At 48.6% G+C, this 72089-nt stretch overlaps 1 protein-coding gene across 1 annotated transcript; it reads left to right on the top strand.

Annotated features, from left to right (window-relative positions):
- The first annotated feature begins 15456 nt into the window (after positions 1-15456).
- Positions 15457-54328, top strand: IL11 (interleukin 11). The gene is made up of 5 exons (XM_085614369.1): positions 15457-15544; positions 45654-45817; positions 46555-46641; positions 50471-50629; positions 51919-54328. Exons 1-5 carry the CDS (start codon positions 15538-15540, stop codon positions 52078-52080), a joined length of 579 nt encoding a protein of 192 aa, XP_085470495.1. The 5' UTR covers positions 15457-15537; the 3' UTR covers positions 52081-54328.
- The last annotated feature ends 17761 nt before the right edge of the window (positions 54329-72089 follow it).

Genomic DNA, 72089 nt, shown 5'->3' with positions numbered 1-72089 from the left:
TTTTATGCAAAACCCTGTCTACTAAAAAAGTTAGAAATGGTTTTGCATAAAAAATAAAACCCTTATTAAATAGGCACTCTTAAGGAGAAATGCTTTTATTTCTCCTTTCTTTTCTGACTTTGCATTTGGGCTGCACTGCACAGTCCACACAAAGTAGGACAAGTTTTTAAAGTTAGTCGAAGCATAGTATTTTGTACTGGAAGGGTAGACTTGCAGTGCAAAACCTATGCTAGAGTAGTGCAGACAGCTTTGCACTGTGGTGCTAAGGTGTGTGTGTTGCTCTCAGCATGATTCTTTGCCTGCACGGAGTAGAGAGTAAGACAGTTCATATCTCTGTAGATATGTAGCTTTCCTGTTTTCTCCCTCTCAAGCAACGAAGTGCCACATTTTTGGTTGCTGTGCTGCTTAACCAAAGACTTTTATAAATATACCCCTCAATTTCTGCTCCACAGAAATAAAGTAGCACATCATTAACACTAAGCCAGCTTCCCGTCTTACAACCTCCTCTGGTAAAATCTTGTAAGAGTCATCCTTTACATATCAAGTCTCGTGCAAATCTCATAGACATACTCACCTTCCTCTAGTCACCACTTACAAGGACGATGCCTTATCCTTGGCCTTTATCAAGCCCTCTCTGGAGAAGCTCTTTCCCCCTACGGACACATTCTTCAGTCAAGGCAATTTCCTTCAAACTCTCAAGACAGGTCATAAACTCCCACTGTTGAAAAACCCCACACTATAACCTGAAGACCTCACCATCCGCAGGCCCATCACTCACCTACCCTTCATCAGCTAGATCATAAGAAAACAGTCCAGGCTCTACTCCAAGGCCACATCGACACCAACAAGTTTCTGCATGAATATCAATCTGGCTCCAGATCATGCTGAAATGTAGAGACAGCTACCTTATAAATAGTAGCTGACTCTGTTCTGAATATACATAAAGATGACCCCTGCCTTCTCATATTGCTAGACCTCTCAGCCGTCTTTGGCCCATCAACCATCCCACCTGCATCCACACCATGAAGTTTCAAACAGGATTCACTGGCACTGGTTCTCCACCTACCTATCCAACTGACACTAGTTTGTTCACATGGGAAGCACTACATATTCCATATTACCTCAGGCCCCAAGTGTACATTTTCCCCATCACTTTCAACCTCTATATGGGTCCTCATGGAACTCTTCTCACCAATAACAGCATCAAATTTCGAGATGACACACAACTCTACTTGAAAGTCTCCTCCACTCCAGAGATCCGATGTCTCAAACTCTGCCTGCACATCATCCAGGACTGGCCGAGCACCTACCTCAAGATCAACACCACCAAAACAAAATGCCCGCTTATTTACAAGAACAACAAGCAACAACTATTCCAAACTTCGCTTTCACCTGAATTCACACTGGACACTGACCAGTGAAGTAACGAAACTTCAGGGGGGGCCCCCTGCAAAGTACATGGAGAGCCCCCGGCCCACCACCTACCACTTTGGTCCTGGAACCAGTGTACTGTGCTGAGGGGGTCCCTTAGAGCTCTCCCCTTTGTAACGCAGCGGCTGCAGGGCTAATATTATGCCATTAACAATGACCTCTCCTCGAGGAACATATTGTGAAGAAAATGAACACTGACTTGTATGTCAGATCATTAAACATAAACAGTATTCACACTGGAATAGTAGTGGAATGTATACAGATGGCCCTAATATACAACTTTCTCATTGGAATGTGCTGGTGGCCCCAGTACATACCCACACACAAAAACCTCAGTAGAATGTGTGCAGATGCCCCCATTTTAATGCAAAACAAATGAAATCATAGTATAAATACAGTATAATGTGTACAGGTGGCTCCAGGTTACACCATTTCCCCTTTACACTGGGCCCCTTCAGTGCAGTGGTTCACTGTAGGAAGGTGAATATCTGACTATGGTTACCCCCAAATTTTTGCCTAGTATCTAGCTGGTTTTTCGACTTAGTTGGCCTGAGATCCTGCCATTCAGGGTCTCAGCCTAGCTGTTCTCTCTTTAAAATGGACTCCATGTACCCTAGGTACATACCCAATTGGTTGGATCACCCTGTGAGCCCCTGTACCAGTGTACACTAGGTACCCAGGGCATTGGTGTATCTAAGGCCTACCAGGGGCTGAAGCATGTATTATGCCACCCCTGGCCTGGCCTAACAATTTTACACAACTGGCTGATCACTCAGCTAGGGTAAGTTGGTGTAATCACCTCTTACTTAGGTGTAGTATACCTATACCTAACCTTAAATGGGACACATATTAACCTATAAGTCACTCCTATGGCAGACCTTAACAATCCTGAAGGCAGAGTGCTTGGTTTCATGTGAGATGGTGCTCTGGCATGAGCTGATCCTGTCTGCAGTGATCGGAACCACTTCCTTTTACTGTTTCCAGATATCGTCATACCATATACTCTTAAGTGCATTATGAACCTCGCGGTTAAACGCTATCTTTGGTTTGGCTTTATCAAAACATGTCGAGTAAGGTGTCATACGAATTGGAATACTAACCCCTCACCAATTCTGGCGACGGGGTTAGCATTCCACCCTTCTAGAGGGACACGACATGTACAGTACCTGAAACCCGGGTAAAATCAGACATAGCCTCAGCTCCACAAAATGGATGCTGCCACCACAGACACAAGTCTGCCCTCCTGCTGCTGGGAGTCCTTCCAGCTTGGGAGGTGTGGACAAAGGGTTTCCTGCCAGGGGAGGTGCGTGCACCACCCCAGACAGGATTTTGTGTATTGGTCAGGTAGGGCTTGAAAGAAACCAGACATGCCTGAGGCTCACAAGGAGCCTCGGTGCATATGCCAGTTCAAACCGGTCCTGGGGCACACCAGCCCTGGACCTGGGGCGAGCTGGACAAAGGATTGGGGGTGTAACCACCCCCCTTCCTGGTCCCACCCTTAGGGAGGGACCTAGCAGGTAGTCCGGCCCCTAGAATCCGAATAAAGGTAGGAGCTGTGTCCTAAGACTTTAGACATCCTGGAATCAACTTAACTACAAGAAGAAGACGGGAACTTCGACGCTCTGCCGCACAGAGGACTGAAGCCAATCTCCCCTGTGGTCAGGGAGTGACCACCTTGCTAGCGCAAGCACCATCCAGCGAATCAACGTCTGCTTTGCCGCCGCCTCCCGCCGGAGCCCGAGCCCAGAGACTGACAAGACCTGGATCTCCAGACCTCTCACCGCCCGATCCACAGTCCCTGAAAAGAAGGAACCCGTGGAGGCACCGAGACACGTGGAGCCAGCCATCTTGAAAAGACCACGACAAGCTGCAAGCGCGACAACCGAGGCTCCCTCCAAGTTGTGCTTTGGGATCTGAGAAGCCCAATACCCGAGCAGCATCTGCACCAAAGGTGAGCCCTCCAGCATCTCCACGATCTGCGTGGGGCCCCTCTGCATTTTGCCACTCGACGCGCCTAACCGGTTGCTGGCCCGTTGGCTGGTGGCCATCTTGGCAACGAACTTCAAGAACTACACTGCTGGTCTGGTTGCTCCAGACTGGCCCTTGCTCCCCTCCAAAGGAGCAGTCCCTCTGACCTTGCTGGTCAGAACCATCAGCTTATTTCGTTTTCCACAACAATTGCTTTTGCCAAGGCTTGTTTGCTTCGATCAAGTCGCCGACACCGCCAACAGCGAGAGCCTGCGTGGGACAGCTCGTGAACCGACTCCTAGACGTCGTCGACCTTCAGGGACCACGTGGCTGCGGAGACAAGCTGCACCTTTCCTCCTGTTTGCACCCGACATCGCCTGGTACCCACCTGGTGCCACGCTGGTCACTGGCTAGTGACTGTGAACACTGTCCCCTCTGCTTACAGGTCTTCTACAACTCCGATCCACTCTGGGATCCACCGCATCTCTTCCGGACCGACCGCCTGCAGCATCTTTGTCTTCAGGCTCCATTGAACAGATAGAAGAAACCCAACGCACTTCGAGACCTATGCACCCGCTTCCTGTGGGTGAGGTAAAGCTGGCACTCCGGTGCCCAAGTGTAGAGTAACATCTCTAGTGTCTGTGTTTCCAATCTTAAGTTCATAGTCCACCCGGAAGATCCTTTTTGCAGTAACTTTGTAACTTTTACGCACCCATTGAAAACCTATGGGAGCACGCGTGTGACTAAGAGTCTAGGGGATACTTTGAGAAATAAATACATATATATTTTCAATAAATATCTGTGTGGTGTCCTTTCATTGATATAAAAGGGGGTTACATTTGGTAAAACAGCCTGCTTAACACGTTTCACGAGTTTAGCCTCAAAGACTGCTTAGCCTACGCTACCACTAGGGCAGCTGGTCCGAAAAGGTTGACTTACAACCACACCATAAGGGTTGCTTGGCATGGTACAAGGTGGTCACTTTAACTAGTGAACATCATATACCAGGCCAACTTCTCACATTGGTGAGCAGCGGTTGGATTTGAGCTTGCTGTGTTTTACCTCTGTAATCTCTTTGTTACCAATTGAAAGATCATACAGGTACCTTTAGGTACATATAAAACAAGAATAGATATACTTAAGTTCTACTGAACTTAGTTGTTGTAGAGCAAAGGGAGTAGCACACCCTGACTACAACTACTAGATAGGTTTAGTAGGAAAACCCAAGTGTAGGTAGATTGCAACACATCCACCCACACTTAAGAGCAATGGCTGGGGCAGAGGGGTCAAATGTACCCATCTCTGTTGAGAGTGACCCCCAGAGAGCACCATCCATCGTTGCTACCCTAAATCAAAATGAGCTCAGACAGTTGGCAAATATCAGGGGCCTTAAACAGCCCAAGAATCCTACTTCTGCTGAACTCAGAGAGCTTTTACAAGCTGATGAAGATCAGAAAGCTCTCAAGAAAGCCTCCCAGTTAGGCCCCTTAGGGACTGGAACAGGAGGCCCCCCTTCTGAAGATGCTACTGAGGTACCCCTTTCCAATAGTCACCCCTTAGATGAGATTCATACTACAGAGGATGAAAGTGAGAAGGGTACTGATACAGAAGGTAGTGAGGATGAAGGGAGAACTAGCCCAGTGCCAAGTGTTATACGTGGCCCAGCTAACTTAAGGCTACTGGGGACTGACAATGGGATCACCCCATTGGATCTCCCTAGTGGACTTAACCAGGGGCTTGGGAGGCAAAGGAATCACTCAGGTGAATCTAATGCTTCTCATGCCTGTAGAGGCTCTCAAGGTCACTCCAGGAGAAGGATGACCACCCCTCAGAGGAGGGAACATGAGGCCAGAATGCAGGAAGCTCAGCTGAGAATCAGGAAACAGGAGCTAGAAGTAGCTCTGATGGAAGAGAAACTGAGTAAGGCTAGGCGACCTAAAGAGAGTGGGTCTATACCCACTGGTGGCAGCATTGTCCCTAAGGACAAAGATAGGGTCTTTGATAATAGGAACCTGTCCAAGGTTGTGCCCCCCTACAAAAGTGGGGATGACATCCACAAATGGATGACTGCTCTTGAAAGAGCCTGCAAAGTGCAGCAGGTTCCTGAAGACCAGTGGGCAGCAATCTTATGGCTCTCCTTTGAAGGAAGAGGCAGAGATAGACTCCTCACTGTTAGAGAGGAGGATGTCAGAAATTACGGAGTCCTGAAGAGTGTCCTAGTTGATGGGTTAGGCTTAACCACTGAACAGTACAGGTTAATGTTCAGAGACACCCAGAAGACACAGACTCAGGACTGGTCTGAAAATGTTGAATGTGCCACTAAGGCTTTGGAGGGTTGGTTGCTGGGAAGTAAGGTATCTGATTATACAGGATTGTACAATTTGATGATGAGAGAACAGATTTTAAGTAACTGTCAAAACCAGCTCCTCCATCAACACCTGGTAGACTCAGATTTGACCTCTCCCCAAGAATTGGGAAAGAGGGCAGATAAATGGGTCAGGACCAGGATCAGGCCTAATAATCAGGGTGGTGACCAAAAGAAAGATACCACCAAACCTCAAGAGAAGGGTGGGGATAGAGCAAAAGAGAAATCTTCCTCAGGGCCCCAAAACTCCACACAGGGTGGTGGGTCCCAAGCTCCCTCCTCTACCACAGGTAAAAAGCCTTACTGCCATGAATGTAAACTTCCTGGGCATTGGAAAACTGACAGCAGTTGCCCAAAGGCTAAGAACAAGACTGTTCCTCCAATTACTCCTGTCACACCACCTATTACTGTCAGCAGTAATCCCCCAGGTGGTGGGAGTGCCCCCGGAAATTTGGGTGGGTTTACTTGGGGAACACAGGGGGACACTGGCTTAGCCAATTCCCCTACAACAGATACTCTTGTCTGTGATGGTGGCATGGGGTTTGCCAACTTCACTGCCTGTCCCAACACTTTGGGTAGGTACAGACAGGAGCCCTACATCAATGGTACAAAAGCTGAGGCCTACAGAGACACTGGAGCTAGCATCACTATGGTGGCCCATTGGCTAGTTCCCTCTGAGCAGCTTTTGCCTGGTTGCTCCTACCAGGTAACTAACATTGATGGCAAACAGAACAGTCATCCCATGGCAGAGGTGTGTCTCAGCTGGGGAGGTGTCACTGGCCCTAAAAGGGTGGCAGTGTCCCCAACCCTGCCTGTGGACTGCTTACTGGGGAATGACTTAGAACTCTCAGCTTGGGCTGGAGTTGAACAACACACCCATTCTAGAATGGTAGGCCTTTCAAAAAAGGGTAGTGGGGTTGTGCCAATCACAACCCCTGTCCAAATAGATTTCCTCCCTGAAAAGGTTGGAAGGGCAGTGGTAGCCACAGCCCAGGCACAGACAGACTTCCCTGTAGAGACTGACAGAGCTGTGACAGTCAAAGCTCAAACCCAAACTGAGTGCCTCCCTGAAAAGGTTGGCAAGGCTGTAATGGTCTCAGCCTATGCTCAGACTGACATAGGTGTAGTGAAGCCTGAAACAATGGATCACTCCACACAAATAGAGAGTAGTGGGGAGGAAGAAAAGTCTCCCTCTCCCCAGACATTAGGAAAAGGTCAGCCTCCTCAGGGATCTGACCCCACCCCTTGTGAAGGAACTGCCCCAGAGGTAGCCAGGCCTGGCCTGGCAGAGCCTCTGATGTCAGTGGACCTTTCCAAGGTGGGACCCAGTCTGGTGCAGGTAGCCTGCCTCTCTCTACCCTGCCTCAGTCAGCCCAGGGCTGCAGAGGTCAGGGAGGCCAGTGGACCCCAAGAGGGCCCCTGTCCACAAGAACCCCCCCATCAAAAGAATGAGGATTGCCTGGCTAGTAGTCCTAGCCAGGTGATGGGTAAAAACATTCCTGAGGGATCTCCTTTACAGGTAGTTAGGGACCTCCCCCAGAGGGATTCTGTTGGGCACAGGCAAACATGGGACCTTAGGGCCCCAGACCTGACCTGTCCCTCCAGTAAGCCCACAAAAGGGACCCAGCCTCCAGCTTTAGGTAGCCAGAGGCTGACCCTGAGAGCACAGTGCAACTCAGCTAAGGAAAGAAAGGCATCCATGGTGGAAGATGATTGGAGGAAGCTGAGGCCTCACTTTGAGGACACTCACTTCAGTACTCCATCTCAACACCAGCCTTTTACTTTGCCAAGACACACCAAAGGTAGAGATTCCCTATGGTGGAGACCCTCTGATACCCATAGGGTGAGGGATTGCTTAGTGGACCATGAGACAGGGGGTAACCATGCCAGTGCTGGTTCTTCCTTATATGGCCACTTAGGCGATATAGGCTTACCTGGGCAAGGTCAGCCTTATCTCCCTTCGTTTGGGGGGGGGTTGTGTAGGAAGGTGAATATATCTGACTATGGTTACCCCCAAATTTTTGCCTAGTATCTAGCTGGTTTTTCGACTTAGTTGGCCTGAGATCCTGCCATTCAGGGTCTCAGCCTAGCTGTTCTCTCTTTAAAATGGACTCCATGTACCCTAGGTACATACCCAATTGGTTGGATCACCCTGTGAGCCCCTGTACCAGTGTACACTAGGTACCCAGGGCATTGGTGTATCTAAGGCCTACCAGGGGCTGAGGCATGTATTATGCCACCCCTGGCCTGGCCTAACAATTTTACACAACTGGCTGATCACTCAGCTGGGGTAAGTTGGTGTAATCACCTCTTACTTAGGTGTAGTATACCTATACCTAACCTTAAATGGGACACATATTAACCTATAAGTCACTCCTATGGCAGGCCTTAACAATCCTGAAGGCAGAGTGCTTGGTTTCATGTGAGATGGTGCTCTGGCATGAGCTGAGCCTGTCTGCAGTGATCGGAACCACTTCCTTTTACTGTTTCCAGATATCGTCATACCATATACTCTTAAGTGCATTATGAACCTCGCGGTTAAATGCTATCCTTGGTTTGGCTTCATCAAAACATGTCGAGTAAGGTGTCATACGAATTGGAATACTAACCCCTCGCCAATTCTGGCGACGGGGTTAGCATTCCACCCTTCTAGAGGGACACGGCATGTACAGTACCTGAAACCCGGGTAAAATCAGACATAGCCTCAGCTCCACAAAATGGATGCTGCCACCACAGACACAAGTCTGCCCTCCTGCTGCTGGGAGTCCTTCCAGCTTGGGAGGTGTGGACAAAGGGTTTCCTGCCAGGGGAGGTGCGTGCACCACCCCAGACAGGATTTTGTGTATTGGTCAGGTAGGGCTTGAAAGAAACCAGATATGCCTGAGGCTCACAAGGAGCCTCGGTGCATATGCCAGTTCAAACCGGTCCTGGGGCACACCAGCCCTGGACCTGGGGCGAGCTGGACAAAGGATTGGGGGTGTAACCACCCCCCTTCCTGGTCCCACCCTTAGGGAGGGACCTAGCAGGTAGTCCGGCACCTAGAATCCGAATAAAGGTAGGAGCTGTGTCCTAAGACTTTAGACATCCTGGAATCAACTTAACTACAAGAAGAAGACGGGAACTTCGACGCTCTGTCGCACAGAGGACTGAAGCCAATCTCCCCTGTGGTCAGGGAGTGACCACCTTGCTAACGCAAGCACCATCCAGCGAATCAACATCTGCTTTGCCGCCGCCTCCCGCCGGAGCCCGAGCCCAGAGACTGACAAGACCTGGACCTCCAGACCTCTCACTGCCCGATCCACAGTCCCTGAAAAGAAGGAACCCGTGGAGGCACCGAGACACGTGGAGCCAGCCATCTTGAAAAGACCACGACAAGCTGCAAGCGCGACAACCGAGGCTCCCTCCAAGTTGTGCTTTGGGACCTGAGAAGCCCAACACCCGAGCAGCATCTGCACCAAAGGTGAGCCCTCCAGCATCTCCACGATCTGCGTGGGGCCCCTCTGCATTTTGCCACTCGACGCGCCTAACCAGTTGCTGGCCCGTTGGCTGGTGGCCATCTTGGCGATGAACTTCAAGAACTACACCACTGGTCTGGTTGCTCCAGACTGGCCCTTGCTCCCCTCCAAAGGAGCAGTCCCTCTGACCTTGCTGGTCAGAACCATCAGCTTATTTCGTTTTCCACAACAATTGCTTTTGCCAAGGCTTGTTTGCTTCGATCAAGTCGCCGACACCGCCGACAGCGAGAGCCTGCATGGGACAGCTCGTGAACCGACTCCTGGACGTCGTCGACCTTCAGGGACCACGTGGCTGCGGAGACAAGCTGCACCTTTCCTCCTGTTTGCACCCGACATCGCCTGGTACCCACCTGGTGCCACGCTGGTCACTGGCTAGTGACTGTGAACACTGTCCCCTCTGCTTACAGGTCTTCTACAACTCTGATCCACTCTGGGATCCACCGCATCTCTTCCGGACCGACCGCCTGCAGCATCTTTGTCTTCAGGCTCCATTGAACAAATAGAAGAAACCCGACGCACTTCGAGACCTATGCACCCGCTTCCTGTGGGTGAGGTAAAGCTGGCACTCCGGTGCCCAAGTGTAGAGTAACATCTCTAGTGTCTGTGTTTCCAATCTTAAGTTCATAGTCCACCCGGAAGATCCTTTTTGCAGTAACTTTGTAACTTTTACGCACCCATTGAAAACCTATGGGAGCACGCGTGTGACTATTTGCTCTGCACACGCAACCCGTGGACCTCCTGGTCACTAACTAAAGTTAGCTCCTTGTAGGCCCAGCGATTCTAGAGGCCCTAGGCCTTTTCCCTTTTCTGTTTGTGGTACTTATACCACTATTTTAGTATATGGTTCGAGTGGCCACCAGGGCCTATCCATATAAAGTGCAACTTCTGTGTATTCTAACGTATTCTTGTTTAACGATTTGTGCTCCTGTGCTCATAAAGAGTCTAGGGGATACTTTGAGAAATAAATACATATATATTTTCAATATATATCTGTGTGGTGTCCTTTCATTGGTATAAAAGGGGGTTACATTTGGTAAAACAGCCTGCTTAACACGTTTCACGAGTTTAGCCTCAAAGACTGCTTAGCCTACGCTCCCACTAGGGCAGCTGGTCCGAAAAGGTTGACTTACAACCACACCATAAGGGTTGCTTGGCATGGTACAAGGTGGTCACTTTAACTAGTGAACATCATATACCAGGCCAACTTCTCACATTCACTCACTACACTGGGTTTCTTTAATGCACTGAGCTGCCTCGCGGCATTGCACTTCCTCATTCCAATGTCATCTTCCACTGCTTCACTGGACTCTAAGGGCCGGCTTCAGCAGTAGTGGGGCCCTGTGCAACAGTGTTTGTTGATGCCCCCCGATGACCACCTCTGCCATGGAATCCCTCACCACCACCCTTTAACAGTGCCTCTCAAGTCTCCATAACCATTCTCTCTCAGATGCATTTAATTAGTTTTATTGTGTCACTCATACCAAAGTAGGGTGTCAGAGCACTTTACATCACACACATTACAGAGATACAATCAATCATACGTGTGTAAATTACTGTATAGGAAATGTTACATAAGCTAGAGGACTACATGGTGAAGGGGTCACATGACAACCATACTAGTATGCAGGATAGTTTAATAGTGATTCGCCTGCAGAAGGACAAACTCAGAATTTAAAATGCAACACCATGGTTTGGGGTTTTCTTTAATAATCAGAATTAATTTCTATCCAAATGAACCATTTTTGCAACATTAGAATAATCAAAGACTGGGAAAAAACCACAAGGCTCTAATTTACACCTTGTAGTTTGTATGCAGCTCTTTGAAGACGGTTAATAACTCACTGTTCTATGTTAGGATTTTAACTCATAAACTGCATGTAACAAAAGGATCTCTCTGTCCAAAGCAGAAACCCACTGACGTATTTACATTATAGGCACTTTCCGATCCGCATGGTACATGTTCTTTGCAGCAGACACGCTAATCCTCTGCGTCACCTTACCATGAGTCAAAACTTCCACAAGACAAAACTCCAATTTCTCTCTAGGAAGAACATTATTCACTGGAGTTATCTTGATATGTTGCCTAAAATTGCTGGAGGCCAGGAACATGGCAGCAAGTGCTTTTAAAATTATAATATACTCGCAAACACGACTCCCCCACCCGTAGGCAGTGCCCGGTGCGGTCGCACCGGTCGCATCGCCCTAGAGAAGGCCTTGAGTGAGCTCAGAAACATGACGTAGGTTTAAGTGAAAACATAGGCGCCCCTCCGCCTCCCCAGGTGTGGCTGGTTATGGTCAGAGTGACTGGATTGCATATTTACCTTCCACTCTGCAACGGCCGGCGTTAGATTTTCAGGGTGGTCTGTAACTGGCTGCTGTGACAAATTGGTCTACCTCTGGAAAGGGCAGTTTGTGAAATATGACTCGGAGCTCTTACTGCCTCGCGGATCTTACAGCCAGCACTGAAGGCTCATGAGATGCTCTGCTGCCCCCTGCTGGTGCTGCCTGGTCGGTGCACGTCGGGCTGTCATCCGATGCAGCCTTCTAGTTTTGCTAAATCATCCCCATTTCCCTTCTTTATTTATTCCGGCTTTATTTTTAGTTTACATTTTCCTTTTCTCTACCCAATCATATTAGTTTAATTTCTCACTTGCTTTCTTTTCGTTCTCTGGCTTTCCCCCTTCCCTCCTTTCTTTTGTTATTATTTTCTTCTTTTATCTCTCCTAGTCTTCATTGCTTCCTCTCTCTATTCCCTTGCTTCTTTCCCTCACTCTCTCACCCCTACTTCCTTCCGTACTTCCTACCTTCCAACTCTTATATTTTCTTTTCTTCCCTCTGGTCACTTCTTTCCCTCCTTTTACCTTCCCACTCGCTCTTTCCTTTCGTCTCCGCTTTCTCAGTGCATTCTTTCCTTCATTTGTTACCTTCTCCCTTCTTTTTCATCATCACTGGTTTCTCTCGTCTCCTCTCATCTCCTTTCTTTTCCTCTACTCTCCTCTCTTTTCTTTTCTTTTCCCTTCCTTTCGTCTCCCCTTACTTCTCCCCTCCCTACCACTAATTCCTCCTCCTTCCATTCCTTCGGTCCATCCCCTCTTCTTTTCACGCCTCCACATCTTTCCTTGATTGCTTCATGGCATGCCTACCATTTGCACTTTCCTATCCTCCCTTCCTTCCCTTCTTCTCTTCCTACCTCACCGTTCCCCATACATTCTTCACTCGCTACCCTTCCTCCACCCTTTCTGTCGCTATTCTTCTCACCTTCTTCACGTACTTCCGCCTTATTCCCTACCAGGTGCCACTGCTTCCCATCATCTCCCCTCGTCTTCCCTTACCACCTCCCCTCCTCTTCATTCTACTGTTCTTCCCTTCCTTCTTCATTTCCCTCCCTCCTCCTGCCTCTGCACCAGCCCTTCTAGCCGCCTGCTGGCCAATACCAGATATCTGACTGACTTCGCCCCAGCCCTTCTAACATTTCAGCGGTGCCCTATCAAACCATCACGGTCAATGGATAGTACAAAGATTGACTCAATAGATGCACACAAATGATGCACGCAAAGGATGACACTGCACGGGGCCCACGTGAACAGCGCCAGCTGCACAGACGGCCTCCTAACTGCACCAACGTCGCTGTTCCTGAAAGATGCGCTATTTATGCCATGTCTGAACTGGGGTGGCGTAGTGGGCAAAAGAACGATGGATTTAACCCAGATCTCTTGACTGGGGGAGAATGTCTGCATTGTCAGCATTCCGTCCATCATTTGTTTGTTGTAACGCTATTTATGCTTTAGCCATCTTATATTCTAAGAATTAGCTGCAAGCCTGCATCACACGTACCACTCCTGAGAAATACCAGTACGACCCATGACACTCATAGAAGTATGGTATGCACCAGTGAGAAGTACCGGTGTCATCCCATTAAAAGGATCAATGCCCTGCTGAGAGGTGCTACTATCACCACATATCGGCCCTACTCATGAGAGGCCCGGGAAATGGGACGGATTTCCCTCACCGTGGGAATTGCCACTAACAAGGGTCTAAAATATGGCAACTTTTCTGACAGTCCTGTTGAGAAGCGCTGGCATCACCCAAGTAAAGGGGCAACGACCTGCTGAAAATGCTATATTATTCCATTAAAAGGATGCCCTTCTGAGATGTGCCTGGGTCACTTGTTAAACGTATAGCAGCCGTGATGAGAACTGCCACTGCCCCCCATTAAAAGTGTAGCAGCTCTGAGAGGTATTGGTATCACCCTATTAAAAGTGGAGCGGTTCAGCTGAGTGGTATCGGTATCAGCCCATTAAAAGTATATCATCTCTGCCGAGAGATATTCTTATCACCCCATTAAAAGTAGAGCGGCTCAGCTGAAAAGTATTAGTATCACCCCGTAAAAAGTGCATTCATTCTGTTGGAAGCCTTTGGTATCACCCTTCTGCTCTGCTGAAAAGTGCCAGGCTAATGCCATTAAAGTGTATCAGCTCTGCACAAGAGGTGTTGGTATCACCCCATTAAAAGTGGAGCAGCGCCTCTGGGGGGTCTATTGCTGCTGAGATGTACCAATATCACCCCTCTAGAAGTACAGAAGCAATGCCGAGAAGAACCGAGGTAGTCCAGCTAAGAATCCCGCAGCCTTGCACAGAGTTGCCTGCAATGCACTGCAGTTCATCTGAGAAGTACTGGCACAATCCCATTAAAAGCATGGCAGCCTGTCGGGAAGAGCTGCTAAAAGTACTGGCACTGCCTCATTAAAAGAACAGAAGCCCATCGGAGAGGTGAAGGCACTGTGCCAGGGGATGTATCAGCGATCTGTTCAAAAGTACAGATACTATTCCATTACATAAGAAAAGTGTCAACATTTAGAGTCTCCACACAAAGCTCTTCCCATCAGTGCACCTGTGTTACGCTTAACCTGTGTGTGTGCCACTGTCGCGTGCCAGAGGCCTACACACCAGGAACACGCAGGATAGGTCAAGACCGGAGAAGACTCTTGAGGGGGGCACCCCGCATTCTGAGCACTGCACGTACTATGCGTGATGCATCACGCACCTGCCATATTATGCAAATGAGGGCTGCTCTGTCTTGAAATCACCCTAAGTGGGTAACGGTGTGTGGGGGGGGGGGGGGTCTGCAAGGCGCCAGCAGTATCGGTTGCATGTTGTACCATGTTAGTCGATATTTGTATAGCTGAGCATTCGCCAATGACCTGGCCTCTTAGCGCTATGTGCACTTAGATCACGATTCCTCTCAACGGAGGGTGCCCACGTGAGGGTGGGGGGACTGGGGGGCTAGGGGGTTGAGGAACAGTAGCCGACTTGCTCCCAGGCTCGCTCTCCATTTTTTTTTTTAAACGTGTCATTCCCCTGGAGGGCAAGTCGCCCCTGGCACCTGCCGCCCTGCCCGACCAATTTTAGCTTCTCTCCCTACTCACCTTCAACTTCGTCAAAACAGAAATACATAGACATGAAAAGAAAACAAAACAAAAAACAAAAGCAGACACAATTTTGCTCATCAAGGGAAAGGGATAACCTTTTAGCGAAGAAAAGAAGTAAAAAAAATCAGACACCGGCCCCTTCAGAAGTGGTGATGGGGGCTGAGTGCGATAGGGGACGGCGGGTGTCCACTCTGACCTCATCCACCGCGCTCCCCTCCCCCTCCGCTCAGGTTTTAAAGGGAGAGCAGAGAGACATTGACAAGCAAGGGAAATTGCAATAGAATGTGTCACAGTGTTTAATGCTGTGCCGCCCACTTTCAGGCAACTGTAAGTTTAAGGAAGGAGAGTCTTTGGGCAAGCAGAGTTTTTTTTTCTCAATGGAAAAGATGTGACTCAAGATGTGTCATCTTTTAAAAAAAAACACACACATACACACACAGAGGACTTGCTTTCTTTCGCCACTTGTATATAAAGCCCCAATATGAGGTGGTGTGAGTTCACATGCACACACTCCCTGGCGCGCGCACACTGGTTTGGCACTGGTGCCAGAGGGGTCCAGGGTTTTTTCGGGTTTTGGGGGGCACTTTTTTTTCTACCTCAGACCCCAATTCCACTTGCGAAACAGCACAGGTGGAGCAAACTTGGAGAGGAGGAAAAGTTGAAGAAAGAGCTACTGACAGACCAACACACCTCGTGGCCCCTCGACTGGCCAAGGGTCCTGGCCACCACAAGTCGGGTGCAAAAGGCAAGCTAGCAAACAGAAGAGGACCAGGGGAGAAGAACCTGCAAGGAAGGACCACATTTTTACATTTAAAGCATTCCAGGAAAATATGAAAAGTAAGTCTTACTTTTTCACTTTTTTATTCGCGAAATGTTGCTTTTTTCAAGAAATGTTGCTCTTTTCTGCAAAAATTATTTTCTTCATTTTATGCCTACATTTCTCTTTCTTGAGTTGTTATTCTTTCGGCTGTGTGCCTGCGTCTATAATTGAGGGGCAAGTGGGGAGTCTGCCACGGTTTTTTTTGGGGGGGGGGGGGGTGATGGGCCATTCATGTTCAGCACAGGTCTGTGTGAAAGGGTGCATGTATCTTGCAATGGAGGGGTTGAAGTTCTCTCTGACTGGCACTTACAGTACCACTCAGCAAGAGGGCGCTGGAGTGAGACTCCAGGGTCTGTGCCAACCAGGGATACTTAAACTCCTTTAAGGGCAGTGTGGCCATCGAATCTGAGTAAGTGAGTAACACTCCTGTCCAAGGTGTGAGCATCACACCTAATGAGTGACACTAGCGCAGCAAATGCGCTCATGGCAGTCCCCAAACCTTCCATAGAGCGCAGCGGTGGGGAGAGACAGTGCTTCCCAGGGTTCCAAGAAAACCAAACAAAACATATTTGGCAGTCTAGAGCAAAGGTTGTGTGCCAAAACAAACGCCCCGAGGATGGGAAGTGAAGCCTGAAGCGGGGCTTGTTCTGCAGCAAGATGTACTCTCAGCAAGCTGCACGCGCAGAGGTTGTGTTGGGGAGGGGGCGTGTCTGTATGCACGCACGACCCATTCCATTTGACGGATCTTGTCAAATGAATGGATACATAGGGGTTGCTCATTCTCTAAGTTTAATGTGCTTGGCTGAGGGTCCCACAAAGGGGCGAAATGTTCTGATAGAAGAAGATTTATAGAAGTGGAACTTTCGGCCAAATTCATCTCGTCAACAAGGAATGTTCTGTGCAGACAGCACGTGTAATGTAGATAACATTCCTCAGTGTAACACTAGGCGTGCGTGCGTCTTGGCAGATATGGCAGCCCGCGCGCTGGGAGCTAGCGATGTGCCCAGGATCACACAGATTGGTCAAATGAGAAACACATGGTTAAAAGTAATGGCTCTTGTTGCGCAGCAGCCCGTTCCTTGTACCGCGCCGGCAGCTTGCCAAAGGCCACTTTTGAAATAGAAGCCCGTGGAAGCAGTCAGCTCATATTCAAGACGTTTACAGACGCATAATATTCTGTTCCAAGCTTGGGAAAATGCGTGTTGTTCTGTCGGCTCTTGTAAAGGGCACTGCTGGTCTAACAAGGCTCCAGGGAAGGCTGTTCACACCGGAGCTCTCAGAAAGAAAGCATTTTTCTGACAGCAGCCAGCAGCCAAGCCATGGTCTCTTAAACGGTGCAAGGGGAATACAGTTATGAGGACACTGTAAGAGGATCCGTGTTTGCACAGGGAGGCCCTGTAGTGAAACCTTCGTCATGGGGAATGTTCTATTAGGACCTCGAGAATGCAAACTATCTTATTATCTTACAAGGCGTTACAGACTTGGAATACTCTTGTAACAAGGCCTTACAGAGTGGGGTTGTTGTAACGGCTCTAAAAGGGGGGATATTTCAGAACAGCAGTGTTCAGTTAACAAGAACCGAGGACCTGGATGTTCCGATAACAAGAGGTCTCCAGGCAGACATGTTTGCATTGTATCAGCCAGACTCAGCATGGAAGAGACCTAAGAGTTAAATCTCTTAGAATGAAAATGTTCTCATCAAGAGAGATCCTAAAAGTGAAATGTTCTGATAAAACATGTGATGAAGTCCCCTCACCCGAACATTATACGGATACTGCAAGCAAAAGAGGAGATCCATGACCATGGAGAGGAATGAGGCCAAAGGCCGAATGATGTCATGGAACTCTGAGGCGACTTTCTATATCCCTATAATGCACGACAGGGTACATTATAGGGATACGCACCGTTATCCTTTGCAAAAACCTCTTCAATCCTCGCTGTGGTCCTCCTCCGTATGAAAGAGATTGGATGTTTGCAGAGATGAAAAAGTGGAATCTGTAGAGCAAAATTAAACACACCAAAAAGCAGTTCGGTATATGTTGCAGAAAGATATTAGAATAAGTTTAATATGTACGTTTATTTAAAAAAAAGTTGTAGCTTAGAATTTATAGAACCATGCAGAAAGATTCTATAATTACGTAAGACATGCACAAAATAAACATGTTGCCATAAATATTGCCTTTTTGCTGATCAATGGTGATCTAGAAAAACACAGTAGAAAGACAAACATGTTTTGTTTTCACTGTTTAAACTATGCTCCCTGCCCTGCGTTTCCCCATGGCTGCTGGCAGTAGGCATTGTGATGTCAGAACTCAACTATAATACGTTTTCACAGTTGAGCAGTTATGTCATTTCTTTATTACAGGTGACTACAGACATCACAAATAGCCTGTAATACGAGAATTAGAAGCAGGATTTTATACAGCAATGGCTGGCTTTTATGTATTCTATGAGTTCCTAGAATGGAAATGTACTTATAATAATTGCTCCTAGAATAGAAAAGTTCTGACAATGTGAACCCTTACATTGGGCAAGTTCTGCTCCCTTGACCTTTTCAAATGGAAATGTTGTGATCATTAGAACTCGGAGAGATGGCGCGTTTTGATAATAATAACCTATGGAATATTAATGAATTGGTAATGAGGGCCCGTAAAAAGCAACATTTGTCTAAAACATCTTAGAAGCAGTAGTACAAGGGGCTCTCAGATGGGCAATGCTGTTCTAGCAAACACCCCAGAAGCAGAATCTTCGGTCTCGGGCTGGTCAAAAATAAATGTACCATTGACAAAAGCTCCCAGAAGGAGGGTGTTCAGAGGATGGGAGCTCTTCCAAGAAGGCTGTCCTAGTCAATGGAGCCCATGGGTGGGTAGACCCGTCAAGCCCTTCCCACATTGGAAATGTAGACAGGGCTGTCCTCATAAGAGGGGTTGTTTGGAAAGAAAGTGTCCTCACAATCTCATAGTAAAGCTCATAAAAGAGGACTGTTCCTGAAAGAGCTGCTTATGGAGGAAGATGTATCTGTGGTGAGTGCTCAGCAGAGGAGAACTGTTCTTAATCGACGGAGACATAGAAGTCGACTGTTCTTCGAGCACTTTTCTGAAAAGGCCATGCTCGTAGCCAGAGCCTTCTTCAAGGCCGCAGTGTTCAGGAAGTGCACTTACCGAAGTGGAAAGGGCTTCTAAATACGGCCTTCAAAGGAGGTTTTATTTTTATTTGCAAGTCTGCATTTATTTATTCGCACCCTATTCACCCTTCGACAAGAAATGCAGTGCATAGTACATACAAACGGATTGGTTTTTAGCTTAAAAAGGGCACGGAGACAGAGGGGTCAACCTTTGGTATGTACTGGTCACACTTCAGTAACATACATGTCTCGGTGATAGATTGTGGGGCCTAGTGTTGATATGCACCTGCATGTAGAAGGAGCCAAAGACATGTGCATAATGGTCATGAAGAAGTCAACTTAAGCTTACTACACCCACGTGCACATAGAATGGCGCCAAAAAGGCATGCAGAGGGCAATGCTGCTTCAAATTATAGCCAGCCGCTGAAGCGACGCAATGGGCAACCATCTGCCCCAACAGGAAGAAACAAAGAGCAGTGCCCTGTGGCACACGCTGCCCTGCGCGAGATGCTCCGTATGGACGTTATGATACTGGATATTTGTACAGTGCAGCACCTGCCAATAACTCGGCTTCTAGGAGCTTTGTGGAGTGTGGCTTGATTCAGCCAGAGGCAGCTCTCCAGTGTGGGATTCTGTGTGAACCATAGGACTATGCCATGTAATCTGTCACTGGCCAAGGCATCAGTCCATCCTAACCATGACTATGTCACATTCACAAGCGGGCATACAAGAAGTGCTATACAAGTGCACACAATGCAATATGTAATTGTAGTGCCTAAAAAGCGCAAACCTAGCCACGAAGGTGGAGCGATACACTATGCGGAGTGAGTACTGGGAGGCCCAGAGAGAAGAGGTAGAGTGGAGAACAGGACTGCTAGTAGGGCACAGGAGGGTAAGGAGAGAGTGTGCCTGTGACACGAGTCCAGTGGCTGAAGGGTTACATAGGGTACCTTGAAGAGAAAGCTGCAGACCCAGGGAGGCCTGTGGTGTCGCTGCCACAGGCTCAGTCCCACGGCTGCAGGGTCTCACAGGGTACCTTGAAGGGGACACATAGACCCAGGGAGGCCTGTGGTGTCGCTGCCACAGGTTCGGTCCCATGGCTGGAGGGTCCCACAGGGTACCTTGAAGGGAAAGCTGCAGACCCAGTGATGCCTGTGGTGTCGCTGCCACAGGTTCGGTCCCATGGCTGGAGGGTCCCACAGGGTACCTTGAAGAGAAAGCTGCAGACCCAGGGAGGCCTGTGGTGTCGCTGCCACAGGCTCAGTCCCATGGCTGGAGGGTCTCACAGGGTACCTTGAAGGGAAAGCTGCAGACCCAGGGAGGCCTGTGGTGTCACTGCCACAGGCTCGGTCCCATGGCTGGAGGGTCTCACAGGGTACCTTGAAAGGAAAGCTGCAGACCCAGGTAGGCCTGTGGTGTCGCTGCCACAGGCTCAGTCCCATGGCTGGACGGTCTCACAGGGTACCTTGAAGGGGACACACAGACCCAGGGAGGCCTGTGGTGTCACTGCCACAGGCTCAGTCCCATGGCTGGAGGGTCTCACAGGGTACCTTGAAGGGAAAGCTGCAGACCCAGGTAGGCCTGTGGTGGCGCTGCCACAGGCTCAGTCCCATGGCTGGAGGGTCTCACAGGGTACCTTGAAGGGAAAGCTGCAGACCCAGGTAGGCCTGTGGTGTCGCTGCCACAGGTTCGGTCCCATGGCTGGAGGGTCTCACAGGGTACCTTGAAGGGGACGCACAGACCCAGGGAGGCCTGTGGTGTCACTGCCACAGGCTCGGTCCCATGGCTGGAGGGTCTCACAGGGTACCTTGAAAGGAAAGCTGCAGACCCAGGTAGGCCTGTGGTGTCGCTGCCACAGGCTCAGTCCCACGGCTGGACGGTCTCACAGGGTACCTTGAAGGGAAAGCTGCAGACCCAGGTAGGCCTATGGTGTCGCTGCCACAGGTTCGGTCCCATGGCTGGAGGGTCTCACAGGGTACCTTGAAGGGGACGCACAGACCCAGGGAGGCCTGTGGTGTCACTGCCACAGGCTCGGTCCCATGGCTGGAGGGTCTCACAGGGTACCTTGAAAGGAAAGCTGCAGACCCAGGTAGGCCTGTGGTGTCGCTGCCACAGGCTCAGTCCCATGGCTGGACGGTCTCACAGGGTACCTTGAAGGGAAAGCTGCAGACCCAGGGAGGCCTGTGGTGTCGCTGCCACAGGCTCGGTCCCATGGCTGGACGGTCTCACAGTGTACCTTGAAGAGAAAGCTGCAGACCCAGGGAGGACTGTGGTGTCGCTTCCACAGGCTTGTCCCATGGCTGGACGGTCTCACAGGGTACCTTGAAGGGAAAGCTGCAGACCCAGGGAGGCCTGTGGTATCGCTGCCACAGGCTCGGTCCCATTGCTGGAGGGTCTCACAGGGTACCTTGAAAGGAAAGCTGCAGACCCAGGTAGGCCTGTGGTGTCGCTGCCACAGGCTCGGTCCCATGGCTGGAGGGTCTCACAGCGTACCTTGAAGGGAAATCTGCAGACCCAGGGAGGCCTGTGGTGTCGCTGCCACAGGCTCGGTCCCATGGCTGGACGGTCTCACAGTGTACCTTGAAGAGAAAGCTGCAGACCAAGGGAGGCCTGTGGTGTCGCTTCCACAGGCTTGTCCCATGGCTGGAGGGTCTCACAGGGTACCTTGAAGGGAAAGCTGCAGACCCAGGGAGGCCTGTGGTGTCGCTGCCACAGGCTCAGTCCCATGGCTGGAGGGTCTCACAGGGTACCTTGAAGGGAAAGCTGCAGACCCAGGTAGGCCTGTGGTGGCGCTGCCACAGGCTCAGTCCCATGGCTGGAGGGTCTCACAGGGTACCTTGAAGGGAAAGCTGCAGACCCAGGGAGGCCTGTGGTGTCGCTGCCACAGGCTCGGTCCCATGGCTGGAGGGTCTCACAGGGTACCTTGAAGAGAAAGCTGCAGACCCAGGGAGGCCTGTGGTGTCGCTGCCACAGGCTCGGTCCCATTGCTGGAGGGTCTCACAGGGTACCTTGAAAGGAAAGCTGCAGACCCAGGTAGGCCTGTGGTGTCGCTGCCACAGGCTCGGTCCCATGGCTGGAGGGTCTCACAGCGTACCTTGAAGGGAAAGCTGCAGACCCAGGGAGGCCTGTGGTGTCGCTGCCACAGGCTCGGTCCCATGGCTGGAGGGTCTCACAGGGTACCTTGAAGGGGACGCACAGACCCAGGGAGGCATGTGGTGTCGCTGCCACAGGCTCGGTCCCATGGCTGGAGGGTCTCACAGGGTACCTTGAAAGGAAAGCTGCAGACCCAGGTAGGCCTGTGGTGTCGCTGCCACAGGCTCGGTCCCATGGCTGGAGGGTCTCACAGCGTACCTTGAAAGGAAAGCTGCAGACCCAGGTAGGCCTGTGGTGTCGCTACCACAGGCTCGGTCCCATGGCTGGAGGGTCTCACAGGGTACGTTTAAGGGAAAGCTGCAGACCCAGGGAGGCCTGTGGTGTCGCTGCCACAGGCTCGGTCCCATGGCTGGAGGGTCTCAAAGGGTACCTTGAAGGGAAAGCTGCAGACCCCAGGGAGGCCTGTGGTGTCGCTGCCACAGGTTCGGTCCCATGGCTGGAGGGTCTCACAGGGTACCTTGAAGGGAAAGCTGCAGACCCAGGTAGGCCTGTGGTGGCGCTGCCACAGGTTTCGGTCCCATGGCTGGAGGGTCTCACAGGGTACCTTGAAGGGAAAGCTGCAGACCCAGGGAGGCCTGTGGTGTCGCTGCCACAGGCTCGGTCCCATGGCTGGAGGGTCTCACAGGGTACCTTGAAGGGGACGCACAGACCCAGGGAGGCCTGTGGTGTCGCTGCCACAGGCTCGGTTCCATGGCTGGAGGGTCTCACAGGGTACCTTGAAGGGAAAGCTGCAGACCCAGGGAGGCCTGTGGTGTCGCTGCCACAGGCTCGGTCCCATGGCTGGAGGGTCTCACAGGGTACCTTGAAAGGAAAGCTGCAGACCCAGGTAGGCCTGTGGTGTCGCTGCCACAGGCTCGGTCCCATGGCTGGAGGGTCTCACAGCGTACCTTGAAAGGAAAGCTGCAGACCCAGGTAGGCCTGTGGTGTCGCTACCACAGGCTCGGTCCCATGGCTGGAGGGTCTCACAGGGTACGTTTAAGGGAAAGCTGCAGACCCAGGGAGGCCTGTGGTGTCGCTGCCACAGGCTCGGTCCCATGGCTGGAGGGTCTCAAAGGGTACCTTGAAGGGAAAGCTGCAGACCCCAGGGAGGCCTGTGGTGTCGCTGCCACAGGTTCGGTCCCATGGCTGGAGGGTCTCACAGGGTACCTTGAAGGGAAAGCTGCAGACCCAGGTAGGCCTGTGGTAGCGCTGCCACAGGTTTCGGTCCCATGGCTGGAGGGTCTCACAGGGTACCTTGAAGGGAAAGCTGCAGACCCAGGGAGGCCTGTGGTGTCGCTGCCACAGGCTCGGTCCCATGGCTGGAGGGTCTCACAGGGTACCTTGAAGGGGACGCACAGACCCAGGGAGGCCTGTGGTGTCGCTGCCACAGGTTCGGTCCCATGGCTGGAGGGTCCCACAGGGTACCTTGAAGGGAAAGCTGCAGACCCAGGGAGGCCTGTGGTGTCACTGCCACAGGCTCGGTCCCATGGCTGGAGGGTCCCACAGGGTACCTTGAAGGGAAAGCTGCAGACCCAGGGAGGCCTGTGGTGTCGCTGCCACAGGCTCGGCCCCATGGCTGAAGGGTTACATAGGGTACCTTGAAGGGAAAGCTGCAGACCCAGGGAGGCCTGTGGTGTCGCTGCCACAGGCTCGGTCCCATGGCTGGAGGGTCTCACAGGGTACCTTGAAAGGAAAGCTGCAGACCCAGGTAGGCCTGTGGTGTCGCTGCCACAGGCTCGGTCCCATGGCTGGAGGGTCTCACAGCGTACCTTGAAAGGAAAGCTGCAGACCCAGGTAGGCCTGTGGTGTCGCTACCACAGGCTCGGTCCCATGGCTGGAGGGTCTCACAGGGTACGTTTAAGGGAAAGCTGCAGACCCAGGGAGGCCTGTGGTGTCGCTGCCACAGGCTCGGTCCCATGGCTGGAGGGTCTCAAAGGGTACCTTGAAGGGAAAGCTGCAGACCCAGGAAGGCCTGTGGTGTCGCTGCCACAGGCTCGGTCCCATGGCTGGAGGGTCTCACAGGGTACCTTGAAGGGAAAGCTGCAGACCCAGGGAGGCCTGTGGTGTCGCTGCCACAGGCTCGCAGCCGGCCTGGCTTTCTTCGTCCGCCTGCAGTCTGTGTGGTTCACATGGATGGATGGTCGGCCGAACAAGACCTCTTTATAAACGGAATCCCCTCCGACCAGATGTCCTCGGGAGCGGCTGCTTTATAACAGAAAGTTTGAGGTGTTTATAGCGGTTTTAGCGCGGGATTGTTCTTCTAGTAGCAGCTCATAGAGCGCCAATGTGCTCATAAGAGAGGTTCACGCGAGGTTAGGCTCCCATAACAGGGGCTCTTGTTATATGCAATATGTTTTATTGCTGATGGGGTTAATAAACTCCCACTCTGCTAATCCCAGGTGGGGTTTATAACACTGCATCTATTCTCTCGAGTCTGTAACTTTCGATGGTTCTTGCAACCCAGACAAGCACCTTGGGGCAGCGCCTTCGACGCACTTTTTGTCCTCCTTCGCTTGTGAGTGAGACATTGTTAAAATGTTACCCCTCTGCACAGTGCACGCTACAAACAGAACGGTGCTTAAATATTAAATGTTATTTGTTCCTCGCCTCCCTCCAAAGAACAGCTGAGCCAGGCCTGCTGAGTGTCAAACTTCTGAACTGTGGGACATGCGGAAATTTCCACAGCAGACACTCTCCCCACTGGGTTTGTTTACTGCCACTGAAGGTGCTTCACTCACTGAGCTACCCTTCTGCTATTGGTAATGCGGTCAGCAGATCACTCATGCATCTTTTTACAAGGACCACGCCTTGTACTGAACTGTCTTACTCGGACTGACACCCTTCCAACTAACGGCACATATCTGAAGCAGGTATACAACCTACTGAGCTATCTTTCTGGGAGTCGCACGTGTGATGCGAAGATTGCATAGACATCTTTGCCATAGGCACTAAGCATGCTGATTTGCTATACTGGGACTGAAGATAGATTACATACCGATGACTGATGCATGCGTGCAACCCACTGTGCTATATTTCTGGCATTGGAACCTGTTACTTCTAGATTACATTCACATTCTTGCAGTAGACAGCGGACACCGAGAGCTTTTACTAAGACTGAAATGTGTGGCCTTCAGTGTAGGTATTCGCATCTGCAGTAGGTGCACCACCCACCGAGCTGTCTTGCTGCCTTTAGAACTGGTGGCCTTCCCATTGCAGCTCTCATCTGCCTGGCCAGGCTCCTTCAGTGGTCTCTGCAGAGCTCCCAGACTGCCCTACACAGAGCATGGCATTGCCTTCAGCCATCTCTACGCCCCTCCCCCTCCAGGGCCTGCAGACTGCCCCAATGTGAATAGCCTGGGAAGAGTTTGAAAAGCTCGGACCTGCCTGATGTCTCCCTTCCTGACTAGACCCAGTGGGTGGCGGCCTCTGTCATTTCCTCCCTCCAGCCGTTGTAGGAGACTCTGAGACTTGGTCATTGTGGTTTCTCAAGGGTAAAAGTTTCCCATACTGTAAAGCCTTTATTTTTGTTATGATGGTCATGATGGAATTTGGCTGTTGTGGAAAAGAGGGAACCACTTCAGATTGTCTGCGCCTCCACCTCCCTCTCCGCCCTCCCCACCCTCTTGCTGCATCCCTTTCTCTTACCTCACTTCTGGCTCTGGTGAAAATAAGTGCACCCTTTCCTGTCGCTGTCTGTTTTCCATGTCTTTTCTCCTCCCACCTCTATAATTTCCTGCCCTCTTCTCTCATTCCTCGTCTCCCCCCTGCCTCGCTCCCTCCTAATATCTCACTCCACCAGACACTCTCTTCCTCAACTACTCCTTCTACTACTTCCTGACCCCACAAGTCATGCCCCAGAGCTGTCCCTGTAGGAGCTGGAGTGAGGGGCCTGTCACTGATTACACTGAGCGAGCCGAGGGGCCTATCACTGATTACACTGAGCGAACTGCGGTGCCTGTCACTGACTACACTGAACGAGCTGAGGGGCCTGTCACTGACTACACTGAGCGAGCTGAGGGGCCTGTCACTGACTACACTGAGCGAGCCGAGGGGCGTGTCACTGATTACACTGAGCGAGAATAGGGGCCTATCACTGATTACACTGAACGAGCTTAGGGGCCTATCACTGATTACACCGAGCGAGCCGAGGGGCCTGTCACTGATTACACTGAGCGAGCCGAGGGGCCTATCACTGATTACACTGAGCGAGCCGAGGGGCCTATCACTGATTACACTGAGCGAGCCGAGGGGCCTATCACTGATTACACTGAGCGAGAATAGGGGCCTATCACTGATTACACTGAGCGAGCCGAGGGGCCTATCACTGATTACACTGAGCGAGAATAGGGGCCTATCACTGATTACACTGAACGAGCTGAGGGGCCTATCACTGATTACACCGAGCGAGCCGAGGGGCCTATCACTGATTACACTGAACGAGCCGAGGGGCCTATCACTGATTACACTGAGCGAGCCGAGGGGCGTGTCACTGATTACACTGAGCGAGCCAAGGGGCCTGTTACTGATTACACTGAGCGAGGCGAGCTGAGGGGCCTGTTACTGATTACACTAAGAAAGCTGAGGGTACTGTCACTGATTTCACCCAGGGAGGTGAGAGGGCCTGTCACTGATTGTATTGGGAGGTGAGAGGGGCTGTCCCTGATTGTATTGAGGGGTGAGGGGCCTCTCCCTGATTGTATTGAGGGGTGAGGGGCTTGTCCCTGATTGCATTGGGAGGGGAGGGTCTGTCCCTTATTTGCATTGGGAAGTGAGGGGGCCTGTCCATGATTGCATTGGGAGGTGAGGGGCCTGTGGAGGATTACACTGGCAGGTGAGGGACCTGTCCCTGATTACACTGGGAGGTGCGGGGCCTGTCCCTTATTACACTGGGAGGTGAGGGGCCTGTCCCTTATTACACTGGGAGGTGAGGAGCCTGTCCTTAATTGCACAGTGGGAGGAGTCTCTCTGCTTACACTCTTTGAGACGAGGGGCCTGTCCCTGATTACAGCCATGAAGGTGAGGGGCCTGTCCCTGATTACAGCCAGGGAGGTGAGGGGCCTGTCCTTGATTACAGCCATGAAGGTGAGGGGCCTGTCCCTGATTACAGCCAGGGAGATGAGGGGCCTGTCCCTGATTACAGCCAGGGAGACGAGGGGCCTGTCCCTGATTACAGCCATGAAGGTGAGGGGCCTGTCCCTGATTACAGCCAGGGAGGTGAGGGGCCTGTCCTTGATTACAGCCATGAAGGTGAGGGGCCTGTCCCTGATTACAGCCAGGGAGATGAGGGGCCTGTCCCTGATTACAGCCATGAAGGTGAGGGGCCTGTCCCTGATTACAGCCAGGGAGGTGAGGGGCCTGTCCTTGATTACAGCCATGAAGGTGAGGGGCCTGTCCCTGATTACAGCCAGGGAGATGAGGGGCCTGTCCCTGATTACAGCCATGAAGGTGAGGGGCCTGTCCCTGATTACAGCCAGGGAGATGAGGGGCCTGTCCCTGATTACAGCCAGGTAGGAGATTCCACTCTGGGGAGATTGGTCCGGTGCCTGAATTCACTCAGTGGTGTTGAGAAGACTGTCATCGACTGCATTCTGGCAGGAGACAGAACTGTCCCTGATCATGCGCAGAGAGGTGAGATGCCTGACACTCATCACACTCGGGGGGGCGGGGACTGTCCCTGATCATGCGCAGAGAGGTGAGATGCCTGACACTCATCACACTCGGGGGGGCGGGGACTGTCCCTGATTGCTCTCCCTCTTTCAGTGTTTTCATGAAGAAACATCACATTCCTTCCTCTTTTTCTGTTGATCTTCATTATTTTCCCTGCGTTATCACTGCCTGCCAAGTCGGTGAAATGTTGTCAAGGTAAATATTATGACACGTACAGTGTCGGATACTGTTAGTACCTGTTGGTATTATGGCTGGATTAGGTTTCATGTGTAGTCTGCTGCCGCCAGTGGTTAGCGTGTTCTGCAACTGCTGTTGCTGGGATTCAGCTGCTGACGAAGCTACTGTCCCCTCCTCCAAGTGATGCACAAAGTTCTGAACTCGGAAAGGCACAGACAGGACTTGTGTGGTGGGGCTAGGGTGGTGCAAGAGGTCATTTGAGGTACTCAGAGGTAGACGTCGCTGTTGGGGCCCTCATCTGGAGAACTGAGGCAGCTTTTGAAGTGGTGTGAGGCTGATCAGTGGCTGTAGTGAACATTTTTGTGTTCAGTTCTGTAATATTCACTATTCAGAATATTCGTCTAGGCCTGGAGTCCTCAGGGTGAGTATTGCATTCAGTTCTGGAGGCCTCAATTGCAGTTGTGTGTCTTTTTTTAGAGCCCCACTGGTGACTATTGTGTCAAGCCATCTGAGCCTCATCTGAGTTGTAGACCGGTTCTGGACGCCCTATTTGAATTACTGTCAACCACTTCTGGAGGCCTCATCAGGAATAGTGTCTCTTGAGCTTGGACCCACATCTGTGGTACTGTGGGCAGTGCTGGGTGTTTAACAGAAAATCACTAATCTGGAATATTGTGTCTGGGTCTGGAGATAACATATGCATTTTTGGGACTGGTACTAGGAGGGTCATCTGACTACTGTGCCCAGGTCTGTGGGCATCATCTGTTGCATTGTTCCCAGTCCTGTTGACCAACTTTTTACCATTGTGTTCTAGATTTTGCATCTGCAGTGCTGTGTTCTGCTCTAGTAAGTTCATTTCCAGCATTATGTGCTGTGCAGTTCTGGAGTTTGCATCTCCAGTGCTGTGTCCTGCTCTAGTAACTTCATTTTCAGCATTATGTGCTGTGCAGTTCTAGATTTTGCATCTCCAGTGCTGTGTCCTGCTCTAGTGACTTCATTCCCAGCATTATGTGCAGTTCTAGAGTTTGCATCTGCAGTGCTGTGTCCTGCTCTAGTGACTTCATTCCCAGTATTATGTGCTGTGCAGTTCTAGAGTTTGCATCTCCAGTGCGGTGTCCTGCTCTAGTGACTTTATTCCCAGCATTATGTGCAGTTCTGGAGTTTGTATCTGTAGTGCAGTGTTCTGTTCCAGAGACTTCATTTTGAGCATTATGTGCAGTTCTGGAGTTTGTATCTGTAGTGCAGTGTTCTGTTCCAGAGACTTCATTTTGAGCATTACGTGCAGTTCTAGAGTTTGTATCTGTAGTGCAGTGTTCTGTTCCAGAGACTCCATTTTCAGTATTATGTGCTGTGCAGTTATAGAGTTTGCATCTGCAGTGCTGTATCCAGCACTAGTGACTTAATTCCCAGCATTCTGTGCAGTTTTAGAATTTGCATCTGCAGTGCTGTGTCCTGCTCTAGTGACTTCACTCCCAGCATTACGTGCAGTTCTAGAATTTGCATCTGCAGTGCTGTGTCCTGCTCTAGTGACTTCATTCCAGCATTATGTGCTGTGCAGTTCTAGAGTTTGCATCTGCAGTGCTGTGTCCTGCTCTAGTGACTTCATTCCAGCATTATGTGCTGTGCAGTTCTAGAGTTTGCATCTGCAGTGCTGTGTCCTGCTCTAGTGACTTCATTTCAGCATTATGTGCTGTGCAGTTCTAGATTTTGCATCTGCAGTGCTGTGTCCTGCTCTAGTGACTTCATTCCAGCATTATGTGCTGTGCAGTTCTAGAGTTTGCATCTGCAGTGCTGTGTCCTGCTCTAGTGACTTCATTCCAGCATTATGTGCTGTGCAGTTCTAGAGTTTGCATCTGCAGTGCTGTGTCCTGCTCTAGTGACTTCATTCCAGCATTATGTGCTGTGCAGTTCTAGAGTTTGCATCTGCAGTGCTGTGCCCTGCTCTAGTGACTTCATTCCAGCATTATGTGCTGTGTAGTTCTAGAGTTTGCATCTGCAGTGCTGTGTCCTGCTCTAGTGACTTCATTCCAGCATTATGTGCTGTGCAGTTCTAGAGTTTGCATCTGCAGTGCTGTGTCCTGCTCTAGTGACTTCATTCCAGCATTATGTGCTGTGTAGTTCTAGAATTTATCATGAGAACAGAAACATGAACACAGTGTTAAATGGTTGAATCTTCTTGTCCCTCGACGAGAAGGTGAGTATTCTAAACCTGTATGGGGGGGGGGGGGGAGGGGGGGATCTTGGACACAGAAGCAGCCAGGCTTCGGATATTCACAGGACAAGAGTTTGTTCTTTAGCTGACCGACCCCGCCCCAGCCCTAGCAGCATTTCAAAGACTCCAGCCTGCCAGGGAATCTCCCAGCCTGGCTCCTTTCAATGGATGCCGCCCTGGCCTCAAAACAGTAGGAACCCTGACGTGCTCGCTGTCAAACGTGCAGCCTTCGTTTTACAAGGGTGTTAAAAGTGGGCCGTTGATTTATGGCGCAATACTGTGTATACTGGGCTTTTTCTTGTCGTGTTTTACAGCCAGATGTGAAACTCCCAGATGTGCCTGTCCCGGCGGGCTGGTGCTGTACTAGCCCGCAGTGGGCTCAGCTCCAGCAACATTAAGAGAGGCTCGTCTGGAGTGCGGTGCCATTGGGATATGTTTTTTCAGGATGACCTTTAAGAACTGTTGGATCATTTTTCTATAACTGGTTACAACGTTCCTTGGTAATTCTAGATGATTCGCTATTCCAAATTCACACTCTATTCTAGTTGTCACTAATGCACGCAAGCCTTGCTATTACATGGGTTTCCCACCGCAGCGCCTTCGCTATAGCTTACTTCCCTGTTACCATTATTCCTCACTATTTCAAGGTTTGCTATTATAATAATCGTTCACTATTTAACATGTTCACTACTACGGTGATTCTTCACTATTACAAGGATCGCTATTACAAGGTTCTTCCAACATTACAGCTATGCACCATTATAATACTGCATCCCATTTTCAAAATGTCACTATTGCATTTTCTTTTATTATCCCAAAGATCCACCATTACAGCATTCACATTTGATTCTTCAAATTCACTATTACAACATTTCCTCATAATTCTGGTGATCACATTCACAAAGCTCCCTCATATTTCTAAAGGTTCACTATTACAAGGGGCTCATGATTTAAGAGTTCGGTTTTCAAAATATTATTTCAATTTTCCAGGATAAACTATAAAAAAATGCCTTCTCTATTCTGAGTTCGAAATTCTAGATTTCAAGCCATAATTGTAAGTTTTCACTAATACACAATATCTCCCTTAACCCAATAACCTTCACTAGTCTCGAATTCTCTCGAATATTGATGTCCTCTCGGCCGTGATATGGAATTATTTATTGTAATTATCCCTGGTATTTCAATGGTTAACCAATATGACGATTTCAAGTCTTAGATGTGCACTATTAGAAGACTCCTAATCTAAAATTCTGAAATTCATTATTTTACATATTTGCTATGTTCCCCAGTCATAAATGCCTTTATTGTTTCCCTTTGTGTCTCGCCCAGCTCACCCAATAAACCCCCCTCCCATGCCATTGTGCACTTTTGCACCCTCGCATCACTATTGCAATGGACGAGATCAGTCGTGAAAGGGCCCATTGGCCATGGTTTCAGTAGCCATCGTTAATTGGGTGCATTGTGATTACAGAGCCCTTTCGTGACAGACCCTGGCCTCTGAAAGGATAATAGGCCTTGACCAGGACCCTCGTGGCTGACTGCACCAGTCCTACGTGCCTTTCAAGTGCCTGGCTGGACACCCATCTAGCCTCCCAGTGGCTCATTCAGACTCTAAACAGGATTCATTGAAGCAGAAAGGGCCTCGGTTCACCTTTCCTGGACCCTCTGGCGTGTGTTTTGGATGTCGCTCTGGTTCAACCCGTTTGTTTTCTCAGCTCCTGAAACCTTGCAGATATGTCTCCTTCCCCATCCCCGCCGCCACTTGTTTTTGCGATGTACAGATCTTTACTGCTGAAAGCCTCTCGTCACTCACTTTAACAGCGTCTGCTGCAGCAGAATAAACAGCCCGAGGGTTTACTGGGCCGCCTCTTGGCCTCAGAACAGTTGAATCCCATTAGGAAGCCTGGTAACCGAAGACACATCGAGTCTAGTTGCTGGGTTTCTCTTGGAGACATCTTTTATTGAGTCTCACTTGTTGAGTTGTTGCCTCCAACTTGGCTAGTAGTTTCACAAGCACGCGATGACCAGAAGCAGGCGGCCTCTTGAGTCAGGGGCGCATCAGGGCAACATCCAGCACTGTAGGTGGTCAGACACCATCTGAAGCCTCAGCTCACAGCATGGGGGTCTCTCCCCACAGTTAGGGGCATCTTGGGACAGTACTGTACACTGGAAGTGTTAGATCATCCCCACCTGAAGCTTCAGCCCACAACAGTGTGATCTTTCCCCACAGGCCTGCAGTGCAGCTCAGACCCATCTCAAGTTTCACAGCAGGACACCGTCCACCTGAAGCTTTAGTCGCACACCGTCCATCTCAAGCTTCACCACAGGACACCTTCCACCTGAAGCTTTATTTGCATATCTTCCATCTCAAGCTTCACCGCAGGACGCCGTCCACCTGAAGTTTTAGTCGCACACCGTCCATCTCTAGCTTCACCACAGGACACCGTCCACCTGAAGCTTTAGTCAAACACCGTTCATCTCAAGCTTCACTGCTGGACACCGTCCACCTGAAGCTTTATTCGCACATTGTCCATCTCAAGCTTCACCACAGGACACCTTCCACCTGAAGCTTTATTCGCACATCGTCCATCTCAAGCTTCACCACAAGACACCTGAAACTTTAGTCGCACACCGTCTATCTCAAGCTTCACTGCTGGACGCCTTTCACCTGAATCTTTAGTCACACATCGTACATCCCAAGCTTCACTACAGGACACCTTCCACCTGAAGCTTTAGTCGCACACCGTCCATCTCAAGCTTCACCGTCGGACATGTCCACCTGAAGCTTTAGTCGCACATCGTCCATCTCAAGCTTCACCACAGGACACCTTCCACCTGAAACTTTAGTCACACACCGTCCATCTCAAGCTTCACCGCAGGACACCGTCCACCTGAACATTTAGTCAGACACTGTCCATCTCAAGCTTCACCGCAGGACACCATCTGCCTGAACATTTAGTCACACACCGTTCATCTCAAGCTTCACTGCAGGACACCGTCCACCTGAACATTTAGTCACACACCGTTCATCTCAAGCTTCACTGCAGGACACCGTCCACCTGAACATTTAGTCACACACCGTCCATCTCAAGCTTCACCGTAGGACACCATCCACCTGAACATTTAGTCGCACACCGTCCATCTCAAGCTTCACCGTCGGACATGTCCACCTGAAGCTTTAGTCGCACATCGTCCATCTCAAGCTTCACCACAGGACACCTTCCACCTGAAACTTTAGTCACACACCGTCCATCTCAAGCTTCACCGCAGGACACCGTCCACCTGAACATTTAGTCAGACACTGTCCATCTCAAGCTTCACCACAGGACACCATCTGCCTGAACATTTAGTCACACACCGTTCATCTCAAGCTTCACTGCAGGACACCGTCCATCTGAACATTTAGTCACACACCGTTCATCTCAAGCTTCACTGCAGGACACCGTCCACCTGAACATTTAGTCACACACCGTCCATCTCAAGCTTCACCGTAGGACACCATCCACCTGAACATTTAGTCGCACACCATCCATCTCAATCTTCACCGCAGGACGCCGTCCACCTGAAGCTTTAGTCGCACACCGTCCATCTCAAGCTTCACCACAGGACACCGTCCACCTGAAGCTTTAGTCGCACATCGTCCATCTCAAGCTTCCCCACAGAACACCTTCCACCTGAAGCTTTATTCGCACATCGTCCATCTCAAGCTTCCCCACAGGATGCCGTCCACCTGAACATTTAGTCACACACCGTCCATCTCAAGCATCACCGCAGGGCACCATCCACCTGAACATTTAGTCACACACCGTTCATCTCAAGCTTCACTGCAGGACACCGTCCACCCGAACATTTAGTCACACACCGTCCATCTCAAGCTTCACCGTAGGACACCATCCACCTGAACATTTAGTCGCACACCGTCCATCTCAAGCTTCATGTCAGACTCTGGTCAAGTAAAGTGTCAATCGAACATGTCCAGGTCAAGCTTCAGGGAGACAACATAAACCTCAAGCTTCATTGGGACACTGACTACCTCTAGCTTCAGTCAGACACCATCCATCTTAACCTTCATCCGGACGCTGACCACATCTAGCTTCAGTCAGACACCACCCATCTTAAGCTTCCTCCGGACACTGACCACCTCTAGCTTCAGTCAGACACCCTCCATCTTAAGCTTCATCCGGACACTGACCACCTCTAGCTTCAGTCAGACACCACCCATCTTAAGCTTCCTCCGGACACTGACCACCTCTAGCTTCAGTCAGACACAACCCATTTTAAGCTTCATCCAGACACTGACCACCTCTAGATTCAGTCAGACACCACCCATCTTAAGCTTTATCCACACACTGACCACCTCTAGCTTCAGTCAGACACCATCCATCTTAACCTTCATCCGGACATTGACCACATCTAGCTTCAGTCAGACACCATCCATCTCAAGCTTCATCCGGACACTGACCACCTCTAGCTTCAGTCAGACACCACCCATCTTAAGCTTCATCCGGAATCTGATCACCTCGAACTTCAATCAGACACCACCCATCTTAAGCTTCATCCGGACACTGACCACCTCTAGTTTCAGTCAGAGACCACCCATCTTAAGCTTCACTCTTGCATTGTCCATCTTTAGCTTCGGAAGGATGCTGCCCAACTCTAGCGTCAGTAAGACAGTCCAACGTTATGTGGATTTGTGCAGCACGCTAATCATCCATGAGGGTATCCAGTAAGCCTGGATGGAGTGAAAAAAAAACTCTGCAGTTCTACGCGGAGCTCTACAAGCAGCAGAGTGCATTAGATAAATGTCGATTGTGGTGATTTTCAGTGCCAGTTGGTTGTCCGCACTGTGCAATCATCGTAAATGGCATGCTGCACAGCGCAAGCGGGCGCAGCTTCCTTTTTGCCGCTCGAGTAGATTTTTACTCGAGCAGCAGCTTTCTCAACGCGAACAGACGGCTTCTCAACGCCAGCGGTTGCGAGCATACGCGACCACTCGCAATGAGAAATCTGTCCACCCGCGTAGAGAAATTTTGTCAGGAGGTTGATTTTCCACGCTTGCGCTTGCCAACTTGAGGCTGACGATCAGGAAAGAGGAAAAATCTCACCGGGAGTTGGAGTTTCCTCGCTTGTGCTCTCCAACTTGATGTTGACAAATGCGAGAACTTCAGAACTCCACGAGCTCCATGTAACGCGGAGTGCGGAAAACTCTGCAAACTCCGCAAGAGGAGTGGAGTTCACCACCCAAGCTTAGTATCCAGGCGCTTGAGCAGGTGCGTAGGTGCAAGGCTCCGCAGAGTTAGTCGAAGAGACAGGTCTTCAGCTTCATGCGGAATTCAAGAAACGAGGAAGAGGCTCTGATGTGCTGAGGGAGGCCAGAGACAGTGCTCATCTCTAACTTCAGTCAAAAAGTGTCCAAGAGCCTCAGTCAGACACCATTCATCTCACGCTTCATTCATACACCATCTTTCTCAAGCTTTAGCCGGACACTGGCTATCTCTAACCAGTCAGACAGTGTTCATCCAAAGCTGTAATTAGACAAGCTTCAGCCACACGTCTATCTCAGGCTTCAGTGGCACGTATCCATTGCAAGCTCACATGGACTCCGCCCACCTCTAGCTTCAGTTAGACACTATCCATATGATGCTTCATCCTTCCACAGGATGGTCTCTAACTTTACGTCTCAGGAAGGGGACTGGCATAAGTACTATGTACACTGAAGATGGTCAGACACAGATACCTCCAGCTTAAATCAGTCACTGCCCAGCTCATGCTTTAGTCACATCATGTCAAGCTTCAGTGAGACACAACCATCTCAAGGTTGTCATACACTGCCTTTCTCAAGCTTCAATCAGGCACCATCCAAGTCAAGTTTCAGCCTCACCTATAATGATCTCTCTGCTTATACCTTAGTGAGGACCACAGCAAGTGGTCAGAAAGCGACATCTAAAATTTCAAACGGACAACACCCGTCTCGAGCTTTGGTCAGAGACTGCCTACTTGAAGCTTCAGCCTACCACATGTTGTTCTCTCACTTTATATGTCCACAAGGGGAACAGCAAGAGCGTGCTGTACACTGTCAGTGGTCAGATGCAACCATCTAAAGCTTGAGTCAAACACTATCCATCTCAGCTTATCTACCCAGCTAGTGTCAAGCTTCAGTGAGACAACATGCGCCTCAGGCTCCACCCAGACACCATCCATGTATTTCAGCCTCACATACAAAGGCTCTTGTGTGATCAGGCTCTGGTTGGTGCAGGGAGGGTTCACATGCCGTACCCTTAATGCAGCACCCATAAGTGGGGAGTCAGACTGATACAGTGGGGTACTGCAGAATCCCATCCTTGCAGCGCCACCCATGAAAGGGGCTTCTCTCTGGTGCACACTGGGTCTGAAGCATCCCCTTCTTATTGCACCCCAATGTGAGCAGTCTCAGGCTGGTGCAGTTGGGTTCTTTACAGCACATTACTACAACAGGTGCAGTGGGGGCTCTGTAGCAGTCACAGGCATGCAGGGAGGGCTTCTGCAGCACCCCATTATTTGAAGCAACAGGAACAGAGGGGTTCTGCAGCACCCCATCCTTGAAGCATGAGGTGCTGTGGGGTTCTACAGCACCCCATCATAGAAGCACCAGGCACAGTGGGGTCCTGCAACACAACATCTTTGAAGCGCCTCCTATAAGAGCAGCCTCTGGCTGATACAGCTGGGCTCTGCACCCCCATTCTTGCAGCACGAGGTGTAGGGGGTTCGGCAGCACCCACTATATGAACAGTCTCAGGCCTGCAGGGAGGGGTCCCTCAGCACCCCATCTTTGAAGTGCCAGCCACAGCGGGGTCCTGTAGCACCCCATCTTTGAGGCGCCTTTGGCTGATACAGCGGGGCTCTGCACACCCCATCTTTGAAGCGCCTCTGGCTGATACAGCTGGGCTCGGCACCCCCATCCTTGCAGCTCCAGGCACAGCGAGGTTGTGCAGCTCCCCATCGTAAGCACCCCCTCATTGAATCGCCAGACACAGTGAGGTCCTGCAGCACCCCATCTTTGAGACGCCTCTGGCTGATACAGCGGGGTCTGCACCCCCACCCTTGCAGCATCAGGCGCAGTGGGCTCTGCACCCCCCCCCCATCTCTTCAGTACCAGGAGCAGCGGGGTCCTGCAGCACCCCATCCTTGCAGCACCAGGCCCAGCAGGGTCCTGCAGCACCCGAGCCTTGCAGCACGAGGCCCAGCGGGGTCCTGCAGCACCCGAGCCTTGCAGCACCAGGCCCAGCGGGGTCCTGCAGCACCCGAGCCTTGCAGCACCAGGCCCAGCGGGGTCCTGCAGCACCCCATCCTTGCAGCACCAGGCCCAGCGGGGTCCTGCAGCACCCCATCCTTGCAGCACGAGGCCCAGCGGGGTCCTGCAGCACCCGAGCCTTGCAGCACGAGGCCCAGCGGGGTCCTGCAGCACCCGAGCCTTGCAGCACCAGGCCCAGCGGGGTCCTGCAGCACCCCATCCTTGCAGAGCCGCCTCTGAAGCAGCCTCGCGCTGGTAAGCGGCACCAGGGGCCTGGTGGGAAGAATGGTGCATTGAATCTGGGCCGTCTCGACCCTGCTCCGGCTCCAGCTCTTTCCATAAACCATCTGACTCCATCCAGACTCACCTCCCTGGAAAGCATGAGCACCAGTCTTTCCGAATTTTATTTTCCCTGTCTCCCTCTCTCTCTCCTCTCACCTCCTCTGCCATTCTGTCCTTTCATTCGTCTTTGCATCACTTCACCCATTGCCTTGTACTGCTTGTGCCGCCCATTCTGCCCTCTGCCCTCTTTCCGTGCCCGCTCCCTTCACATGTAACACTGTTGTATGTTGCTGTTCTGTCGTTATGATGTTGCGTAATTCCATGTTCATATATTATTGCATGTTATGCTATACTTTGTTCTGTTGGGTTATGGAACATCGACATCCCCCGTGCCTTCCTCCAGCTTCTCTTCATTTTCCGACTCCTTTTGCCCTCTCAATGTTTCCGCTCTATTTCTCTACTCTCTCTTTTGTCTCTTTTTCCATAGCACTATACTTGTCCATTTCTTCATATATTTTCCCTCTTAATTTCCTCTTCTTTTCTCCTCTACGTCTGCCCATCTCACTTTTTAACCGATATTTACCTCCCTTTCCCTTTCTTCTCTGCTCCCTCTCCTCGCGTCACTGTGTGGTTCTCAATATTTCCCCCATCTTCTCCATCTCTGGCTCTCCTTTCTCTTCCATCTCCTGCTGTCTGATCTCCACTCCCATCACTTCCACTCATCTTGCTCACCCCTCTCCTCTTTCTCTCTTTTTCGTCCCTCCATCTCGCCTCCTATCTATTCTCTCTCACACACTCTCTTTCGCTGCCACCTTTCCTATGGGCGCAGCATTCCCATCCCTGCCCCACTCCCTGGAACCGTCGCCATGGTGACGGAGAAGCCACTAAATGTTCTGCTACTAGCAGGGCTGTGTGTGCCTCCCGCCCACTCAGGCGAGAGTACCCACCCTGCCCGATGACTCGCTCTGGGGCATACCCCAGACTGGCACAGACATGGTTTCAACGGCTTTGATGCCAGGCCGGCAGACGTCTGTGTGGCAGTCTAGAGAGGCGGGCCTGACCTTTGGAGAAATAGAATATATGCTCTGGCTCTGACAAGGCGGGCCTACGAAAGGTAGTTGAGTTGGGAAAGAGTCAGTCGGAAGCTGTTTGTGACAACAACTGGCTTAGCTCTGGTTTTTCATAGACCACGAGCCAGCCAATGAATCTCTCCTCCGCCAGCCAGTCGATCGTTTGCAGTTCGTATAGCTTCCGCCCGAATGGGCCCGGCCCGAAGCCGCCATTTCCCTCATGCCCCTAGGAGGCGACAGCCCGGCGTGGGCGGCATGATGTGGCAGGAAAGGCCCGGCCCGGAAGCCGGACGTTAATCCTGTTAGGCGCTAAAGAGCTCCAAGGTGGTGCAGATGCTTGACAGAGAAAACGAGGCGGTTTGAGCGACAACTCCTTCCCGCATACATCCCCAACCCCGAAGGCAGGACCCCCGCCTCCCCGCACGGCCTAATCTGGGTTTGAATAACAACTCAGTAGATGAATGTCAGCCATGCCAGCCACCCACTCTGCTCCTGGGGGTGGCCTCCACCTTCTTACCACTTGTTCCCAGTCTCCACGCCCTCTTTGGCATCCCTCGCTCTGCCAGCCCCGCGACATCCCGATGACCCGTGTCGCGATTCCCTCGACGTCAGGTGTTCACCGCGCTTTGCTGTGGCAGGATGCCCCCTTCCTCCTCATTATTTTCATGGGGATTTTGGCTACTGTGAAATCTCACGCTGATACCCACTCGATTTCACTTTTTCGGTCTGGCCGAGAGTCACCTTTATTCTCTCACTAGCTTCATGTTTCAAAAACATTCATACCAAAAATACATATATTTATAGATACAAACAGGGGCTTTTGGACAGCACTCTCCAATCATTGGACTCTTTGACTGTCATTTACATTTTGCCTCCGCCCACCATAGCATTCAGCATTAAATGAGCCCATTCCATCCATCAGTTTTGTTGCATTTTGCAAGACTCTTGTGTGATTACATGTGCACAGCCGCTTGAAAAGGAGTGCATTTCAATGGCAGGGCTGCTATGCCATGACTGCTTTGCGACTCCTTAATTTTTACATTTTTAATATGTTCTTATGTTTTCAATGTTATTTTTCCATATTGCATGTCTTAAATAAATAAATAAATTGCACACTTCTCAAAGCCAGACCTATTGTCTTTGCCAATGCCTGTTTTCTTTTGGCTGTAAGCTAAGCATCCAAAATGTGTCTATAAACAGAAGATACACAAGACAGTGGTGCCCAAATGCCAATCTATGGGATAGGTCAAAGGTTGGGAAGTTGCCTCCTGCCCCCCTCCCCCCGCCCTCTGCCTGCCTTGAGACCAGGGATAGGCAAGTTGAGTCGGAGCTGGACTTGGACACAGTATGGAGGATGAAGGAAGTCTGCTAGTTATTCGGACACGTGTAGCAAAAGAAAAGAGAGACTGCACAAAAAACATAAACAGTCTGAGGAATGTGAGCATTGCTCCAAGATTTAAGCGCTTTGAGGTGGTGGCGGGGAGGAAGCAGGATTAGCAGAATCACAACACCCGATGAGCTCATTGAAGATGAAGCAATGCCTTCAACCGGTGGTACAGTCAGTTGTGTGCCCAAGGCAGGCAGAATGTCTGTGTTTGGACATGCATTCTGTGGAGTCATATGCGACCTGGCTGCACCGAAGATGATTGCGATTCCTGGTTTTCGACGCCATGGGTAGCCAGGCAGCGGAGCAAGCTCTCCAGGGGAAATGATCATGGGGTAGAAAGCAGTTCAGTTGTGTCTTGTGGGCGGTGGGATACCAGTGGACTGGGAAACATGTCTCCGGGTAGTTTAAGGCATGTTTTTGGACCTGGTTCAGATTTGGGTGAGCGATGGCTAGAGGTGTATAAATTAAGCTCTGATAAATGGTTCACACATGTAATCCAATTTCCCATCAGGCTCCAGGTTTCCTCATTCTACCTAGTCACAGAAGGTCAGTTTTAAGTGACAAACGTTGACAAGTGTGTATGTGTACGTCAAGCATCTTGGACACACCGAAACGTTGTATGAGTCTTTCTTCACTTCCAGCCCCGATCACCAGCTCATCTCTTGTGGCACTCTCTGCCTCGATAATCCTACACTTGCCATTTGTTACTCTGTGTATGGTGGGAAGGCCTTTCCCCCGCTCAGAAGATGGATGCCATCAATTCTGTTCTAGCAGGGCTGTGTAGGAGAGATTATTTATGATATGAAGTTACACTTTTCTCACCAGGGTGATATGCTCTCATGGGGCCTCTGCTTAATCCCAATTACCACAGGTGCCTACCCCTAACAACAGGATTAAACACTTCCAATACCATAGGAGCACATTCAAACCCATAAGTGAATATTTCTTCCTGGGAGACAAATATTCTTTCCGTACAGGTCCCAAACACAACAAGATGGTGGACGGAGTACTGAAACCTTTCAACCACTCACCCCCAGTCACAGATCTGGGTTTAATCCATGTTCTTTTGCTCACTATGCCACCCCAGTTTGGACCCAGCCATATGTAAATCAGTCTTGACCCTGTTCCTCATGGGAATAGTCCAGTTCGAACTGCCAGGCCAGATCCTCACTGGTCCAGAAACAAGCATCCTGGGACACATCCTACCAACCACAAAACCACAATTCTTCCTCAAGAACACTTCCTCGTACTACAATATGTTTTTTTTGTTCGGTGCATTACTTCCGCCTATTTGACTCGCGAAGCAGAAGCAACCTTCCTTTTTATGGAAAACTCATACTAGATTGAAAACATGATTCATCTCATAAGAAAGAACCCCAAGAAAGCACGCTTACAACTCAAAGAAAAAGGCTTCCTCCCACAACTGCCCTCTTCTTGGGACAAAAGCATACTCCTCTACCAATAAGGAGCACACTTACCACAAAAGAGCATACTACCACTCAAATGCACACTTATTGTACACTTACAGGTATGCTCCCCCCCACAAAATGATTTTGTGCCTCAGAGAACTTTTCCAACAAGACTTGTTCACACAGGCCACACACTCTCTCACAAGGCTACGACCTATAGTCCACATTTCCTCCAACAAGGGTTCCTTTAGCAGAAAACACTTTCGCAGGATTGCATCATGCAGGCCACACATTCCCATCACAAGACTTCTTCCAAAGCCTTAGGTCCCATCACAGGACTTTTACTCTCCCCCAACCTACACCACAAGACTTCTTCCTACAGAGAACACTTTGCAAGGCAAAACTTCCTCCCACATCAAACACATCCAACAACAACATGTCTCACCACAAAACTTCCTCTTAAGTCCACAGGTACCATCACATGACTTTCACTTATAGGTCACACTGGCGCTCCCCTTCCTACCACACTGATCACTTCGGAAGGCAAGACTTCCAGCAGCCCACACATTCACCCACACAACTTCCGCATTCAGGCCACATGTCCCACCACACGGCTTCCTTTAGAGATCATAGGTTCTGTCACAGGACTGTCACATATAGATAACACTCCCTCCTACCACATAGAACACTTCATAAGGCAAATTCCTAAACAGCACACACATCCAATAAGAAGATGTCCCACCGCAAGACTTCATCAAAAGACCATCACAGGACTTTCACTTACAGATCACACTCAGCCTCTCACCCCAACACAAGGTTTCCTCCCAAAGAGAACACTTAGTGATGCCTGACTTCCTCCCACAACACACACATCCAAGAACAAGACTTCCACATTCAGGCCCCATGCCCCACCACAAGACTTCTTCCACATACTGTCCATCCTACCTCAGGACTTTAATTTATAGACCACACTTTCTACCACAAGACTCACAGAGAACATTTACTCCCACCTTCTACCACAAGACTTCCGCATTATTCCACATGCTCAACCACAGGGTATCTGCCACTGACAATAAATCCTACGTCCTTCTTTCCGCTACAGGCCGCACTTCTTTATAGAAAGAACAATGCGTCATATTCATACAAAACTTCTTCATAGAGAGCACATTTCCTACCATTTAATTTCCCTCTTCAAGGCACTTGTCATACCTCAAAGCTACGCTTTCTCTTGCGAGACTTTCTCCTACAGAACACAATTGTGTCACTGATCCATTTTCTTCCACAAAGTACAGTTCTTACCACAAACTTACACACGTACTACCCCCACACACAGTACTTCATCCCACATGACTGTCCCCACAGATAGGAGCATCTCACACAAGACTGCCTCATATATCCCACATCACCCTCCCTAATAGAGCAGTCCCTCCCACAGCGCTCATTTCTACCCACAAATCTTATATCTTTCCACAGACCTCACATGTTGCCACAAGACTCACTCCCACAGACCACACTTCTTCCAACATGCATTCCTCCCAAACACCACACATCTTTCCAGAGTCCATGGGGGCATCAAAAGGCCACTCTTTCCCATGGAGGAGAACACTAATTCTAACAAAACTGTCTCGTAAACACTTTCTTCACAACGTACTACCCCCCCCCCCTCCCCCCACCCCGAACTGGATTTTTCACCAGCATTAGTAGACCTGTTGCACACGAGAATACGCCCTCGATGTCTGTATTTCTCTCTATTAGACCATCTCCGGTTACCATTTGCACCATTCCTCCTGACAGAGGAGCCTGACTTAGGAGTCTACCGGCTTTCAAACCCCTCCCCCCCCCTCCCCCTCCCCCTCCCGTCCCACAGGGCACCCTCTCCATCCGTAGTGCAAAATGGCAACATGTAGTGGTCGCTAAATGTGCAAGTGGTGCCCACGCGCTGCTCGGAACCGCACAGCGCGTATCTCTTCCTGGCGCGGCCCCCGCCGCTCTTCCCGCACTTCCACTGGGGGTTGTGTTCCCTGAGAAGCGCTGAATCCAAAAATAATCTTTTTGACAATGCTAGTTGTGACTAAGGGTCATGTGCCAAGACACAAAAAACAAGCCAGCGTCACATTAGTTATGTGCTTTTTTCGCCTCGGCTTCCCTACAGACAAAGGTGGGGGAGGGGCTACAGGTTCTAAGCACCTGCCAGCAGGTAACTTGCTTTAAGCTCACAAGGTTGAAGATTTTCGTGAGGCCTGTATTGAATTCACTGTTTACATATCTCATAAGATAAACTGAACCTTTTTGTGGCGCGTAACTAATAAGTACTAATTGCACCTTGAGCTAGTCCAGCCTGTTTACGTAGGGAGCAAGGAGCATTTTGGAAGAGAGGCGGTATGGCCTAACGGTTAGATCCGCTGACCTTTGAACCGTGGGAGCAAGTCTCGGCATCGGGTCAACATCCTGCGATCGTACCCCTGTGTCTAGAAACATGAACATTATATCATCCAGTGGTCATGTAAACGCTATATAAAAACTGCACACATATCTTCACAAGCAGAAACGTTTAGACAAACAGAACTACAACTCCCAGAATGCAGTGTTGTTGGGAAAAACCAGTCAGGTGGCTGAAAACGTGATACAAGTTCACCCTGAAGCGGGGTAATTTCTCTGCCGGAGATGAACATGTTCCCGCTGACCTGGCTCTCTCACTGCCACATCCTGTGACACGGCCCTGCGAAGAGACTGTTTGAGGCGTAGGAGCCGGGTCCATAAGAGGTCAAGTTTACAAAACGAAAGTCTCTTGGGATTTCGCACTCTAGCTTCACCGAGTCCCTCGAGAGAACCCGGCCCGTCTTTTCCAGCACAAACAGACAAACATCATGCTGTCTTTTCCTGTCTTCTAGCCAAGTGCTTGCTGTGTCTGCCAGGAAGGCGCGTCAGAAGGGGGAGGGGCTGGAAGCGACGCACTGATAAAGTGATGCAGGCCCTCGCCTTCCCATATTAGCTGCGTCCTGCACGAAAAGCGGTGGCTTGTGACCCCAAAACATCCCGCCGCACGCCGCCCTTGTGATTTCCGCTCTCTGAGCGCATTTGTGGGAACCCCAGTAGTCCTGGCAGCCTCCAGAGCCCCTGCAGGAGAGAGGAGGGGCGGCTCGCCTCAGACGTGAACCTGGGATGAACTTGGCTGATACTCACCAACTGGCTGTTAGACAGGCTTCTTCTCTGTAGTGTTTTGCAAAAGTCAAAACAGCGTTTTGTTTGTTTTTTTAGATGTAGAAACAACCCTTTTAGAGCATAGGCGCCGAGCCTTTGGTTCTGCCCCAAGGCTGTGCTTAGGTCCCACCTGAGCGGAACAGAAAATGTTCTCAGTCAAGCAGACAATTTTTGTGAGGGGGAGGGGGGGGGGGGGCGACAGGGTGGAGACTCTGCACCAGCCACCAGCCCTATCCTCTTTCAGGCCAGCTCTCTGTTGGGGGTGGGAGAACCCCGAAAGACCAGCCCATCTATGGTTTAGATTGGCTAGGACTGCTTCTGTCGGAAGCCGGTGACTTCAGGTGGAACAGAAGTCATGCTATAGATTATTTGTAATGCACTCAAGTCATCCCAATTCCGCTTCAACGCTACTGGCCAGTGGCCACCCAATCAATAGTTTCTAAAGTTCAGTATAATCACTAGCTTGTCGCACTCAACTGAGGCATCAGTAGACAGATGCCTTCCTGGTGATACATGAATGTTTTATTTGCTGGTTCTGTTATCATATTCACCCCTCATCCCATCACCTCTATAGGGGGAAAGTCTGTCGTCTACTGCTCCACGGGTGCAGGCCTGCTAGTCTAATAATGGAGCGCAAAGGACCTTGGTCCTTAGATTTTCTTCTAAAAGCCCTTTGTAAGACCCGGCCTGTTGTACAACTTCAAAATTGGCCTCTGAGGTTACTGCTGGATTTTCCATTTCTTCATTTTAGGAGGAGGCAGGGGTGGTGAATCAATGGTACTGAGACATCTAGATGGGTCAATGCACAACCTACAGATCTATATGCAAATGTCAGAGGTTTATAAAGAGATAGCTATTTGACACACCTGGTGTTTACGAGGTTGTAAAACGGCAACCCTGAGATAAGCTCTATATTCCAAAAGTAACAAAGGTACTCTTCTTGTGTGGGGTATATTTTCTTTAGCAGAATGCTACCAGGAACAAGGCCTGGCAGGTAGACAGGTGGGTTTATAAAGGTTGGTCATTTATTGAAATTGCCCATGTGATGTTCTTCGCATCAAGGGAGACAGGGTCGCCAGTGAGAGCTTGCCACCCCAAGTCTGATGTCCATCAGCAAAGTATCGAGCAGAACCTTAACCACAGAAGGAGCTCATCTCCTCATAACTGAGCCCTCTTTCTCCTTCTTTTCCTCCAGACACTGTGTGTCGACTGGTCCTGGCACTGCTAAGCCTTTGGGCAGGCCTAGAGGCGGCCCCTCCCTTGAAGGCCAGACCTGTGGAGCCCAGCGGTGATTTGAACAAGATTCGACAGATGACCAAGCACCTGTTGGCCGACACCAAGAAGCTCTACAACATCTTTGTAAGTGCCCTGCAGAACCCGCATTACTCACCACATCTCAGTGTTGTTTAGTGTGGTCATCTACGCCTCTTGCACATCATGCACACACACCCACATCCAGTGTTACGTTGACAAATCGCTTAAAAGTTGTGTGAAGACAAGAATGAAGTCAGAGATTATGTTGGATCGTTGCTGATATGAAAAGCAGGGAATTTAGCTCCGTCTTAGGGTTGGTGGTGCTTGTGCACTGAGAACTTCCCTACTGTAAATAGGCAATGAATGCAGTCCATGGGGATGGACAGTAGAATTCGCAACAAGACAGGGCCTCTTCTGAGTCAACAGGCCTGAGACCGAGCTAGTCTCCTTCATTGATAGGCCTACTTAAACCAGGGGCACAGTCTGTCTCATTCTTGGGTTGCCAAGTTACTTCCTTTAACCAATGGCAGCACAGTAGGCCAATGTATCCTTTAGCCCTTCTTTTGATATTGCCTGTGAAATAACCGCAGTGTATTCATTTGATTAGCAGCTCAGGGCTTTTGGAGAGTCGAACAGAAAAGGGTATGGCAAGAGTGGACAGAGTTGGTGTAGCAGAGCCCGTAGCACCCTGCACAGATATTCAGGATAAAGCAGCAGGGCAATGGATGGCTGTTTGCAATCGATCGCTTTGACACAAAATGGCAGAATTTTTTAACACAACATTGTTTTCCCAAGGGGACATTAACAGTCTTTAACAAACTCAATTTGCTCTTCTGTTACAGAAAGCCAAGTACCCGGCAGAGGTTGAACACAAACTGGAATTCCTGCCCACTGTGTCCATGAACGCTGGAGATCTGGCAAAAATACAGGTACGGGATCAACCGGTGCACATGTGATGCAACTGTAAGTTGCGAAAGGTGACTGCACACCGCCATAGACTCTTGCTTATTGAGAAAATGGTAAAAAGCTGGGCAGCTACCAGGAGAATCTAAGATTATTCACATCCGGGGTACAAATTGTATAGGTGCCCAGCGAGGGGAACAGTAGGATGGGACCATGTGTGTGAGTTCAGTTAGTCACTGGAATCACTCTTACTGTTGGAAATACGGTTTGCTTATTCGGAGCAGTCAAGTTATGCACTGGTCTGAGACAATCCGCAGTGACGTAGCAGTCGGACAGTTAGCTTGAGAGGCTCACTACATATCTTGAAGCCACAGGACTCCATGAAGTGCACTATAGGCAGCAAATAAACATTAAAAAAGAGAGGAAATGATGGACCTTGAGGTACTATGAGACGGTCGAAGTGACTTTAAATGTGGCATAGAGACAAAGAATTGGGGGCGCTTCAGCAAGAATTGCATCAGCTGTCCCCTTCACCTCAATATCACCCAAATGATGGACCTGAGAGCTGTGGTCCACTCTACTAAACGCTCTCAAGTCCGGCAAGATCAGGGCCCTTGTTGTCCCCGGCTGCCCTCGTCCGCTGCTATGCCAAGGTCGGACTTCAGAGGTTGTTATCTTTAATCAAAGCCTGTAAATGGAGTAATAACTGCTTTTCACAGAACCTTACGAAAGTTTGGTAAATTTAGATATCAACCGGAAGTTAGCAGGTTTCTTTAGCCATGGAATAGCCAAGGATAATTTTGCACCCTGTGAAATGTAGAAGCAGAAGATCTCCCGCATTTATAGGATAAACATATTTATTTGTAGAACCTTTTGTTCGGAGTGGTACTTTTTCAAAATTGATTTAATTTTCAGAGGTATCCTGCCTGACCAATGAAATTAACTTTGAAAACGATCTTTTCCATCAAGATTTTTGTTTTAACAGTTAAGGACATTTGTTCCATAACACGAATAATGTTCTGCTTCCTTATTTCCTAGATTCACCAAGTTCTTACATATTTTTGGTGGCAGCAGAACACACGGGCAAAATATTGTTTTACACTTACATTGGGATTAAAACGATTGCTTCACGGCCTTTGTTTACACAGATCTACCATAGTAACACAATGAGCTGAGACTCCCCCACTCAGTCAATAAACATCTGTTATTTCAGCGCCGAGGCCCAGAGGTGTATCTGAACTTTACAAATACATGTTATGTTTGTTTGTAGATTTACATAGTGCTGCTTATCACCCGTGAGGGTATCCAGGCGCTGTCCATGGGCACAGGGAGATTAAGAGACTCGAACACGGATCCCCAGCTCCTCAGTCGGTATCTCTGGCTGCTGCGCCACATCCTCTCCCCCTTATGTATGCCGGTCCTCATCGCCCTCGGTTTCTGAGAGCTTTGGGGTTCCATACATTTAGAATAGACAACTGTTTTATTCGCATGTGCTGCATAGTGACATCCATATGTATGATGTTTCCGCAACCCATGGTAACAAACAGGGGACGTGACGTTCAAACCAGTAAATTCTAAAAGAGAATCTTGGGTCGCATAGCAGGGCAGGGGACGTCAACTGGGTCGCATACGGGTCAGTTACATCACAAACGTGACTACAAGTCACAAAGAGGGCCTATGTCATCACAACAGGGAGATAGGATGACATAGACGTCACTGGCATCAGAAAGGGAAATCGGGGTCTTAAACAGGGCTGTGACATCACAAAGAGGAATCGGGGTCACACACAGGTCACAAGAGATCACAAAGAGCTACAAAGGTCTCATTCCAGCACTTCGCTATCAAACAAGGTAGCAGGGGTCACATTCAAAGAATGTTGCAGGCTGAAGGCAGTCAGTGCCAAACGTCGTGTCAGCTGAGCAGGATGAGCTCACCCGGGACAGCTGAGGCCCCTAATGTGTCTGCTTTGAGAAAAGTCACTTTGAAAGCTGCCATGCTTTTACTCAATGAGAGGGCTGATTCACCTCCTTGCAGCTTCTATCTCGCGGCTTCCCGTTCGCATCGCAGCTTCATTTTTGATTTTCTGTCAGTCGAGATTGCAGTGTTTATACCACTGCTGAGATAATGGCTTGGGCGCCGTCTGATGATGTCATGTGCAGCAAACCTGTCACGAGTCGAACAATTGAATTTCCTGCAGCACTAATAGAAGGCAGGGGAGGTAGGCAGGCATACCGTTTAGCTATGAGAAACATCCAGCGATTTCCTGTCAGAAAACTGCCTCCAAATGACAGCAGAACCGAGTACAGTTACTGGCATACAATTTAAAAAAACATAGGAATGTAAATTGACATTACATTGCATGCAGTGTTGGACACTATAACGAGGGGCTCGATACCAGTACTTCCACGGCGGGGAAATAAAGGGGGTTTTAACAGTCCTCCTATTCTATTATGAAGGCCTGTGCAAGCATAGGCCTCTTGCACAGTGGACTCTCAGAAAGCTACGAGTTGTTTATGCATTTAAGGGCATATTTATAAAAAAAAATCATGCAGCGCAGCGCAGCACCGCGAGTGCTGCGTGATAGGGAAAGCAAAAAGAACAGATGATGGACAGAATGTTCAACAAAGCAAACATGCACTCCCAGTAACAGATCCGGCTGTTAAACCATTGTTCTTTTGCTCGCCACTCCACCACAGTTTGGACCCAGCCATGTGCAGATCAGTCTTGACCCTGCTCCCCATGGAAACAGTCAAACCCGAACTGACACGCCAGTTTCCTCCCTGGACCAGAAACAAGCATCCGGTGACCAGTCTGGCCACCACATTCAAGCTAGCCTGGCTGATGAGGGGTGATACCCCGGAACTGGTCCCAGGATGCCTGTTTCCGTTCTGGGGAGGACCTGGCATGTCAGTTCGGGCTGGACTGTTCCCATGAGGCTCAGGGTCAAGACTGATTTGCATATGGCTGGGTCCAAATTGGAATGGTGTGGTGAATAAAAAACACAATGGACTAAACCCAAATCTGTGACTGGGGGTGAATGTTTGATTTGTTCATCATCCCTTCCATCCTCTGTTCTTTTTGCATTTGTCACCTTAAGTGGGATGGGTATGCCAAGATGTGGTCCTGTGCTTGCTATGCCACCGGATTCAAGCTAGCCTGGCAGATTAGGGGCGATACCCTGAAACCGGTCCCAGGATGCTTGTGGGAAAGGACAAGAATGCACCGTATTTATTGCTGTGCTTCCCTACGTCAAATGTCGATACATGAGGCACTTAGTACGTTCTAGGTTCACTAGTGAGTTATCTTCATATTATTTTATCGAATCTTGATATCATCTATCGATTTTACATATTAATGCAGGCAAAGATTTGCACGAAGGCTGTACACATTATTCAAAATGCCATTTAACCAAATATTTTGGGAATTTCTAAACAAAATTTCACCATTTATATAAAAGGCGCTGAATTAAAGTAAAATGTGACCTCTGTCTGGCAGATTTGATGTTCCTCTGATATTTACTTTTTGCGCTGGCCTGTAAGGAAATAGTTATTAAGGAAGGGACGTGATCGAGCCACAAGAAACTCGCCAAAAACTCAAATGTAGCAATGTTGATGGAAATTTTGGTGCAAGTTGCTCTTTAGAGAACAAAGTTAGAGGCCTTCTAAATTGCCCTTTAAGTATAGAAGTTGTTTCAATCGAAGTCCACCATATAGCCCTCGTGGTGGGCTCTTTGGGTGATATGACATTTTTCCTCTTAAGTAAGTCTTGAACTGTTCTGTACATGTGTGGCCTTTTAATAACTGTTTCCCCATGGAGCCTCCCAGTGACCTCTCCCCCTCTGTGTCTCATCCCCAGGTGGCCAAAGGCCTCGCTAAACTCAGCGCAGACCTCCAGATCTACCAGAAGCACTTTGACTGGCTGCAGAAGGCAGCGCCCATCTTGCGGCCGCAGGACAACGCATACGGCAGCTTTCACCACCGCATCGAGAACCTCACCAAGGAAATGGAGCACCTGGTGAGTGAGTGAGGGAGAGAGAGTGGAGAAGTGAGAGACTGAGTGAATTGGAGTGTGTAAGACTGGCAGTCAGTGAGGGAAGAAAGGAGGGCCTGTGAATAGCAAGTTAGAAAATGAGTGAGCGAACTAATGAATTAATGAGTGAGTGAGGGAGCGAGGGAAGGAAGGAAGGAAGGAGACAGAGTGGAAAGTGAGAGACTGGGTGAATTGGAGTATAGAAGTCTGACAGTCAGCGAGGGAAGGAAGGAGGGCCTGTGAATAGTAAGTCAATGAGTGAGGGAGCGATGGAAGGAGGGGTGATAGTGGAGAAGTGAGATATTGAGTGAATTAGAGTTGTGTAAGTGAATTAGTCAGTGAGTGAGGGACTGTGAGTAAGACGAGAAATTAGCGCCCTAACTAGTGAATTAGTGAGTGAGTAGTGAATTCGTGAGTGAGGGCGTGAGTACATTTGAGCGTGTAAATTAGATAGTGAATGAGTAAGGTGAATTAATTGATGAATGACTGAGGGAGTGCAAGAGTGAATGAGAATGTTAGTGAGTGCCCGAGAGAGAGAATGGGTGAGTGTGAGTGATTAAGGAGGCCACTGGTAGACTAATGACTAACTGAGGAAGTGACAGTGAATGAGGAGGTGAATGAGCAAGCAAGTGAATGAGTGGAGAAGGCAGGGAGAGAGAAAGAGGATGCATGTATGTGAACAAAAGAGTGATTGAGTGAGATAATAGGCAAGTGTGCTTAAGTGAATGACCGTGAGTGACTAAATCAATGAGTGAGTGTGAAGCTGTGAGTGAATTAGTAAGTGAATGAGAGAGAGACAAGGGGAGAATTTGTGAGTGAGCGAGTGAATGAATGAGTGAGAGAGTGAGAGTGAATAAGTGAGAACATGTGTAAGCGATTTAGTGAATGAGTGAGGGAGAGAATAAGAGAATGAGCTGAGTAAGAGAATGAGTAAATAATTGTGTGAGTGAGTGACAGTAAACAAATGAGGGAATGAGTGACTGAGCGAGTAAGTGAACGAGTGAGGGAAGAGGGAAGGAGAAAGTGGATGAGTGAAAAATATATGAGGGAACGAACAAGTGAAAAGCGATTGAAATACAATAAATTATCGAGAAAGTGAGGGAATGGGTATGAGAACGGGAATGAGTGAGAGAAGGAGAGTGAGTGTAAGTGAATGAGTGAGTAAGTGATTGAGTCAGTTATAGCTGTGCCGAGGAATGAGACCCCAGATTTGATCATTGCTTCCGTCTGCCCCCCGCGTCTCTAATTTAAAATCTTCGTTCTGTCCCCCACAGATGGCGAAGCTGAACTTGCCTTGGCCCACTGTACCTGTGGTGCCACCGATGCCCACCTCTGCTACCCATTGGCCGGTGGTACATACCGGACACGCGCTCTTCCACAATTTCCACCTTTTCTTGGACTGGGCCTCTCGGGTGCTGATGCACGTCAAGTTGTGAGGCAGAAACCTTCACCACTACCACTCAAGATCTCCGACCCCGATAAACCTGTGCGACGCCTCAACGATGCCAAGTGTCTTCCATCACCGCTCACCCTCAACGCCCCGCTCGCCTCTTTGTGGGGCTGGCAAGGGGGAGGCGAGCAATGAGGTCCAACATTCCATTTTTTATAGATGTATAAATAGCGAGAGAGAGAGAGAAATGTAGCGATTCTATACATTTTGTTAATATTTATTTATTTATTGTTTTTTAATATTGTTGGTTAGATTGAACTTTAAAATGCTGAGCTTTTTGTTTGTGCGCAAACTGTTCCTCTGTTTTTTGAGGAATGGGGTTAAAATAGGAATACCTTCCCCTTTCTTCTCATTTTGAAGAGAGAAGTGAAGTGTACATGGTGCCAAAATCGTATGTGTGACTGTTTCAAGAGCCTTGGTGGTATCAGGGGAGATCCGACATAAATTATTATCTTTTACCTCTATCGTTCTTTCCTTGTTGCGATCTCTTTTCTACCTCATTTTCTTGGGAATGTCATGGCTCCTTTGTAGCTCTCCGCAGACCTCATTTTCTGTCTCTCGATCCATGCATGATTCGGCGTCTTAACCGCCTATCTCTGAACCTTCATCCAAAGTAGGCCTCCTTAAAGCTTTCTAAAGGCAACATGGCCATCTAGTGGTCATCTGTTGAATTCCAGGCACATACACTTGATACAGAAATTCTTGTCCTGTTCCCACCGATTGCTTCTTTTGCTCTGTTTAGAGAGCTTCGCTTAAACATGGGGCTTTCAGGTCAGATCTGAGAACGTACCGGGCCTCTCTAAGCACTCAAGTTCCCAGGTAATTTTCTCAGGGATACCCAAAGCTGTTCATGTCCACTAGTACTATAAGTGTCCAGCTCACCCACTCTCTCTATCCACTTTTCTTCCTATTCCTCCTTCTGTGTTACCTCTTTGAACCTATTCTCCAGTCTAGTTAATAAGCAAGCACCCTTTGCCCAGTGCCTTAAGTCTGATGCACACCCCATGTGTTGCCCTCGGATCCCTACATCTCAGGACCCCTCGACACTTCCACTCCTTGTCAGTTGCAAACTGGAGACTCAGCAGAATGTTGGGGAAACACGTCAACAACATCGGGTCAGGACCGCACCCGAGAAAAGAGACTGTTACAGCCCCCCGGATTCATCCTTTGAATCTGTCTAACCACGTTTCATGGTATTTTTGTATTGTTATTTATGATAATTTATTGAAATGTTTTTTTCTAAATGTATGGTTTTTTTGAGGGAGGTTGGAAAGGGAAACCGCGGGAATTCATTTATTTACACAATTTCTTCCTTCAGTTTCAAACTGGAAACTAATGAAAGCGGAAATAATGCGACACAAAGAACTCCTTTCCCTCACGTAAGGTTATGTTCATATTTCGGTTTATATCATCGAGCTCTGGGTGGAAACGTCCCGCAGATATATTTCTGAGCGGTGATTTTAATCCAGAATCTCGTAACTTCTCTGTCATGTTTGCTGCTCTGCCCACATCTGTCCCCTCATCTGCCCACGACAGCCCCCAGACAGAAACCTCCCCCTCGGACAGATATCCCACCCTACGCCCAGGTGAACTCTTCAGCTATTCGAAAGTAGATTCGCACGCGCTCCACTGAAATAGAGATGCTTCATCAAACCTCTCCTTCCAGGTGACTCCTTAAACCAAAGCAAGTCAACTTAAGATGGTTCCATCTCCCACTCTCAAATGTGTGGACAATAACTGAATGAGATTTCTGCATTCTGACTGTTAGGAAAGGTCTTGTCCCAATGGCATTTTCAAGCCTGAATAAAAATCTCAGTTTCCTGACCCCCAAACCACTCGTCCACGAGGAAGAAAGAAATCTTGAATTTGTACCAAACCTTCGTGAACAGTGTCCGATCGCTGGTTTAGGACCTTTACTTTATAAATGCTGGACTCCAAACCCGTCAGTCTCTCACAGTATCTTCTATCAGCGAGTGGGGAATAGAATATTTGTGCTGGGCAATTATCGACCAATAAAGCACTGCTGGGGAGAGAGTTGTGATCTCCTGCAGTTGCTACATTTCCCACCCGTGCCATTATTTATTCAAGACCGATGGTATTTATGCGACTTTTCCTTTCCTCTGTGTAAGTTATTTTATTTATGGATGTCATATTTTGAAATGTACATATTTATTGTTAGAATGTAGCTAGGCCTCCTTTTTATATGAACAATTTGAATAAAAAATACAACTGAACTTTGCAATTGTTTTTCTCTTTCTTTCACTATGACAGCAGGGGGTTGGAGTCTGGGGAGGTGATGAGAATTCTGCTGGTTGTGTCTTCCAAAATAAAAATAAATGATAAGGGACACTGTTTTATTTGCCATGGCTGTGAACATGGTGTGCTATATGAATAAAATCTGAATAGTTTCATACTGAAAAGCGTATTCCTTCTCCCGAGTTTGGGTGTTAGGGTCTTATTTACAAGCCTACTGTGCTGTCGGTGCGTCTCTTTTTCTGATGCACCAGTGGTGCTATGGGCTTGTCCATATATACAAGGCCATGTCAAGTCACCCTCCGTGACTTTCCATGGCCTTGTAAATATGGGCCCCTTTCACGCATTACTCTACATGAAAGGGGCGTTCCACGGGTGTTGCTGGAGGTGTTCCCAAGCAACATCTATGGAACTTGACGCATTCCCAGATTTACAACATTTTGTAAAACCGGGAATGCATCAGAATCCTACACCTCTCCAGGGACAATGTAAGAATGGCACCACAGGGAAAAATACTTTTATTTCTCCTCGTTTTTTCCTCCTGCAGCACACATAGAGAGAGGAAAATGCCATTAAAGATTTTTCTTTTGTGCAAGAAGGCGTCCCTTCCTGCACAAAACCAATCATCCCCTGCAATGCAGGCACCCTTGCAAAAAGACGCAAGCAGCCAATTTGCGCCAGCAGAGGGGAAAGCACAGGGATGCATTGTATTGTTGTTAAGACGACACATCCCTGTACTTTGAAAATGACGCAGCACGGCGCAGCTAAAATGGCTTGCGGCTCCGCTCCGCATAATTTTCTTGTAGATGAGGCCCTAGGCTGCAAGGGGATGCTCCAAAGAGGATCCGGTAATAAATAGGATTCTAGCGTGTTTGAGTTGTGGACAGGGCAGTGGCAGCGGTGGTTGATATTAAAAAGCCTTCCTAATGTACAGGAATGAGTTGGCAGCACTAGACTTAGCACTGGGGTGGTTGCATCCTGAACACCGCACTGAAGCCTTGGGAAACTAGGGGCCAGATTTACTAACCTTTTACACAACGCAGTGCAGCAAGGAAACTAACTTGTTGCACTGCGTTGCGTGAAATGGAGAGAGCAGAAATGTGCCATGTCCACTAAGATATGGGTGCTCATAAATATTTTCTCAGGGGCCACAAAGTACAGTCTGGGTGTGATTGAGGGCCTCATCGATGAGATCGGGACGGATGGGGGATTATCTGGACAGTTAAAACAACAACACCTTTTCAAAACTGGAAAATGGGAGATTTAGAAAAAAAAGGAGGAAATGTATTTTCCTCATTGGCTTATGTTGAAAGAGAGGCAATTTTAGGAGGTAGACACCTAATATGAAGCATTTTTTTAGCTTAAAAAATCTGGGGCCTCTCACCTCAATCGGCTCTGTAGAAAAAAATCATAGAATTAGAAAATTAAGTTACTTGGTTAGAAAAATGACAGAAAAAACAAAACTCAGGCAGCTTTTATTACATTGCTGCTCTTTCCCAAAGGAGTGTCTGTGGGCCACAAGGAGAGGTCTTCCGGGCTGCCAGCAGTCCGTACTTTGAGTACCATTGTATTAAGATATAGCGCACTTCTGCTCTCTCACAGCGCTGGTACACTTCAGGCAGCCTAGCACCAATGCCCCACAATGGTGCAGGGGGCCTGCTTTACAAGGAGAATCGTTTTTGTGCAGGAAGGAAACTTCCTGCACAAAACAATCCCTCAAGGCATTTCCTCTTTCTATGTGTGCTGCAGTGTGCAACACACACAGAAAGAGAAATCACAAGGCGAAAAAAAGATTTTTCTCCTCGTTACACCATCCTCTGGGAGGTGTAGTGATTACCCCAGTTCTGCAGTGAGAGCTACTTCTGATCAGTGAAAATCATCGTGAGCTACTGAAGGCTAAACAACTTGCGCCTTGCTACAAGCCACCATCACGCCCGGCTCCATTGACTTAAAGCCTAATGTCCATTGAACCAGATACCATGGTTTGAACAAAATACTTTGACTAGAGGCACTATGACAGAACCACCATGTGTGTCAGTGACACTGTGGTCTTTAGGGATGTATGAACATGTGTGTGTATGAATGGGATAAATGTGCAGGGGTGACTGAGAGCCGATGTCATATGTACTTGTAGCACTGGATTGCCTTTCGTCACATGTGGCACCATTACATGTATAATACAAACATATGACCATTTCTTAGATGGGAGAAATCTTAAGTCTAGAAAACATTCTGCAAAAATGTTCATGAAATGGAATATTTTTCTACACTTAAAATTTTTCCCAATGAAAATAATGGCTGTATTTTTCAGTTATAAATATCGCACCATGCCTGCAATCGCCGCTGACCTAGTCACCTGGAGTAATTTGACCCCATTCCAACATTTCAGAAACCAAAGTTTCTATAGACAGAGAGGAACGCTTCTGTAAAATACATATCACAGGGTGAAAAGCTACTTACCTGAACAATATTTCCCCAGAGAGGTACCCTTTCAGACTCATACAGATTGAACCAATCACTGCAGCCAGGCTGGGTTTTAAAAGCAGCCATATAGATTAAAAAAACACAAAAACAAAAATATTATTTCTATGTTCCACTGTTGAAAAAATGTGTAGCAACAAACAAGCAAACAACAGAAACAGCATCATCTCGACAATGTTTGTCTCTTTAAAGCTTTCTCCTACAGTGAGTAGACCTTACTGTGGGCCAGAGACACCATCGCTCTGACAGCAGGTTTTACCCCCGTTCTCTTTTTAATGCAAAAGTCATGCAGCTCTGCTGTAGTGTCAGAACCAAACCAATAGCGAAAGAAGTGTGCACATAAAAGTGTACTGCTTTCCACTTTACATTGCTGCTTTACCTAAGATTATTCGAGCTTTGGAAGCCTGAAAGGGCCCTACCTACCTTGGATATCACAGTCCGATGCACTCCAAAATCCACCTTTGAGCCGCCCCCCCTGCCAACTGGCATCCCTTGGTTGCCCAGGTCACGTGGCATCAGTTACTACCTGGTTGCCCTAGTATTCTGCTTCGTCCTTGCAATGTGTTAACTCAATACTCTTTCCATACCCAACGGGCAGAAAGCTCACTTTGCAAGCCTCGTGCTTCCGAAGGAAAGCCAGTAAGGATGCAGTGTGGTTCATGTGGAATTCTGAAACAACTGTAGTTAAGAAAGAAGGATGAGTCACAAAAACCACAATCTGAGGACGAAAACCCACATTCGGCTAAACCACAGCAGTGCTTAGACTTCACTAGCCCTACTGGCAGAAGAGACAGACAGATATGTATCAGGAATGCTACCTTTCAAGTCAATCATTTCATGTCCCACCTGTGCACAGGTTCAAACGCTGAAGGTATGTTTTGAAAGCAGCACACTGGGCTCTCATTAGAAGGCTAAGGGTGAGCAATGGCGGACTAGAGGAAATCTACTTTTCACCCCCCTCTCACAAGAAGTCATGGATCGAAAGCACCATTTACAAAGATACTGGAGGCCTGAATCAGTCGGTTGGAACAAATACAAGAACTCTGGCGCTTCTCTATGGCTTTGAGTAAGGTGCCTGGTGTGGGGGAATGCACCTGCGGCTGGCATCTATGGGGGGTGGTCAGGTAGGCAAATGAGTGGTGGGTAAAAATAAAAATAAAACACTGACCTTAAACACGGCCTCCTCTGCGAAGTACGTTGTCCTACTCCTGCTGCCGCAGTCCGACGTGAGCCCCAGCCAGCTGCCTTAACCAATCCTGGCGCTGCTCTCACCAGTGTGAGAGCAGTACCAGGATTGAGAGCAATGCTAGGACTGGAGGGAGCGGCCTCTCTCGCCGCTCCCAAGGACTCTGCAGCCTTGCACTTGCTGTAACCCAGCAGTGTTAAGAAAGGGAGGCAAAAGGAAACGTGGAAGGAAGGTAGGGTGAAAAGAAGGAAGGAAGGAAGGTTGCAAGGCTGGATGGTAGGAAGTAGGAAATAATGAATTGATTGAAGTGTGAAAAGATCCGTTGAAAATATGGAAGAGAGGGTGGACGGATGTATTGTTAGGTGGATGAAAGGATCAATAGAAAGGTGAAAGGATGAATGGATAGAACAGTGAAAGGATGGACTATCGATTTGTGCATGAAATTATCAGTGGCTGTTTCACTGCATGTATGGATGGAAGGGAAGGTGAAAGGATGGATGGGTGAAAGGATGGAAAGGTGAAAGGATGGATGGATGGAACAGTGAAAGGATGGATGATTGACTTGTGATCTAAATTATAATTGATGGATAGATAGAAAGGGGAAAAGATGGATGAGTGAAAGGATGGCTATTTGAAAGGATGAATGGAAAGGTGAAATAATGATGGGTGAAAGGATGGGAGGGTTAAAGGATAAAAGGAAGGAAGGGAGAATGGAAGGGAGGATGGAAGGGGAGAGGGGACAAGTTCCGGAATGGTTGAGCTTTCTTACTTTACTCATTCGTGTGCCATCAGAAGTTTAGTTCAAAGTGAGGGGAATTTATTTTTCTGGCTACTTCCTTGATACTCAATGTCCAAAGTGGAAGACTTCAGTCACCAGGCCACAAAACACAGGGAGCTCCAAGTGTGGTGAAAAATCCTAAAGTTGCTTCTAGATAACAAGAGGTGTCTGCAAGGTGTGCTGATGTGATAAGCAACCTAAAGTTGTAGATGATTTTGGTACCATGTTTGCTTTGCCCAGTTCGGAGCAATCAAAGTCTCTGTGAATCTTGACATTATGAACCTCCTCATGGCTGATGTAAGGAACACGATTGAATGATAGGTGCATAAAGACATCCTGGATCAGACTATAACAACACATTTCCCAGATACCCTGGTGATGGCACCTTGCAGCTGGGGTAATCTGCAGACCGTCTATGGTGATCGTCATAAAGAGGTCTTTTAGTAGCCAGATACACATAGACGTAAAAGTCTTGATGCCAAACATGCACTCCAACCACTCTAAGACATTTTGCAAGCTCTCTAAGAGTAGATTTTAACCTGAAAGGTAGAATCCTGAATTTATAGTGACAATCCCCTACAATCAAGCGGCGGTGTCTGCAATAAGAACTTTTACTGATTGAAAAAGAGATACGCATCCTGGATGTGGTTGACTTGGGATTGGGAAAAAGAGAACAGAAGACAGTAAGAAGAAGGCAATAGTGAAACTCACTATTTAGAATGCAAATAGGCTGCAGGGCAGGAAAAAGCACAGAGGAAGCCTTGAAAGTTTGTTATATCAGCAATATTTCTATTTTAACACAGCTTGTGGTACCGCTTGTGGGCCAAAGCTTGATGCCTTAGGCCACAATTAAGGGCGCCCAGAGTAAGGTGTGCTCTTTATCACACCCAATAAAGCACGACACTGCAGAGATTTGTACTTATGGGTGTGATAAATAGCACTATTTATGAGTTTTGCACTAAAAATGGGACATTACTTTCAGATTTTGGTACTTTGGTCACCAAAATCTACATGTCCCGGTATTTATTATACATTTTCCACTGGTAAATTACAGGATGTTTGACCTGCTGAAATCTACCTAGGAAAAATTGTGGGCAGTCCTGTGTTCTTCCAAAATGTGTCATAACCTGAGTGAGTGCACATATCTCAAATGACCATGCTGTTTAAATGTCATTACTTTCCATGATGAAAGAGCTAATGCTCAGCCAGACTCATTTATGGTAGTGGGTGACTTTAATTGTGTCTTCGTTTTAATTGTGTCTTAAATCTTGAGGAGGTATTGTGTTGCATATTTATATAGCGCGAACTCGACCCGAAGGTATTGGAGCGCTTTACACGAGCACCGTATTTACATTACACATTCAGGCACGAGGAGATTAAGTGATTTGCCCACAATCACAGGATGCGAACGCGACCCCGAGGCTCGAACCCTAGTTTCCAGCACCAAAGTCGGCAGCGAAGCCGACGGACCACATCCTCTTCAGGTTAGGACTCAAAAACCTGCAAATGCAATAAAGGCTTTGGGGCTTATTTAGAGTTTAGCGGACAGGGTAATCTTTCAAAATGCGGCAAATGTCCCGTCAATGGAGTGCCGTCACTGTAATGGATTTGTAACATGGCGGATGTGACAACTGCTGTGCTTTGATGGAGTACCCTGTCCGCCACACTCTAAATGAAGCCCATTGTGTTTAGTGTTGGCATTACCTCACATCTTGAAAGAAACGAGGCGTTCAAAAGTTATACTTTTCACTGTGTGAACATAGGTTTGCATTTAGAAATGATTATGTCCTATAAGAGTGATTGCTATGTTTAACATAGGGCTGACACCACGGCTGGACATCTTCCTGTTCAAACCCTCAGATGGGTGGTTATGAAGATCTTATCTGACAGAGAACCACAACTCAGATGGACTTTCCATGCAAAGATGCTAGTAGATTCTGGAGATTTTAATGAATATTTGGGGAATTGTTTGGACTCTTAAGAAGGTCAGAGCCACTGCCTATTATCTGGGATTACACTGAAAGGCAGATGTAAAGGGGCTAATTGCAAACTATTGATGGGATGGAAAGATGCATGTGCTTTGCAAGGCGATTCTAGGGCTTTAGCAACACCAACTGTTTGAATCACCCATGAACATAAAATAGACAAACAGAGATGATAAAGCAGGCTGTTAAGAGGGGGACCTAGCAGAGATCATTTTAAAAGGAAGGAGACTCTGGGTGTTATTGCCTCCCTCATGCAGTGGATGCAGTGGATCTCTGCAATGCAGGTTTCAATCAATCAATCAATCAGAGTTCTTGTAAAGCACGACTAATCACCCATAAGAGCCTCAAGGCGCTGGTTTGAAAAAAGGACACCACCGCAGGCAGGTATAGGACCATATGTCTTGAAAAAAAGAAAAGTAAAATAAAGATTTCAGGGCATGTACAGCTGTAACATAGCTTAACCTCATCTCAAATTGTACACTAAGCTTCTAGCAGTATCCTCTGTCATTGCAGAGGTAGTACATTCAGAGCAGAGAGGTTTCATGACTCACTGATTCGTGTCAATACCAAAATGGTGTTTGACTGTGTATCATGGGATTTCCTGTAGAAAGGTCAGCTCTCTAGTAAAGTTTGTAGCCTTCTTTGGCAATATAGTTAAGGCTGATTGTAAGAGTAAATATATGTGTGTATGGATAGGATAGAGGTATGTGAATATAGATCCAGCAGTAGTGGTGAACAGGGATCCATCATGGGTGTTTTATTCCCTCTGATAAACAGGACAGGGTGACCTTCCTCCCTGCTACTCTTTGATATATTCTTAGAACCTTTAGGTCAAGCATTGCAGTTACATTACTACCCCTTTTTCTATTTCTAAACTTATTTAATTGAGCTTGGACTGCATGTGGATGATTCAATTGTGCATACATCAAGCTCAGAAGAACAGCCTCCCACTTATGCACATTTTTGGCATTCTAATTATAAGTATATTGGTAATAGGCCTGAAGTGAATCGAATAGAGGTAATATAATGTGGCAAGATGTGGATGGGTGTCAATAGTGCCAGATAAAGAGTGCTATAGGTATGTCACCCTTCAAGAGTCCTGCTGGCCCCAGTAGATGTTAAAACAACAGTTGATGGACAGAATGCAGAACAATGTCATACATTCACCCCAGTACAGAGATCTGGGCCTAAATCCATCGTTTCTTTGTTCCCATGAGGCACAGGGTCAAGACTGATTTGCATATAGCCAGGTCTAAACTGGGGTGGCATGATGAGCAAAAGAATGATGGATTTAACCCAGATCTCTTGACTGGGGGTGAATGTTTTGATTTGCTCTGCATTCCGTCCATCAATTGTGTGTGTTTTGCTTTCTCGCCCTAAGTGCCCCAGGTATGCTCAGACGTGAGTCCTTGGCTCATTGTGCCACTGGAATCAAGCTATCCTGGCTGAAGAGGGGTGAAACCCCGAAACCGGTCCTAGGATGCTTGTTTCCGGTCCAGGGAGGACCTGGCTTGGCAGTTTGGGCTGGTCTGTTCCCATGAGGCACAGGGTCAAGACTGATTTGCATATAGCCAGGTCTAAACTGGGGTGGCATGGTGAGCAAAAGAATGATGGATTTAACCCAGATCTCTTGACTGGGGGTGAATGTTTTGATTTGTTCTGCATTCCGTCCATCAATTGTGTGTGTTTTGCTTTCTCGCCCTAAGTGCGCCAGGTATGCTCAGACGTGAGTCCTTGGCTCATTGTGACACTGGAATCAAGCTATCCTGGCTGAAGAGGGGTGAAACCCCGAAACCGGTCCTAGGATGCTTGTTTCCGGTCCAGGGAGGACCTAGCTTGGCAGTTTGGGCTGGACTGTTCCCATGAGGCACAGGGTCAAGACTCATTTGCATATAGCCAGGTCTAAACTGGGGTGGCATGGTGAGCAAAAGAACATGGATTAAACCCAGATCTCTTGACTGGGGGTGAATGTTTTGATTTGTTCTGCATTCCGTCCATCAATTGTGTGTCTTTCCCAGTAGATGTTAGACATCAACCAGCACATCCTCGGTAAAGTACCCTGGCTTCACCCTCGATTGCACCCTGTCATGAATCACTCACATCCTTAATGAGGCACTTCCACACTGCAGGCCCAGATCTGTCTGGAATTCTGTCTGTCTGATTAAGCAATCAGCCTTGCAAGCATCTCGAGCAGCAAGCATTTGGCATAGGCACAAAACTCAAAGGAAGGAAATTAGGACAGGATTGGAACGAATGTCACTGATTCCAGTCATTCTTCTAGCCTTTCACATGCTCTCAGCTCTCACAGATGCATGAGTTATGGTACTCCTCACCGCCATGGCCTCAGTTTCAAACCGATTCAAAGAGACAGACGTGTGCTTCCTCTTTCTCTTGTAGCTGGTTTAAAGCTAGTCAATCACTAAAGCACAATGGCACGTTACTAAACCCCTATGTTCACGGGTCTCTTCGTACAGAGGCATTGCCACTAAAACACAAAAAAAGGAAAATGCTGGGCTCTGCTATCTCAGTTTGGCACTGGGGAAATACAGCCAAGGGAAAGCACCCGAGTTTCGGGGCCCTGCCACTGGAATCAGGAAAGTAGGACTCAAATACTGTGCTGCTGAAATAGCATGTGCAAAAAACGGAGAACTTTACGAACTCCATCTTTTGAACACTGGGGACTCGAGCTAGTGCCCTGACAGGGAACGAATGTTTGGATACTTCACACATGCTACCGGATAGGGCTGTCATTAATAACATCTCCAAAAACAGTGCCAGATAATTGGAATGCCAGATACTTGAAGTCTGAACTTGCCTCAGGAAATTATTATTATCAGAAATCGGAAGCAATCATCCCTGAAAAGTGGTGCAGTTAAACTGTGTTACATTATATATGATATATTAGGTTAGATGGCGCTATTTAGATTAAATAGTAATTTTCTTGCAGAGACCAGTATTCAGTCAGAAAATGTGTAAAGATCATAGACTTAATCAATAGTGTTTTTGAAAATTTGTTTTTATACACAGTTTTAATTATCTATAAAGATTTTATAGTGGTTTTTAGTAACTTCCCCCCAGCAGCACACTCAATGGTCACAGAGATCAGTCCCATGCACTACTTAAAGAGGCAGTGGCAAGAAATTCTTTAAGAGGAAGCAGTACATCCTCCTGTGACACCTTCAAACAGAACTTGCTAGCGAGCGGCTTTGGCTCGTCGGTGGCAGCGTGGTCGCCTGGCCCGAGCCGGCAGACCAGAATGCAGGCCATCTCTTTGGAAAGGTTCTTGTACCTGGCAGGCCCCCCTTAGGCTTTGCCCAGGACCCTGAACTGGTGTTGATGTGTCTGCTTTGAGGGTTTCCTACTGGCTGCTCTGCGCATGGCCTAGAACATCGGACACCATTAGACCCAGGGCCGGCTCTAGGACGGTGCGCTCGGTGCCACCGCACCGGGCGTTGACTTGGGGTGGGGGCGCCCTGTTTGCAAATATATTATGGATTTCCCGTTCGGTGCCTCCAGCAATTTTCAGACATCAATAAAAACGTCAGGATAACTACGGTGATTAATACTCTTCACAGAGAAGAGAGAGGAGTTTTCTCTAGTGGAAGTTCGACTCCTCCTAAGGTAGCTCAGCAGCTTAATATTCCTGCCGCTAAGAACGTGTGCAATGCAGATCACGAAGTGCATATAATGTCAATAGGTCAGTGGATTACTGCTTTTGCCAGAAAGATCTTTTTGTTACTTGCAATTTATAGGTTAACCCCTTCAGCGCTCATGAGGGAACCACTCCGTCATGAGCCACGGGTGCCATGTGCTCATGACGGAGTGGTTCCGTCATGCTGCGGCCGTTGGCCGCCGCTCCTCCCACGCTGCGCTGATTCCCCGCCTGTGCGGGCGATTAGCGCAGTGGGCGGTGTCATGACGGAACCACTCCGTCATGAGCACAGCTCAACCGTGGCTCATGACGGAGTGGCTCCGTCATGAGCACAGCGCCACCGCGCTGCCCCCAAACCCCCCCCCCCAGCGCTGCGGCGGAATTCCTGCCGCAGCCAAGGGGTTAAAATCCTGATATGGAAAAATTAGCTATTAACTGTCATCAAAGAGGTGCATGCAAACTGCAAGGTGTATATTAGACCTACATGGTGTTTTTGCCCCTTCTTTCCTTAACCTAATCTTGCAAAAATGGTTCATTTGGGTAGAAATGAATTATTATTATTAAAGAGAACCCCTAACAATCAGTGTTATGTTTTAAATTCTGACTAGGTGCTTTTCCAGATCTAGGACTCCTAAGGAGGCCTGGGCCAAAATTCCGTTCTGCTCGCAGAAATTACGACAATTTGGCATTTTCGCGTTCCGCGGAAAGCGCGAAATGTCAAAATTTCCGCAATCCGCATCTTACCGGTAATTTTTTTCTTGCTCGCGCTGTAAAAAAATCCATTCTCGCGTGCGTGTGATCGCCTTACCTGAATCCCAGCGTTCGCCGACAAGTTTTCCCGACCCGGTCGCGTTCTCCACGAGATGTTGGATTGTTGGTAGCCATTTTGCGCTGTCTTGCGACAGTTCACGCCCGCATCAACGTCATTTGTCGCGCGATCACATCATTTGTAGCGCGATCAAGTCTTTCTTCTCGCGATCATGCACCGCGAGAGTATGAGAAGATTGAGATCTCGAACACGTCATTCTCCACCGCGAGCGAGAGCGTTAGGACGTAGGCACGTCTAATCGAACGCGAAAAGGAGAAAGAGACCCCGAACACGTCATTGCCAACGCGACAGGGAGCAAGAGAACGCGATCAAGTCATTTTGGACACGCCATCGACATCCAGCGGAAGTAATGTGAAGCTCGAGAACTCGAACATGTAAAATGTTCAATTTGGAGAAGAATATCAGCTCTAGCAGCATGAAACCTTCTGCAAATGATGATTTTGGATGAAAACAACTCCTCAGATTGACATTTGGCTGTCCTTTTTTGAGCAAGGAGTCCTTTTTAGGTCTCGCCTAGCTATTGCGTTTACGCAATCGCTATGCGAGACTCTAGTAAGAGGGGCATTTCAAAGTGCTCCCAAAAGTGGATTGCATGGCGAGCACACACACAATCACGTGCATCGTGCCGCCATGCAATCCGTTTGGGGAAGCGCTTCAGCCCACTGGCGCCCTCGGCATCATACTTCAAAGGGTCCGCTCCCCCGCCTGGAATGCGCTCCCCCGCCCCCGCCAAGCGCGCGCGCCACGCTCCGCTGCGTCTCGCCGTGACAAATTTGCTTTCACTTTCACGCGGCGGGCGCTCGCTCGCGTCCAGAGCACTTTAGAAGCCCGGCTTGTTTTGTTTTTTATTAAATGCCTACGCTCAGCACAGAGTAGGCAGGGACATACCAGCAGAAAAGGGAATGCGCCCATGATCTCTCGGCCTGCAATGCACGAGAGTGTAAATGCAGGCCTCTTCAATGCTCACTTTATCTGCAGTGCATGCACCGACTCTTAAAAGCCCTCTGGATGGGCCGCCTGCTAAATATTTAATGGGCAACATATGGCTCAATGACAAAATCCGTTGCTGCTGTTTAAACGCAAAGACAAGTGTCTCGGCACCTGACCTGACTTCGGTCTTCATCTTAGCTTACACAAAAAAAATACACAGGCCACTAAATACATTTGTTTTTCCCTAACGAGTATAACCCACATTGACTGTCACAATAGCGCATAAACCCTCCGGTGAATAAGCATCAGCATGAATAATTAAACACAACCTATCACTGTCTTATATAGAGTGCTTGTAAACAAACAGCTTTCTAACGTACGTTAAGCAGCAGCGTCAGCGGTTCGCGCTGTGTCTGGCTGTGCACGTGCTGGGCAGCAACAAAGAATTGAACTTGGAACATTGAAACATGGAATTGCCTTGGGGTGTCGGCCATTTTTCTGTTCCCTCTGCCTTCCGTTCCCTCAATACCCCGGCGTGTGATGCGTTTCACTTTGAGTGTATTTTTAGTACATTAGAAAACATGTTCACGACTGAATTGGGTTGCTGCAGGAAGCCGCGAAAGCCCTGAAACCGCAAGCAAAATATAACAACAGGCATGCTTGTTACTGCATTACCCATGGGCAGTCAAGGTCTTTCTTCCCATAACCGGAATTCACCTGCCTTAAGGCATTCTTTTTTAAGAGACATCTAAAATATGAGCGACACCTGGATGAAGTGCTTTATTTGTGCTGGTGGTTTCAGGTGGTGGTGAGTTCCCACACTCATTTTTGGAAACTAGAGCTTATTTTCATGATCAGATTCGACCCAGAGAAGCGAGAAAAAAGTAGAAAAGGGAGAGCAAAGGAGAAAGAAACAAGCATTGGCATAGCCAATAGGTCTCGCTTTTGGGACCTTATAAGTGTTTAGCCATGCAACAGTTGCATAACTAAATACTTATAAGGTCCCAAAAGCGAGACCTATTGGCTATGCCAATGCTTGTTTAAAAAGGTGGGGAGAGGGAGGAAGTGCCACAGAATCTCCAACTTCCTGTTCCTGTCCAGCAGGCTCCTCCCAGTGCTTTGTCCATCTCCTGCTCATTCTGCCTTTGTATTTGGAGCTGGAAAGATCACTCTTTTTGTCTGCTGCATCATTGCAATTGGATTTGAGGATTTTTTAATTGGATATTTTACAAGTAAGTGGTTGTTGTGTCTGTTTGATTGGGGGCATTGCAGTTGTTGTAACTACAATTTATTTTTGGTAACTATCATCATTCCTTTTTAAAAAAATGTTGTGGGTAGTAGTAGTCAGTAGTAGGCCCGAGCTAGTCATGGCCTCATGGGTGTGTGCATGATGAAGTAACTGTTCCTTTGGTGTTTTTTGAATGTATTTCATTTTCAAGCATCATTTAGGGCCTGGATGGCATTGGAATTAGTTGGGAAATGTGTTTTTTTGGGGTGGGCTTTCTGATGTTGTTGGGCCTGGCCATGTGGCTGGTGGCCATTTTGAAGCCTAGGCCTGCAAGCTTGCCTGGCCTTGTCTGCCAACAGGCCTGCTTTCATCCAGTAGGATCAGAGCAGGTAGCCACAGCATTATTAATCAAGTGTTTTGTTTTGTGTGGTCTTTTGAATTTAGACATCATTTAGGGCATGGATGGCATTGGATTGAGTTGGGGAAGTGTGTTTTTTTGGGGTGGGCTTTCTGATGTTGTTGGGCCTGGCCATGTGGCTGGTGGCCATTTTGAAGCCTAGGCCTGCAAGTTTGCCTGGCCTTGTCTGCCAACAGGCCTGCTTTCATCCAGTAGAAGCAGAGCAGGTAGCCACAGCTTTATTAATCAAGTGTTTTGTTTTGTGTGGTCTGTTGAATTTAGACATCATTTAGGGCATGAATGGCATTGAGTTGGGGAGGTGTGTTTTTTTGTGGTGGGCTTTCTGATGTTGTTGGGCCTGGCCATGTGGCTGGTGGCCATTTTGAAGCCTAGGCCTGAAAGCTTGCCTGGCCTTGTCTGCCAACAGGCCTGCTTTCATCCAGTATGATCAGAGCAGGTAGCCACAGCTTTATTAATCAAGTGTTTTCTGTGTGGTCTGTTGAATTTAGACATCATTTAGGGCATGGATGGCATTGGATTGAGTTGGGGAAGTGTGTTTTTTTGGGGTGGGCTTTCTGATGTTGTTGGGCTTGGCCATGTGGCTGGTGGCCATTTTGAAGCCTAGGCCTGCAAGTTTGCCTGGCCTTGTCTGCCAACAGGCCTGCTTTCATCCAGTAGAATCAGAGCAGGTAGCTACAGCTTTATTAATCAAGTGTTTTGTTTTGTGTGGTCTGTTGAATTTAGACATCATTTAGGGCATGGATGGCATTGGATTGAGTTGGGATAGTGTGTTTTTTTGTTGTGTGCTTTCTGATGTTGGTTGTCTTAAAGGCATGCTTTTGTTGTGTGTGTTGGTGTGTAATGCATGCACCCTGCAGACCTTTTTGGGGCCTGTGAATGTTCGTATTTGCATTTTGTTGCATTAAAAAGGCAGAGCAGTGTGCTTTAGCATGCATCCTTTACCTGGCTTGTATAGGCCTTTTGTCAGCTCCTGGTGTTTCCCAGGCCCCCTGCTTGTTTGTGATTTGTAGTGTCCATGTGGCTGGTGGCCTTTTTTGTGTTGGGAGTTATTACTGTCCTGCTTTTGCCATATAGGCCTGCATGGTTTTCCTATTGGCTTACTGCTTCCATCCATCCACCCCCTTTGCCAGCAGCAGCTCCATGGATGCTGAGATGCTCAAATAATTTAATGGCAAATAGGGTCCACCCCACTTCCATTACATTTTTATTTTGGTGGTTCTTATTAACTTTCCTATCCTTCCTGAGAGTGTAGTGTGTGACTGTACACAGAGTATAACATAGCCCTTGTTGAAAAAAAGTCCTAAATGGATAGACTATATTTTGTTTGCACCAGTACAGTACTAAGTAACTGAACCACAACAACAAATGCAACATTTCACTGATGTTCTTCTCCTGGCTTATTTGCTTTTAGGTGCACAAAAAGCCAGAGGAGGAGGTGTCATCAGCATCACCCGGCTACCCGTTGTACTGCCAGCCAGACAGAAGTCCTGCTGCGCATCACGTCCACGTGTGACCAGAACTTGTTGTGCATCTGCATCCTGCCTGACATCTGAAGAAGATGGCCCCAAAGAAAGGTACCAGGTCCGGTATGAAGAAAGTTGCCGGTGAGAAGAAGGAACAGAAAAAGGAAGTGCCATTAACCACGACTGGTGGTGTGCCGGCCAATGTTTTTTTGGGCACCAAAAAAGTTACGCCTGCAGCAGCGTTGTCCGGGAACCAAGCTGGCAGCAGCACCTCAGCACCAGCGGTCCAACCTCACCAACCTAGGCCCAAGGGCTTTAGTGTTGCAGAGGTGGCCAGTCTACTAACAAGCAGCGATGTTGAAATGTCATTATCGCAAAGTAGTACACAATCAACGCAGGCGCAAACTCAGCAGATAAGTGTGCAGCCGCAACAAGAACAGCAGCAGCCGCAACAAGAACAGCAGCGGCCGTAACAAGAACAGCAGCAGCCGCAACAAGAACAGCAGCAGCCCCAACAACAGCCCACCATAGTAGTTGTTGCTCCTGACGTAGGGGCATTTCAGGAAATCGAGCTTCCTGCAGACAAAGTGGAGCAAAGTCAAACCACTGTTTCAGAAGATCTATTGTCTTCCAGACCACCAGCAAGGAAAAGGAGGCTTAGTCCATCATCTTCTTCTTCAAGCCCCGCTTCTGATGATCGTGATGCCACTTTGCATCCACCAGCTCAGTCTGAGAGTGATATACGCCACAAGACAATGCTTCTGAAAATGAGGGTCCCAGAAAAACTTTGGAGCATATCAACAACAACCGGCGATAATTATCTCTAAGCGCACTTAGCGCTAGGATAATAATCGCCGGCTAGCGTGAATTTTTATCGCTGAGATAGCGTGCTATTAGCAACGCTTATCTCAATAGCGATAAAAATTCTCACGCTAACAGGCTAACGTGAGATTATCGCTGGAAATCCAGCGATAATCTCACGTTAACTTGTTGATAGGGACAGACAAACTTAGCCATGATATCCTCCTTCCATAGGATATCATGGCTAAGTCAGAAAAATACCAGACGTAAAAAAGCAGCGTTAACCGCGGTTAGCACTGCTTTTTTTGTCTCTAACAGGGTTAGCGACATTCTTGATAATAGGAGAAATGTCGCTTAGCGACATTTCTCCTAGTATTTTACTCTGGAACGCCCCCTTTGCATCTCATTAGAGATGCAAGGGGAAGCGTAGAGTAAAAGGGTGCTAACATGCAAATTTGCATGTTAGCACCCTGTTGTTGATAGGGCGCTAGTTTTATCTCTACTTTTTTGGCTTTTAAAGCCAAAAAAGCAGAGATAAAGACCTTGTTGATATGCCCCTTAGAGTTATGGAGGTAGATGTAGAAGAGGGGGGTGATGTTGATGAAGACGAGCCAGTCATCACGCACATTACTCTCGCCCCAAAGGGATTGGAGACCAACATTCTCACCCTATCCAGAAAGGCTGCTACTGAGCGGGATGTAGCACGGATATCACCAACACAGGTTACACCACCACTACCTCCAGCCTCCATATTTTCCAAGGCCCGGCAGGGACCTACATCCAGCTCAACCATCTCAGTATTAGGTAGTGGTAGTAAAAGTCACAGTCTAGGTGCACAGGGTCACATTCCAAGCACACCCTCCAGTTCATCTGGTATTGAAAGTGGCACATCCAGCAGTGCCAGAAAGTTCTCCTCCCCAGTTTGGGAGTTCTTTTCTGTTAGCAACAAGGAGGAGAACGTTGCTATATGCTCAATTTGTCGACAAGGTGTTCGGCGGGGTAAGCTTGGTACAAACTATGGTACCGGAGGCCAAGCAAGTCATCTCAGAATACGCCACACTATCGTGTGGGAGAATCACCTACTTTAGTTAAAAGAAAGTAGAAAAACTCAACCCATTGAAGTTGGTCAGGAAGAATCAGGGAGCGATATTATTGCGGTGGAAGGAGAAGAAGAGGGAGGCATTTATAGCCCTGTCCAGTAGTGCAGTGGTACCGCCCACATCCTCCTCAGTAACATCTGAGTGGCACCGCAGTAAGAGCCACACTCAGAGTCAGGCTGAGACACCAAGGAGACCGAGTACCGCAATGAGACAAACTGTGTCGTTGAGCCTAAGTGGGTTAATGAAAACAGCACCACAAAGGAAAGTAATCCAGCCTACCATTGAGAGCATGCTTAGGTTGTAGGGGCAGTTCCAACGCAACCACCCAACGGCACGGTTGTACAATGCGAAGCTGGCTAAAAATGTTAGTGCTGGACCTTCTTCCTTTTTCATTTGTGGAAGGGGTGGGTTTCCTTGAATTTATGTCAGCCATCTGCCCTAAATGGAAGGTTTCCAGCCCGTCCTATTTCGCAAGAATTGCTGTTCCGGCACTACATCATGATGTGCTGGAATTGGTTGGACAAGCTTTGCAGCAGAGTGCTGTTCACAATATCCACCTGACAATAGACATGTGGACCAGTTGCCAAGCCACAGATTACATGTGCATCACTGCACACTGGGTCTCTTTTGTGGGGGTTAGAGATAAGCTATCTGCACGAGGTGCTGTTCACAGCTGCGATTTTTAAAGGTACTCGAAAACATGCAACTGTAGCTGTTCGCCATGGAGAAATCTCATACGGCTGTAAACATTTTGCAAGAGTTTCGCAGCAAGGTTTTGGAATTGCTGTGCCCAAGAGGGCTTAGTATTGGTTTTGTTGCCACAAACAATGGCAGTAATGTACTTAAGGCCATGGAACTTGGTTCCTATTTCAGGGTTCCGTCTTTGGCGCA

Source organism: Triturus cristatus, chromosome 7 (genome assembly GCF_964204655.1).
Source record: "Triturus cristatus chromosome 7, aTriCri1.1, whole genome shotgun sequence".
Taxonomy (NCBI): Eukaryota; Metazoa; Chordata; class Amphibia; order Caudata; family Salamandridae; genus Triturus; species Triturus cristatus.
The sequence above is the reverse complement of the archived record's forward strand: the minus strand, read 5'-3'. Positions and strand labels throughout refer to the sequence as shown.

Excerpts from the sequence above, each read along its gene's own strand:
- IL11 (XM_085614369.1), top strand. Across the intron at positions 46,642-50,470 it reads GAGATCTGGCAAAAATACAG|GTGGCCAAAGGCCTCGCTAA; the intron begins GTACGGGATCAA and ends TCTCATCCCCAG. Across the intron at positions 50,630-51,918 it reads CCAAGGAAATGGAGCACCTG|ATGGCGAAGCTGAACTTGCC; the intron begins GTGAGTGAGTGA and ends TGTCCCCCACAG.